The sequence below is a fragment of the Panthera tigris genome, chromosome A2 (assembly GCF_018350195.1).
Source record: "Panthera tigris isolate Pti1 chromosome A2, P.tigris_Pti1_mat1.1, whole genome shotgun sequence".
Lineage (NCBI taxonomy): Eukaryota > Metazoa > Chordata > Mammalia > Carnivora > Felidae > Panthera > Panthera tigris.
Window position 1 is genome coordinate 1,165,133 of NC_056661.1, and position 67,291 is coordinate 1,232,423.

The window sequence follows — 67,291 nt, forward strand, 5'->3', positions numbered from 1 at the left end:
GAGAGAGCGGGAGACACAGAATCCGAAGCAGGCTGCAGGCTCCAAGCTATCAGCACAGAGCCAGACACAGGGCTTGAACCAACGAACTGTGAGATCATGACCTGAGCGGAAGTCGGACGCTCAACCGACTGAGCCCCCCAGGCTGAAAGATGAAACCTTACAAGCAAACACAGTACAGGGTCCTAAGGTATCGGGAGTTTGCCATAGAGGCACCACGGAGTTTTTACCCCCCCCCCCCCCCACTTCGTCTTGTCAAAACTAAATGTACTTCTTGACCCACCGGTTCCACTCCTAAAAAGGTACCCCCCCAAATACTCACACGGAACCAGGCAGGTCTGCATATCGTTGCATCGTTTGCAATGGGAAAAAAGAAGGCACGAGCCCAAACGTGGGTTCCTAAGTTCTGGAGACCGTGGCTGTGGGAGGACAGGCTGCAGAGCGACACCACAGCCCTTCCCTAAGGCCCTCTCCTCCTCTCACCCCGGGGCTGGGCGGTGGCCACGGAGGGTACCCGGGCTCAGCATCCCTGAGCGACAGCGGCCAGGCCCTGACCACCCAGGCCCGACGGGCACGCGCTATGGACACACACGTGGCTCTGGTGTGTGTTCTGCCTGGTGCCACGCACTGGGGTGTGACAGCACAGAGCCCGCTGTCCGGCAGGGGCACGTGTGTGTCCAGAGACTGAGCACCACGGGAGCCCAGGGCCTAAGCCCAGCTGGGATCCCCGAGACTTCTCCTCCTGGGCACGGTGGGGACAGCCACCCCGGCGGCCCAGAGTTGGCTTGAGACAGGAGTGCTGAGTGTAAGGGAAGGGGATCCTGACGCTGGGTTGGCACCCCCAGCTACGGGGCCCCCCAGCTCCCAGGTGGGTCCCGCACCCCGACGGGTAACCCGCCCCGCAGGAGCGCCCAGGCCTCGGACCGGGGCGCTCAGTAGGGGCACCACCAGAGGCCCCGTCTCCGGTCCGGGCCCTGCTGGGCAAGTGCTCTTCCGGCAGCGGGCCACTGTCTGGAGGGAACGGGGGGGGGGGGGGGGGCTCTGCCGGAATCCTGCCCCCCCCGCCCCCCCACCCCCCGCAGTTCACGCAGAGATGGGCGGAGACAGAAAGCAGCCGGGGTTCCACCATCTCCCTTGCGATGACGCGGGGAAGCAGGGTCGCCAGGGGCAAGGAGAGGTTGGACGGACCGGCCCTCGGGTGCTGGGGACCCCGCACGAAGTCCGGTCTGGGCTCCACGGCCGGGGCGAGCGGCACCCACACCGCCCCAGACCCGCCCCTCGAAAGGGGCCCGCGCCCGGCGACGCAGCTGTGTCTGTCACCCCCCACGCAGGCTGTGGGCCCCGGGGTCTCCGGGCCCCGGGGCGAGCCCAGGCCATGCGACCCAGGGGCCCGCGTCTGAGGTGTCTCGGGGGGGGGGACCAAAGGTGCCGGGGTGCGCGCTAAGGGACCTGCCGGGCAGCAGGGGAAGGCTGCCGCCGGGTGTGCACACATGTGTTCTGGAAAATCCACAAAATGGAGAACCGAAAGTTGGCCCTTCTCCCAGGCAGCCTGGCCCATGGGCCATACCAAGCAGAAAGGAAGGGGGGGGCGCATCCTGGAATGTACCACAGGCTTCCCCCCATCACCGCTCCGGCATGGCCCAACCCCTCCCCAACTCCCCCACCCCCCCACCCCCAGTCTAGAGGCTGAGGGTGAGCCTTCCCAGGGCTCCACATGGAAAGAGGAGACAGCGGAGCCCGGGGGCCACAGAGGCCTGCCTTAGTTTATCCCTTCCGAGCAATGGGCAGGACCCGGGGAGAAAAGCAGGGTGAGCACTCCCCAAGGGCCGGTGCTATTCAAGTCAGACTGAGAACAGCCACCTGCCTCAACCCAGGTCACCACTGTGCCCTGTGCATGGCCCGGGGGCGGGGGGGGGGGGGGGGGGGGGGGGCAAACACTGAAGCTTTCAGAGTCCTTTCTAGGAGAGTCCCTCCCTGGACTTGAATGAGGGGAGGCGGGGTCTTGGGACCCTCGGTAAAGAAGGCAGTGGAGTTCGGAGAACTGCGACAATACAGAGTCCGGGGACAGACCACTCACACTCGTACGATAAAGGCAACACTTCCCCCACTCGTGCCCTGTCTCTCTCTCTCTGTGTCAAAAATAAATGAACATTAAAAAAAAAAAAAAAACTTTAAAAAAAGGCAACACTTCAGTAGGGGCGGGAGTGGCCTCTGCCAGAAATGGACTTGGGGTGAACGATTTTGGGGGTGGGGGGGAACACGTTGCTGGTTCCCACCGCACTCCTTCCCAGAAGCACTTTCCAAAATTACACCAAAAATTTAAAATGTTTTTTTTTTTTCAACGTTTTTTATTTATTCTTGGGACAGAGAGAGACAGAGCATGAACGGGGGAGGGGCAGAGAGAGAGGGAGACACAGAATCGGAAACAGGCTCCAGGCTCCGAGCCGTCAGCCCAGAGCCCGACGCGGGGCTCGAACTCACGGACCGCGAGATCGTGACCTGGCTGAAGTCGGACGCTTAACCGACTGCGCCACCCAGGCGCCCCTACACCAAAAATTTAAATCTATATTTAAAAAAGAAACCATTACATTTCGAGAAAAATACATCCAATGTTTTATCATCTTGGAGTAGAGAAGATATTTCTGAGCATGACACAAAATGAAGGAGCCATAAATGAAAAAAAACTAGTAATGACTAATAATGGTTTCAAATGCTTGGCCAAATGACTATTAATTTTTTAGAAATCAAAGGAAAAAACACAGTCCGAGTCAAAAACAAATTACAGATTGAGGGGGGAAAAAAAACTTTAAACAGGAAATAGGCTAATTTCCTTCATATGTAAAGTGCTCTTAGAAAACAATACCACCACCGACCCAATGGAAAAATGGTTGAAGAATATAAAATACACATGGCTTTTAAACATATACATGTTGGGGCGCCTCGGTGGCTCAGTCGGTTTAAGCATCTGGCTCCGGCTCAGGTCATGATCTCATGGTTTGGGGGTTTGAGCCCCACGTCAGGCTTTGTGCTCACAGCTCAGACCCTGGACCCTGCTTCAGATTCTGTGTCTCCCTCTCTCTCTGCCTCTCCCCTGCTCGTTCTCTCTCAAAAATAAACATTAAAAAAATTAAAAATAAATAAATACATACATGTTTATAGGTACAGACTTTCCAGTTTTGAAAAGACTATATTAGAGGTAGAAATAACATAAAAATAAATCTGACAAAACCATTGAGATGTTTGATTATACTTCTAGGAAACCCAAACAAAGCTACGATGAAATACTACTTTGGGGCGCCTGGGTGGGTGTCAGTTAAGTGTCCGACTTCAGCTCAGGTCATAGCTCACAGTCCGTGGGTTCCAGCCCCAGGTCGGGCTCTGTGCTGACAGCTCAGGGCCTGAAACCTGCTTCGGATCCTGTGTCTCCCTCTCTCCTCTGCCCCTCCCCCGCTCACATTCTGTCTTGCTCTATCAAAAAAAATAAATAAATGTAAAAAAATAAAAATAAAAAAATGCTATTTTACGCCTACCAGATCTGCAAACTCAAGCATCGGCGGTGCAGGACCCTAGGCCCCTCCTTTGGTAGTGGGAGGCAATTTGGTATGACCTGTTGAGAGATCACACAGGCATTTAGAGACGTCCGAAAAGCCCTTTGACCTAGCACTCCTGCACTAGAGAATTTAGCCTACAAAAGCATTCCTACTTGGGTACAAAGACTTTTGTACAAGGATACTCAATCTAGCATTGCTTATTACAAAAAGACTAGAAAGAACCTAAATTTCTACCCAATTATAGGACTAACACAATATGGTGCTTCAATGCAAACAAACGACCTAGATCTCTACGTCAGAACACAAACAATGCTCTCCAAGCTATGCTGAGTAACAGGATCCCATGTACAGTGAGCAGAGTTTTGTATAAATACACTGGATGTACAAACACAGGTTTTCTGTGTTAACATATAAGAAACTGCCCCAGGAAAGGGGAGTCAGGTCTTGGAGGTCAGGGGTCGGAAGGATGCCAAGTTTTCACCCAACACCGTTACGAACTCCAAATTTTTTACTCTGTGTATCTGAAAACATTCTTGTTCCAATTCTAAGCAAATGGCTTTCAACTTGATGCGTTTGGGGATCCCGGACTCTCAGGGAGTTTGCATTCTGATGGGATCAAAAGACAACATGCTCTGTGACAAGTGCAGCACCTGGGGTGGGGGTGGGGAGCACGAGGGGACGGATGCACTTTGGGGAAGAAATACTGTAGCAAGAAACATTAGCCATGCTGGGGCCATCCGCACGAAGCCGGGACGTAGTGAGGGCATTATCAGTCACAAAGACCAACCCGAGCAAAGGCCCTGTGGTGGGAAGGGCGGAGGAGAGCTGGGCCCCTAGACTACTCCACCGAGTACACATCTCACGTCCAGTTTTGCTTGTAGGCGTCCCTTCTTATCACAAATGACACTAGACTCCCAGCAAGAGGGCCGGGCCTGGGCTCCACCGGCAGGGTGGGCCCCGAGAGTAGCCTGAAGGGGGTGGGGGGACCCCTCGCGCCGTCGGCGGCCGGTCACCCCGCCACGGTGGCAGCAGCCTGCGCGCTCTGAGCACCCCGAGCCCCGAGTCCCACAGGCGCGCGGCCCCGCTCGGCGTCCATTCCGCTGGCCCCGGACACGCCCGCTCCGCGCGTGGGGAAGACGAGGCGCGCAGGAGGACGCGGGAGCCGGGCGGGCTGCCGGGGTCCGAGCCGCCGCCACTTACCACCGACGCCGCCACCTCCTCCGGGATCCGGCCGCCGCCGCCGCCGCCGCCGCCGCCGAGCGCGCGAAAGCCGCCTCTTCCGTTTCCGCCCTGGCCACACCCCTCTCGGCGTCGCCCCGCCCCTGGACCGAAGCACCTCCCCCCCGCCCTTAAAGGAGCCGCGAAACCCACGAAGCCCCGGACTAGGGCAATGTGGAAGCAGCTCTGGGTCCTGGCCTCGCCACCGCCTGGTGCCGCAACACACGCTGAGCTGCCAGGAATGACAGGCCACTCGTCTCCGAGGGCCTTTCCGCTCTAGGGTGGCGCAGAGGGCACTCCAGGAGCTGGTGGTGAGTGGGCCTCTAGCTGAGGTCCAGGGAGACCCTGGCTTAGCCCTGCATTCAATGACACCCCAGGAAGACATAGCTCGGATGGCCCCAGCCCTAGCCCCGTTTCCTGGAGAGCCCCTACTGGGGCTCTCTGTGGGGGTCCGGGAACGGGGAACGAGGGGGGGGGGTTATAGGGGACACCTAGAATGGGCGGGACAATTAGGGCAGCCCTGAGGTTGCACTGTATCTCCCAGATCTCAACATCCTCTTCTACTACATGGGAACGGGTGACCTTACCGGGGCCCCAGAACAGGCTGACCTCAGACCCACTGTTGCCACCCCTGGTATGCTGGGAGCCCACCACCCTCCCAGGAGGCGCACAGGAGAAGGCAGGCACGGGTCCCGGGTTCAAATGCTGCCTTACCCCTCCATCACCACCCAAGCAACCAGGAGCCTCAAGGGGTGCCTCGGCTGGGCCTCAAAGCCCAACGCCTCTTCCACAGTGGCAGTGGCTTGACCTCTGCATTTGTGCCGAAATGTCCTGGAAGTTTAGGGGCGAAGCCCAGCTCCCTCTTCCAACTCGCTGGGCCCTGGGAGAGCGCGCACGAACCACGAAAGGGAGAGGAATCCTAAAATTTTAAATCTTTAATTCGTGTTCACGTTTTTCCTTCTTTTTGCTTCCAAAAGGAAAGGAGAGCGTAGCTCTGCGCCTGTACATCGTCCACGGCCCCTGGGCTGGGGCAGGTCCCGGCCCCCTAACCCTCCAGCTGCCTCGGAGGACCGGGGTGCCCGAGGGTTCACATGCAGCCCCCGGGCCGGGGCGGGGGCAAGGTCCAGGCGCCGCCTTATTGCTGAAGTCCCGGTGCGGCTCCCGGCTAGGCTAGGCGGCTCCCGGCTAGGCTAGGCGCGCTGGCTGGGCAGCTCCTGGGAGATGAAGCGGCGCAGGCGCTCCAAGTACTGGCTGTAGAGCTCGATGTCGTTGTGCCCGGCGCCCTCCACCCACAGCGGCTCCACGGCCTTGGGGCAGCGCTCATAGAGCGCCAGCCCGTGGGAGAAGTCGATTACTTCGTCCTCCGTGCCGTGGATGATGAGCACCGGTGACGTGATCTTGGACACCTTCTCGATGCTGTAGGGCAGGGCGCGTCAAGTCTGGGAGCAGCGCCCGCCCCGCCGAAGCCCCACCCCCGGCCGCCCGCCCCGCCCCCCCACCCTCCCCTCTCTCACTTGGGGAACGCATCGAAGCAGTAGGTCTTCTTGGTGTCAGGGAAGGCAACGCGCATGCCTGAGGTGAGCGGCGAGTGCAGCACCACCGCAGCGCACTCGTAGCGAGAGGCCAGGTCCACGGTGGGCACCGTGCCGATGCTCTGCCCATACAGGACGATGCTGTCCGGGCTGATGCCGTACCTGGCAGTGGGGCAGGGTCAGCCGCGGCCAGCAGCAGCCTGGGCGAGTGAGCTGCATGCGCGCGCGCGCACCGCCCCCCCCGCCCACCGCGTGCCCTCCTGGGGCAGTCCCCCCTCCAACCTTCCAGCACAGCCTCCAAGCAGTAGGGTTGGGCCCAGTGACAAGCCCCCTACCCCTCACCCCTGTCCCCATTAATGAACAAGTCTGCTCAGTAGGAAAGTAGGGCCTGGGTAGGTGTGCAGACAGGTGGCCCTAACCCTGCCTCACCAACAGTACCAATTTGGATCACACATGCCGAGTGCGCTTGGTGAGGGCCCCAAGGCCACGCCTGGGCTCCTGGGGGCAGGGCAGGCCCTGAGGCCTCTCCTGCTCTCCACCCCCCAACACCTACCCCCCCACAAACACACTTGCCCAGGGACACACCCAGTTCCCAGTAGCACATAGGGAACAGGTCCCTCCGGGCATTCCTCGCCCATCCCTTAGCCACGGGAACTCATGGCAGTCATGCCCCCTGACTTATCGGCCCGTTTGCAGCCCCTTGGTGTCGGCACGTCCACCTCGTCACAACACGGGCAGAGCAAGAAGGGTGTCTCCTGCAGGCTGCTGGGCACCGCCTCCTTCCCGGGGCACCTTCCCTACAGCGTGGCCGGGTCCCGAGCCTCCTCAGCACCAGCTCCCGCGTCCAGGCCCCAGCCTCTTCCCCCACCCTGCCGCCACCCCCGAGAGTCTCACCCTCCACCCCCAGCACAGCTGATCCAGCCCCAAGCCAACTCCACAGCCTCCGAACGCCCGTTCCCACCTGCCTGGGGACCCACTAGCCACCCTCCCCAGGTACGAGGCCTCCACAGACCTGGACCCCGACACACCAAGGGAACACCCCTCTGCTACATCTCACCTGTGCAGCCCACCCAGGCAGCAAGAGTCCACCTCCCTGTCCACCCAGGGGCCATCCACACCTGTCTCCGTCCCGGCGGCCTTCCAGGTTAACAATCGCCTGGCCCTGAGCTTCGGGAATGCCACGTGGCCTTCTGCCTGCCACCCCCGCCGCTCCTCCTCAGCCTGCTCCCCGGACACGGAAGCTACCACTGCACCGAGCACCAGCCGCCAGCCGGTCCAGCCCTAACACTCGGACACACGAGAGGCACACGGAGAAGCAAATCTTCCCCAGGCCTCCCCAGCCCCTGGTCACCAGTGGGGCCCAAGCCCCCTGCCCTCCTCCTGATTCTCTCTCTGCGGGATCGGGTCTCTGGAGGACAGTGCTGGCCGCAGGACAGATGGGTTGGATGGACAGAGCTCAGATCCCTCACACCACAGTGCAGTGTGGTTCTGCCAGCCACCAGCAGCCAGCAGGAGCAGCACAAGGGACTGAGGACCAGCACCGCCAGCAGGAGCAGCACAAGGGACTGAGGACCAGCACCGCCAGCAGGAGCAGCACAAGGGACTGAGGAAGCCGAGGACAGCACGTACCTGCACCACGCTGCCCACGCTTGGTCCCCAGTGCCAGGGCTGTGCCAGGGGACCCCACTCCTGGGGCCTGCAGCAGGAACTGCCTGGTGCATCACTTGGGCAACCAGGGTCCCCACCTCCCCAGGCCAAGCTGACTTTGGTCCCTGCAGGAATGGGGGGGGAGGGAGGGAGGGGAGTGGCAGGTCGGGCAGGCAGGGCTGAGATGGGGCAGCCCCAAGAAGGCAATGGATAGGGCCAGGGTGGCCTCCTTCCAGAGGAATCTCTGGGCTCAGAGACCAAGCAAATGAGCTTCAGTGAGAGAGGAAGGGGGCTGTCTGGGATCTAAATAAACAGGATTGGGGGGGGGGGGGTCCAGGGAAGGGGGCTTGGCCAAGGCCCTGGTGGCCCTGAGTCAAGCACAGAGGTATGTGCCTCTGCTTGCTAGCCTCCCACCGGCCCCCGGATGCTGTGCTGGACACCAAACTGCCTGACAGAACCTTCTGGAACTCTTCAGAACCCTCTAGGCCCAGAGGAGCCCTGCCCCGAGGAGGAGGCCACCGTCAATGGCCATGCATGCCTCATGGGTCAGCCCTGAGAACCATGACAGAGCAGCCCTACTCCTCCCTGCACTCCAAATGCTCCCTGGCCCCAGGACTCTTGAGTATTTTCTCAGAGCCCACACAGCCCACCTCCTGGGCCCAGGTCCTCTATCCACCCCTGCAGGCAGAGCCCCCACTCCCCTAGGTACAGCCCATCTATACCCCTGCCGGACAAGGGGTTCCCGGGAGGGGAGGGCAGATCTGAAGACTGCCCGCCCCACCTCCCCGCACACCAGCGTGCCTGTCGCCACACCAAGGGGACACACGTCAGACCTCACCCTGCCGCCCAGTGTGGCCGCCGATGGCCCTCTCCTGAGGACCACCCACCAGGGCCTCCCCAGGGAGGCCGGCCTGAGGCCCTGGGTGCTCACCCGCTACTCCCAACACACAGCTCACCTGGTGCGCAGCGCCTGCCAGGCGGCGTCGATGTCGGCATACAGGTTCTTCTCGGAGGGCTTGCCCGAGCTCACGCCGTAGCCAGAGTAGTCGTAGGAAAAGATGTTGCAGTTGATGCGTGAGCCCAGGCCGATGTAGAAGCTGCTCATCTGGCCCAGGTCCACCGCGTTGCCGTGCGAGAAGAGAACCGTGTACCTGGGGGGTCGGGGCGGGGGGGGGGGGCAGGTCAGAGGGCAAGGGAGGCTCCCAGCCGCCCCGTGGACTAGAGCACTAATGCGGGAGAGAGGCCGCCTCTGCCACAAAGTGGCCTGGCTCCTCTGGCCATGAGGGCTTCCCCTCCGTGAAAGGGGACTGCTGGCCATGGCCTCAGCACAGGGTGGACCCACAGCTCGGCAAGTCAGTGACCGCCGCACCTCTATTGCCTGGGGACGGCAGCTCTCTCCTCTGGAATCACTCCTTTTAGAGGGACTCTGACAGCCCAAGGATGGCATGCACGTGTGCCCGCTGCTTGGAACCTTCCAGAGAATGAGACAGCGGCTGCTCCTCTCGACAGCTGGCCCCCACCCTTGCCCCCACAAACGAACCAGATCAATCCCTGTTCACACCATCTCTTCCCCTCCTACAGAACATGACCCCAAAACTCATTTCCACCCTACAATGCTGCTGGCCATCAGGACCTGCCCCAGGTCACCCCGACAGGCTGGATCCTGGCCAACGCACTCCTACAGTCTTCTTCCTCCAGCACCCCTGGGCCCCAGCCTAGATAAAACGTAAAAGCTTGCCCTTTGAACTCAGATCTGGACTCAGACCCCGCCCAGTCTAAAGGCAGAGACACCTGAAGGGCCCCACCTCTTTCCCGCTGTCGTACTCAAGGAAGAGCTGTGCCTCCAGGCTTCAAGGACACTCTAAATGAGGAGGCAGACTTGGCCTGAGCCACCTGCCAGGCCTCAAGTGCCCTGGCCCTGAAGCAGATGTCAAGTCCTCACTGAGCACCAAGCACCCAGGAGCCCTTTCCTGGGCAGGTGAGCACGGAGACCCTGACGCAGGCGGCTCCTTGTCAGGCAGGTGCGACAAGGCCACCCAGGACCCCCCCCCCCCCCACCCCAGCCCCAGGGTACTCCTCCATGACGGGCTGGGGCTGCACGTGGCAGGGCACTCGGCAGTAAGGGCCCAGGCAGTCCCACGTGGCCTGCTCTTGGTGGATCCCATTTGCCACCCCTTTGGCAACAAGAATCCCCAGGGCACCCGCGCCGCCTGACGGGCTTTCGCCCCGGCTCCGGCCCCGCGGGGAACGGCCTCCGGCAGGACGCCAGGGGCCCGAGGACGGGACACATTCTGCTTCTGCACCGGGAACCTCTCGGGCCTCCCTCCGGGCACTGTCCGGACCCCGTGCCGTCCTTCCGTGACGCTCACCTGGCGCCGGGCGCGCAGCGCACGTACATGCAGGAGACGCGGTTGCCCCGGCTGCTCTTGGTCAGGAAGACCTCGATGGTGTCCAGCTCGCGCTGGCTGTATTGGAAATCAGCACGCTCCATCAGGTGGAGCTTCCAGCGCCCCGGGCTGCCGGCGGAGGCCCGCAGGGTCCCCGAGGGGGCGGCCCCAGCTCCACCGGGCCCCGGCTCGGGCTCGGGCACCAGCGAGTAGGTAGGCTCCGGTGGCAGGAAGGCGAGCTTGGCAGCAATGCGGCCGGGGCAGGGCGGGCAGCAGAAAAGGCAGCAGAGCTCGCTCACTGACAGGCCGTTCATGGCGGGCACCGGGCCCCAGGGCGGGCCTCACTTGGCAGGGAGGGGTGGGGGTGCTCTGAGACGCGGGCAGGGCTCAGGGCAGCCCCCAGCCACTGCCCCAGACGAGAGCCCCCTTAGGAGGCTGCAGCCCAGCCCCATCGTGGTCCAAGCCGAGCCCTCGGGAGCCTCGCAGCCTTGCGTCTCCACGTCCTGCAGAGGGAAACCCTGGGGAGGGGGGGAAGCGAGAAACGGGGTTCCCTCAGGGTTCCGCTAGGACACAGTGACCCGATCTTGTCCGTACCGAGCCTCTCGGCCTTCCCCGCAGCCCAGTCCACCCTCTCCCACTCAAACTGGTCTACTCTCCGCCCCATGGGCCTGGGGGCCCAGCTCGTCATCCACAGGGACCACGTACCCCCCATATGCCCCTTGTGGGACCCAAAGCTAACCGGACCACCACCTGCTGCACCCTTTCTCAGCACGCAGTCACCAACTCTTGCCAGGTAAGCCCCCCCAGTCAGCCCGGCCTCGGCCAGCAGGCTGTACTGGGCAATCAGACCCCTGGCTCACGCCAGCTCTCCCCCACACAGCCCCTGCTCTGGGCGCAGAGAGACCCCGGTGCTCTCCCTACGCCCCTGTTCACACAGCCGGCCCAGACTCCCCCACCCCCCCAGCCCATCTCCAGGCCATCCTTCAAGGATTCATCTGCCACCAACCCCAGGTGACACACCGCAGCCAAGGCAAGGACAGACTGCCAACTGAAGGGACTCGGACCTAAGAGCATGCTCACAGGGGCCGGGCCTCGAGGGGCAGGACTGCAACGTCCAGAGACAGTGGAGCCCAGGCAGAGGAAATACAAGAAACAAAGGCTCTGGTAACAAAAGCAGGATACATCTAGAGGCTGGAAGGCCTACTGAGCTCGGACAATGGCTGGGCCCTGTGCTGGGGCCAGGCTGCGGGGGAGGGGGGCACTGGAGCCCGAATGGCTTCCTTCTCCAGCTCAACGGAGGGCTCTGTGACCTTGGGCAAGGCTCCTTCCTTCCCTGGGCCTCAGTTTCCTCACCTACTGGGAAGACAACACTGCCTCCCACGGGGACTTAGCGAGAAGTAGGTGGTGGACGGGGGGGTGTGGCTCAGAGGCGGCACAGTAAGTCACAGACTACAGCTAAATCACTAACAGTCCCACAGGGAGTTGCCAACAGAGACTGTAAGAAATACAAAGCCTTGAGAAAATAACCACTTACTAGGCTTTTCCTTACAGACTGGAACACTCACAACTCACTTTCAGCAGCACAGCACCTTGGCACACGCGGTTTTGGGGCCGTGGCATTTGAAAACCCCCCGGGCCGGGGACACACAGATTCAGAGCGGACCAGAGCAGGCTGAGGCCCAGAGACACACGTGCTCCCTCTGGGCCTGTGATCTGGTGCCAAGGTCAGGAGAGAGCCACAGCCTGAGTCTGCCCAGAGTCTGGGCACACAGGAGGGAGTGGGAGGGCCCAGGAGGGGACACCAGGCAGCTTCCAGGGTCCCTGAACTCGCAGGCGGGACGCACACTTTACGTGCAAGCATCCTTTGGAGGAAAGAGTCCATCGTATCTGTTCCCAGGTAGGAGTTTGTCCCCAGGACACCTGCCAACTCCTGGGGACACTTTGGGTTGTGGCAAGCGGGGAAGGGTGTTCCCATTCCTGAGTGGGTGGGGGCCAGAGATGCTGATGGATGCTCTCCAGAGCACAGGATGTCCTCCCCCATTACCCCAAGGGAGTTATCCGTCCCCAAGTGTCAACCAGTCAACCCAGCCCAGGCGGCTTCAATGTCTTCTCAGATCCAGGCCCGAACAGCAACACTGCCCTGGTGCTGGGGAAGCTTGGAGGGTCTGGAGTCGGGGCAGCACAGCAAAGACTGCTTTTGAGAGAAGGCCTGGCTGAGAGTCCGTGGGCAGGCGGGAGCCCCCCGCAACCCAGGAAATGAAGGGGCACACCAAGGTGGAGAAGCCCCACTGCCCGAGCCAGAGACACAGCATGCCATCCTTCGCTCCCCCGTCTGCCGGGGCCTGATGGGTCTCCATCCAACCAACGCCCGGTCCACGCAGCCACCACCTTGCACCTGGACGGCTGTGCCGTCCCGTTCATCGCCCGCCCGCACTCTCCCCCAGCAGCCACAGAATCCCTCTCCCGGCACAAACCTAAGATAAGAAAGCACACCCTTTTTCTGGACACGCTCTGGCCTCCTGCCACATCCAGGTAGAAACTGAAGCCTTGCCACAGCCTGCCAGGGCCCACCTCTGCGGCCTCACTCCCCCTCGATCTCCCCAGACAAGCCAGAGCCCAGGCAGTTGCCCAGCCAGGGACCCCCTCCCCCAATCTCCACTGGCCAGCCCTTGCCCCCTGTCCTGCCCACCCTTCAGATCAACCTTCCAGCGCCCCTGGAGAGGCCTTCCAAACCACGGGAAGATGCCACAAGCTCTCCTGGTTCCAGTCCGTCCCCACAGCACCTGCCACAGCTTGTATTTACCTGTCTGACCACCCCCGACAGCAATCAAAGAGAAACCCCATGAGGGCAGGACAGCTATCTGTTCTTATCCAGTGAACCCTGGCTGAACAAGAGAGCAAGTGACAAGAGGTAAAGAGAAAAGAGGGAAGCTACAGTGTGCCGGCTTTGACAGGGAAGGAGGACAGTCTTTTCTTAGGCCATGAACGCCTGGGGCCTCCCGTGCGACATTTATGAGTGTCCCTAGGCATGCCCTGCGAGCGGGGCAATTCGGTCCACGAGCGCGTACTGGGCACTCTGCCGCCAGGCCCCGTAAGGGCTGCCGGTGTTCTGAGCACCAACGAGGAAACAAACAACCGTGATACTCGAGAATGACCTAAATACGCTCGGCCTGGCGGCACCTCACCCAGCCAGTCGGGGTGGGAAAGCTGCCTGGAGTAAGGTGCAGTCTGAGAGGTGCACAGAAAGTGACCGAGTGGCAAGGAACAGGGCACTGCAAAACCCCAGAAGTGACGGCGAGTTTCAGGAACTGCAGATCTCCCTGTCGAGCGGACGCTGGGAGGAAGAGGTGAGCAGAGGGGTCCCAGAGGGAGCCAGGGCTGGGTCAGGCTGGGTCAGGCCGCGCCCGTGAGCCCTGCTGCAGAGTTTGGACTTCATCCTGGAGGAAACGGGGAGCCCTGGAGTCCTGGGCGGAGCATGGACGGGCACCACGGGTTAGGGGCTGCGGTACGTCCCCTGGCTGCAACCTGGAGATCAAACTGGAGTGAAGACCGGGAAGTCTACCCCGGTGTCCCAGGCGGCCAGAGGACGCCCGCGAAGGGGTACAGGCGTCCGGGAGACGTTTAGGAAGGAGGACTCCGCTAAGGGATGCTGCGGCGGGCCCGGGTGTCGGGCTGGGGCGGGAAACTAGGTAGAGTCCGCGACTCGGACGGCCCCGGCCCGGAGGCGGGGGCCGCGTCACCAGAGGGGTGGGCGCTCACCCCACATCCGAGACCTCAAACGACCGGGGGCCAGGGCTCTGCCGGGGTCGCCACGTTGGCCCGCGGTCCCGGTCCCTGGTCGGCGGGTCCTACAGCCGGGACCGCGGCCTCCCCAGCAGTGAGGGGTCTCGGGGGCGTCCCACCCGGCTGTCCCGGCCTCGCGGGCAGGCCCAGCTCCCCAAACGGCCGCGGGCAGCACCGAGGTCTCCCCGCGCCGCCGCGCTCGCCCCTGCTCGGCACTCACCGCCGCGGCCCGCGCCCCCCGGCCCCGGGGCCGCGCTCCATGGCTCCCGGCCGCCGCCCGTGCGTCCGTCGGTCCCTCGGCACCCCGGCCCGGCCTCCTGCGCCGCCGCCGCCGCCGCCGCACCCCCACAGGCGGAAATGAGCCTCGATCCCGCCACCGCCCCGGAAGTGACGCAAGGTACGCGCGGGGGCCGAGGGGCTGCGGACAGGCGCTGGCGCTGCGGGCGTCCGGGGGCCGGGGGGCGGGCTTGGAGGCGGGGGCGAGCGTGGAGTAGGCGGGGCCTAGTTGTGGTTGGTGGATGTGGGCTTGGGGGCGGGCCTGGCTCGCTGGTGGGGCGGGGCATGGTGGGGTGGGCGGGTTCGGCTGCCGTGGGCGGGCGTGGCAGGGTGCGCGGGGCGGAGTTAAGGGTTGCAGCCCAGGTTTTCCGCAGAGACACGGCCATTCATTCGTTCTTTCACTCATTCCGGGGCCAGGAGTAGCGTGAGGCGAGTGAGGCACTCGCTTCGGAACGAAATTTACAGAGGCGCCAGGAAACTCTGTAATCAAGATAAAAATAGTAACGGACTATCAAAAAATAAAATTTTACTAGAGCCAGGGCCCTGACAGGGTGAGGACGGCGAGGCAAGGTCATGCTAGTGCAGGGTCTGGTCCTACCTTTTTAAAAATCTTAATATTTTGTCCATTGTGGATTATTTTGCATTTGTTTCAGCTTTTTATTTTTTTATTTTTATACTGTTTTAAGTGTATTTATTTATTTTGAAAGAGAGAGAGAGTGAGCACAAGCAGGGGAGGGACACACAGAGAGAGAATCCCAAGCAGGCTCTGCACTGTCAGCACGGAGCCCGACTAGGGGCCTGAACCCACGAACCGTGAGATCATGACCTGAGCCCAAGTCGTTCGCTCAACCGACTGAGCCACCCAGGTGCCCCTAGTTTCAGCTTTTAAAATATTGGATTAAAATACTATGTGGGTGGCTCAGTCAGTTAAACATCTGACTTCAGTTCAGGTCATGATCTCACGGTTTGTGGGTTCTTCGAGCCCCGCATCAGGCTCAGTGCTGACAGCTCAGAGCCTGGAGCCTGCTTCGGATTCTGTGTCTCCCTCTCTCCCTGCCCTTCCTCCGCTCACACTCTCTCCCTTTCTGTCCAAAAATAAATAAATGTTTAAAATTTTTAAAAAAATACTATGAACCTTGGGGCGCCTGGCTGCCTCAGTGAGCGGGGCATTTGACTCTCAATCTCAGGGTCTTGAGTTCAAGCCCCACATTGCACATCAAGCCTACTCTAAAGAAAGAAATGCACAAGCTTTGAGTCTTCGTAGCTGAGCTTTTTCTTTGTGTCCCTTAAACTTTATGCCTTCAGGGAGTGCTTCCTGCCCCGGCCCTAGTCCAGTCTCAGCTCCCGCTGCAGGGAGGGAGCAGAACATTAAACAAGGAAGGAACAGAAGCTGAATAAGGATGAGAGTTGGGAGCCAAATGGGGAACGTGGCGAAAGTTTACTGATGAGCCTCTGTTGAGAGGGTGATCAGGCCCAGCCTTCAGAAGAGGTGACAGGGACAGAGGCAGAGTCTGCAGAAGCCAACAGAGCCCAGCCTGGAGGCAGGATTGTGAATTAGTTGGAGAGCCCTGCCCTTCCAGGCCTCCACTCTGCCCCCTCTGCCTGCATGCAGGGTTTTCCAGCTCAAAAATGCTCCCACCGCAAGCCCCAGCTCCCTCTTCTCCCCAGGGACTCTAATCTTCAGTTTTGTTTACAGAGATAAGCCTGAAGCTCTGGGCTTCCCAGCCAGCCCTCCCCCAGCGCCCCAGATCTCCAGACAGGGGCCAGAAGAGGACCTGGGCTCCTGGGCTTGGGGGTCCAGGCTCCCCAGGGTGGCTTCCTGTGATTTCCTCTGGCCACCTTCCCCAGCTGTGGGTCAGGGGGCTGTCCAGAGGGGCCCCACAGTGCCCCTGCCCAGCTGCCTCCGTCAAGCTCAAGTTCCTCTGAACTCCAAAGGTCACAACCATGCCAGGTTCCTTGATGTCCTCGTGACTTCTCTGAGCAGGAAGAGGCTTGTCCACAGCCTCCTTCTCCAGCCCTCCTTCCTCTCCTGCCCCTCTCCCTGTGGGCTGCACCAATATGCCTCAAGGGGAATGCTGGCGGTTACCAGTGAAAAGTGGGGAGGGCCCAGGAGGTGGGGATGAGGCTCCATTCCCACCCAAATGAGATCTGCTGAGCTCGGTGAGCTTCCCCCACTGACCAGAGCAAACTCTGCAAAGACACAAGCACTGCTGTAAACCTCCCAATGTTTCAGGACGGTCACCTCCATTTTCCTCCCTTCCCAAGGGTCCTGGGTGGTCCAGACGCCAGCCCATTTTTTCCTACCCCTTCAGCCCCAGCCATGCTGGCCTTCCCAAGTTTGTTCCTGCCTCAGGGCCTTTGCACCAGCAGCACCTACTGTTTGCAGTGCCCTGTCCCCAGATAGCCCCGTGGCCAACATCTTCTCATTTCAGGCCTCAGGCCTCGCTCACACATCACCTCCTCAGAGAGCCCACCCTGACCACCCCCAGCCAGAGTCCTTACCACAGGCACCGCCATCCCATGGCCTCATTTATTTCCATCATAGAACTTACCATTTGTGATCTTTTATTTACGTTTATTTATTTTGAGAGAGAAAGAGAGAGTCAGAGAGAGAGAATCCCAAGCAGGCTTTGTACTGTCAGCACAGAGCCCAATGTGAGGCTCAATCCCACGAACAGTGGGCTCATGACCTGAGCCGGACCCACAACTGACTGAGCCACCCAGGCACCCCGATCTCTGGTCATTCTGGGGGTTTGTTTCCTTGATTATCCCGTCTTCCCCACATTCCATGAGCTCCTTAGGGCAGCGACCCAGGCTCTCGTTCACCATGTCCCCAACTGTCCCCCATGATGTCTGACAAATGTGTGGATGCATGACACTTGGGATGAGGATAATCCGACGACTTTTGTGAGCATCTGAGCGGCACCCAGCATAGATCTCAAGCGGTCTTGACCCTGGACTTCTTCTCCTCTACTGACCTGAGACACAGCCTGGGTCACAGGAGTCAATGGTCTTAAAAATGCTCCCACCCTGGAGCCCTGAATTCCAACCACGTGCCATCCAATAAGGAACCTATTAGCCCCATGTGGCTATTTAAATTTAAATGAATTGATTAAAAGTAGGGGCCCCTGGGTGGCTCAGTCGGTTGAGCCTCCGACTTCAGCTCAGGTCATGATCTCACAGTTCGTGAGTTCAAGCCCTGCGTCAGGCTCTGTGCTGACAGCCTGGAGCCTGCTTCTGATTCTGTGTCTCCCTCTCTCTGCCCCTTCCCCGCTCATACTCTGTCTCTCTCTGTCTCTCAAAGATGAATAAATGTTAAAAAAATTTTTTTTTAATGAATCGATTAGAAGTAAATAAAATTTGGGCTGCCTGGGTGGCTCAGTTGGTTAAGCCTCTGACTCTTGATTTTTGGCTCAGGTCATGATCTTGTGGTTCCTGGGATCGAGCCCCGCATTGGGCTCTGGCAGTCTGCTTGGGATTCTCTGTCTCCCTCTCTCTCTGCCCCTCCCCTGCTCACGTGCCTGAGTGCACACACTCTCTCTCTGTGTCTCAAAAATAAAAAATAAACACTGAAAAAGTAAATAAAATTTAAAACTCAGTTCTTCAGTTGCAAGGACCCATTTCAAGTGTTCAAGGGCCACAGGGCAGCTGGTAGCTCCCAGATGATACAGATGGAGAATGTGTCCATCGCCCAGAAAGTTCAAGAAGCATCGACCTAGCCAGTGAGCTCCAAGAGGAAAGGTATCTGTGTCTGTTTTGTTCCTGGTTGTATTTCCAGTGCCTGAGTCAGGTTTTAACATTCAGTAAGTGCTCAATAAATGTTGATGGAAGGAGAGAAGGGAGGGTGGGAGGGGAGGAAAAGAATTCTCCTTCTCAGGATCTAAGCAAATAATACAGAAAGAGGGCGGCTAATTCTGCCCATAGCTGTCCATCCATTTGTTTTTTTATTTGTTTGCTTGTTTACTTATAAAACATTTTTTAATGTTTATTTTTGAGAGACAGACAGAGCGCAAGCAGGGGAGGGGCAGAGAGAGAGACACACAGAATCCGAAGCAGGCTCCAGGCTCCGAGCCATCAGCACAGAGCCCGACGCGGGGCTCAAACCCACAAACCGCAAGATCCTGACCTGAGCTGAAGTCGGACGCTTAACCGACCGAGCCACCCAGGCGCCCCTGTTTGCTTGTTTTTAATATTTTATGTTTACTTGCATTTATATAGGAAATATACTGGCATGGTTCAAAATAAAGGGTCCGGGAGACAACGCATAAAGTGTCCTGCTTTCGGTCCTGTCTCCCAGGACAAGGATGATCCCATCCCAAGGCAGCCAATGTTCAGTTGCTTCTGTTTCTGTGCTGGGAAATCTGTGCATCTGTGTGCACCTGTGGGCAGGTGCAAAGAGATCCTCCCTCATTTTAAAAACTCTTAAACACACATAGTAGCCTTCAGCCAACACTGCATGGGTGGTGACTTCTGCCTTGGCCCAGCTGCAACCCCCAGGCTGGTCCAACGCTTGGGGACTCCCATCCCCTCCTGATGAACATGCGTGTTGTTTCTGGCTGTGGCCAGAACAGAAACGGCATGTGGGGCATTTCACACTGGTGGGCAGGGACCAGCGGGGAAGATTCCTGGAGGCACAGGATTCCAGGGAGAAGGTCGAAGGTCTGGGAAATGAAGAACCCACAGGTCCCCCCCTGAGAAAAACACGCCGCCATGAGAACGGCCAGCAGTGCAGGGAGATGAGGTTTCTGGTGGCTGTTTTCTGTTCTTTGCACTTTGGTGTGTCTTTTGAGTTTGTTTGGGTCTTGCTTGGCAGAGGATAGGTTTCACTGTTATGATCAGGCAGAGGCTGAAATAAAATGAAATGGCTTAAAGAAGACTGGCCGTTAAAAAAATTAATGTTGGGGGGCGCCTGGGTGGCTCAGTCGGTTGAGCACCCGACTGCGGCTCAGGTCATGATCTCACAGCTTGCGAGTTCGAGCCCCGCCTCGGGCTCTGTGCTGACAGCTCGGAGCCTGGGGCCTGCTTCCGATTCTGTGTCTCCCTCTCCCTCTGCCCCTAACCCACTCACATTCTGTCTCTGTCTCTCTCAAAAATAAATAAACATTAAAAAAAATTAATGTTGGGGCCCCCGGGTGGCTCAGTCGGTTAAGCGTCCGACTTCAGCTCGGGTCACGATCTCGGGGTTCGTGAGTTCAAGTCCCGCGTCAGGCTCTGAGCTGACAGCTTGCTCGGGGCCTGGAGGCTGCCCTTGGAGGCTGCTTCTCTCTGCCGCTCCCCCGCTCACACTCTCTCTGTCTCTCTCAAAAATAAATAAACATTAAAAAAATATTTTTTTTAAATTAATGTTTAGACTTCTTGGCATCTGCCCAAGAGTGAGAGCAGGGACTTGAACTGGGGAACACACCTGCCACAAAAGTTAGGATGTCCTGCCACCTGCCACCGCGTGGAGGGACACGGAGGACACCGTGCAGTGACAGCAGCCGGACAGAGAAGGACACGTCCCGTGTGACCCCACGCACAGGGGTCCCCAGAGGAGTCCCGTCCACAGAGACAGAAAGCGGATGGTGGGAGCCAGGGGCGGGGCAGGGGGCGGTGTCCGTGCTTCCTGGGGACAGAGTCTCCGTGGTCTGGGGAGATGGAAAGTTCTGGAGACGGATGGTGGGGGGCGGCTGCACCACAGTGTGAGTGTGCCTGATGCCGCTGAGCTGTGCGCTTGGAAAGGGTTCAGATGGTGAATTTGATGTTATGTGTATTTAGCCACAATAAAGTAGATAAATACAAGTTTATGGAGCCACGAGGTGTGGGGAGAGCCCCAGATGTTCAGGGCGGCACCAGCTTCGGGGGGCTGGGACCTGTGCAGTCGCCCAGAGCCTCAGGCTCCGAAGGATCCCACTCGTGGTTTATTGCTCTGTGGCTGCTGTCTTGAAATTCCTACTGATTTTTGAACAACGGGCCCTGTATTCTCATTTTGAACTGCGATCTGCAAATTACGTGGCCGCTCCTCGTTTGTGCAATGGACAGGGAAGCCCAAATTCCGGGTCTGGGGCCCTAGAAACACCCCAACTTGCAAGTCTGTCTTTACCCCACCCTGAGAGGACAGAGCGAGCGAGACCCAGTCAGGAAGTGGGCTCCTGACAGGGGTGAGGAAGGAAGTGGGGGGTGACTTAAAATAGCACCACTCACCCAGCTGCCTAGGGTTGGGGTGGGGAGGGGGGGCTACACAGGAGGGGGCACCGGGAGGCCAGGGACTTCCCAGGAAGCCTCTCCCGGGAATCTAGCCGTCTCCTTCTCCCAAGTTGGCCAGACTCCTCACCCCTGCCCCACCCATGCCTCCTGTCCCTCTTGGGCCTCCTGTCCCTTCTGTTCCACTGCCCTTCCTGTCCCTCCTGTCCCCCTCTCCTCGTGTCCCTCCTGTCCCACTGCCCCTCCTGCCCCTCCTGCCCCTCCTGTCCTCTGTCCCTCCTGTCTGTCCCACTGCATGAGTAGGGCTTGGAAGCAGAGAAGGAGGTGCTGGGAGGAGCCCCTGGGAGCTTGTATTAGTCGGGGTTCTCCAAAGAAACAGAACCATAAGACATATAAGAATATGAGAATGCAGCGGGCGCCTGGGTGGCTCAGTTGGTTAAATGTCCAACTTCAGCTCAGGTCATGGTCTCATGGCTTGTGGGTTCGAGCCCCGCGTCAGGCTCTGCGCTGACAGCTCAGAGTCTGGAGCCTGTTTCAGATTCTGTGTCTCCCTCTCTCTCTGCCCCTCCCCCACTCGTGCTCTGTCTCCTTCTGTCTCTCAAAAATAAATGCCAAAAAGGTTTAAAAAAACAAAAAAGAATATGAGAATGGGATGCCTGGGCGGCTCAGTCAGTTAAGTGTCCAAAAGTGTCTTTTTTTTTTTGTAAAGTTTATTTATTTATTTTGAGGGAGAGGTGGGGGTGCAGAGAGAGGGAATACAGAATCCCAGGCAGCCTCCGTGCCCAGAGTCCAATGCAGGACTGGAACTCACAAAGGTGAGATCACGACCTGAGCCGAAATCAAGAGTCTGGCACTTAACCATCTGAGCCACCCAGGCGCCCCTTAAATGTCCAAATCTTGATCTTGGCTCAGGTCACGATCTCACTGTTTGTGAGATCGAGCCCCGAGTCAGGCTCTGTGCTCACAGCTCAGAGCCTGGAGCCTGCTTCGGATTCTGGGTCTCCCTCTCTCTCTGCCCCTCCCCCATTCTTGCTCACATTCTCTCTCTCAAAAAAAAAAAAAAAAAAAGAACATGAGAACGGCTATACGGACAGGGACTTACTATGAGGAATTGGACCATGCAGTTATGGAGGCTGGAAGTCCCACGATCTGTCATCCGCAGGCTGGGGACCCGGGAGGGGCTGGTGGTGTGGGTCCCAGGCCGGGGCTCAGCCTCAGTGCCCAGGCAGAAGACACAAATTCTCCCTCCCTTCACATTCTTTCGAGTTCAGGTCCATGACCGACTGGAGGATGCCCACTCAGCAGGGGGTGGTGCCTCTGCTCTGCTGAGGCCACCAACACGCGTCATAATCTCATCCAGAAACATCCTCGCAGACATACCTGGAAATAACATTTATACAATGAAGATATGCCTTAGAAAGTAGCGTGCATGTACCTTGCCCGCATAGCTTAGTCAAAGCACACACGCACGGGCCGAGCTAGGCAGGCAGCACGAAGGGGTGGGGTTACCGGGGCCTGGGGAGGGTGGGCACGGGTGGGGCACAGGGCAATTTTAGGGAGTGAAACAACTCTACGGTGCAGACGCGTCTATAACACGGATGGGGGAGCTGGTCACACCCCCTGTCTCCTAGAGCTGGGGGGTCTGAGATCAGGGTGTCTGCCGTTTTCTCCTGAGGTCGCTCTCCTCGGTCTATAGACGCTGTCTTCTCCCAGTGTCCCCACAGGGTCGTCCCTCTGTGTCCCCGTCTCCTCTTGTTATGAGAACACCGGTCACACTGGATCAGGGCCACCCTTGTGACCTCGTTTTAATGTAATCACCTCTTTAAAGATTCCGTGTTTAAACAGTCACATTCTGAGCTCTTGGCAGGTTCAAGGTATAAATGGGGGGCGGGGCGCAGTTAGGTCCATAACAGGTGCTTATCTATTCAGGAGTTGATTTGTGTGGTCAGAGAATATGCATGAATATAGCTTTAATGGAAACTGCCAAAGGGTTTTGCAAAGTGCCAGCACTCTCTGGCTCTCTTGGCTTCTCCGTGAACCTCTGAGTTCACCAAACTCCAACCTGCAGGATCTTGTCCCTGCTTTGACTATGCTGAGCCAGGCTCCGCCTCAGGACCTTTGCACTGGCTGTTCCCCATGCAAGGAATGCTCTCCCACAGAAGACATTGCATTGTTTGGGGCTGTGGGAAAGTGTCACCTCCATAGAGATGTCTTCCCTGACCACTTCGTGTACCTTAGCCTTTCAGTCCCTGTGAAGGCCACACCTGCCTCCAGCTCTCCGCGGAATACTCACCCCAATGGCATGACCTCTCCCTTCTTTTGTCCTCCTTGACTGTCATCTGTCCCCTTCCCTTGCTCAGGAGCTCTGCTGGGCAAGGATCAAGTCTGTTTTCCAGGGCCCTGTGTCTAGAGCCCAGGAAAGGAGCTGGTGCATAGTAGGTGTTCAATAATCATTGTCACCTCCACATCTTGAGTCATCAGGGAAATGCAAACCCAAAGCATACTGAGATGATTCTTCACACCTGCTAGGACAGCTACCTTCAAAAAGACAGGCCATCGGGGGCGCCTGGGTGGCTCAGTCGGTTGGGCGTCCGACTTCGGCTCAGGTCATGATCTCACGATCCGTGAGTTCGAGCCCCGCGTTGGGCTCTGTGCTGATGGCTCAGAGCCTGGAGCCTGCTTCGGATTCTGTGTCTCCCTCTCTCTCTGCCCCTCCCCAGCTCACGCTCTGTCTCAAAAATAAATAAACGTTAAAAAACAAAAAAAAAAGACAGGCCATAACAAGTGCTGGTGAGGGTACAGACACGTCAGAACCCTCGCACACAGGCAGGTGGAGGCACGAAACGGTGTAGCCGCTGCAGAAAACAGGCCGGCCGCTCCTCCGAGGGTTAAACGCGGAGTTGCCATCCGATCCAGCAAACGAAAGCATATGTCCGCACACAAACTTGTGCACACGTGTTCCCGGAAGCACTACTTAGGATGGCCACGGAGTGGACGCAGCCCAAATGTTCACCCTTTGATGAACGGAATGTGGTCCAGCACGCTGGAATAGTATGCAGCTGTAAAAAGGAGCGGCATGCTGGCACACGGGGGGGGTGAGCCCTGAGAACATCGCCCTCAGTGAAAGGAGGCACGAAGGGACAGATGCTGTGTGTCCCACTCACACGAAATGTCCAGAAGGAGCAAATCCGTAGAGTCAGGGGAATTGGTGGGTGCCGGGGTCTGGTGTGGAGGGTGACTGCTGATGCAGTCTTTTCAGAGAGATGAAAATGTTCTGAAATATATTATGGTCACGGATGCACAGCTCTGCGAATGTACTAAAAACCACTGAACTGTACATTTTAAATTTTTTTTAACGTTTATTTATTTTTGAGACAGAGAGAGACAGAGCATGAACGGGGGAGGGGCAGAGAGAGAGGGAGACACAGAATCAGAAGCAGGCTCCAGGCTCCGAGCTGTCAGCACGGAGCCCGACGCGGGGCTCGAACTCACGGACCGCGAGATCGTGACCTGAGCCGAAGTCGGACGCTCAACCGACTGAGCCACCCAGTCGCCCCTGAACTGTACACTTTAAATGGGTGAATTTTTTGGTAAGTTTTTATTTAAGTAATCTCTACACCCAGCGTGGGGCAGGAACTCACCACCAAGATCAAGAGCCGCACGCTCCACTGACCGAGAAGCCCGGGGCCCCTAAATGGGTGAATTGTATGGTAGGTGAATTCTATCTTTATACAGATGTTGCAGAAATTGATAATTGTGTCTAATTGCTTAATTTTTTAAGTTTATTTATACATTCTGGGAGAGAGAGAGAGAGCGAGCAAGCGAGCAGGGAAGAGGCAGAGAGAGGACAAGAGAGAGAATCCAAAGCAGGACAAGCCCACCAACCCTGAGACCATGACCTGATCCAATATGAAGAGTCACGTGCTTAACCGACTGGGTCACCCAGGTGCCTCTAATTACTCAATTTTTTTTTTAATTTTTTTTTTAACGTTTATTTATCTTTGAGACAGAGAGAGACAGAGCATGAACAGGGAGGGGTAGAGAGAGAGGGAGACACAGAATCGGAAACAGGCTCCAGGCTCTGAGCTGTCAGCACAGAGCCCGACGCGGGGCTCGAACCCACGGACCGTGAGATCGTGACCTGAGCCGAAGTCGGACGCTTAACCGACCGAGCCACCCAGGCGCCCCCTCAATTTTTGAATATAAGGCCAAAGGAGCCAGGTCCCCTCCCTCTCCATCCCCTGAAGGTCAGTAATGACCCTGACCCCAGCATCAGTGTTCCCCAAATGTGGATCCACTGAACTCACTTGCCTATGACCCTTTCTGTTGAGCTGGGACCTGGGTCAAAAGGGCAAGAAGCTCAAGTTGGGCCCAAAATTTACAAGACGCAAGAACAAAAACAAAACGGTCATGGAGGTAAATACTATTTTATTGGAATATATTTAAAAATCAAAGGTAATGCAGAAACAACACCCCACAGTGTTGAAGATAACATTAAAAAAATATTTTTTTACATTTATCATTCATTTTTGAGAGACAGACAGAGACAGGGCACAAGCGGGGGAAGGGCAGAGAGAGAGGGAGACACAGAATCCGAAGCGGGCTCCACGCTCTGAGCTACAAGCACAGAGCCTGATGTGGGGCTTGAACCCAAGAACCTGAGCCAAAGTCGGACGCTCAACCGACTGAGCCCCCCAGGCGCCCCTAAAAACACTTCTTTTGATGTTTACTTATTTTTGAGAGTGAGAGAGAGAAACAGCAGGAGCAGGAGAGGGGCAGGAGAAAGACACACACACATAGTAGGAAGCAGGCTCCAGGCTCTGAGGGGTCAGCACAGAGTCCGACGCGGGGCTCGAACCCCAAAAGGACAAGATCACGACCTGAGCGGAAATCGGAGGCAGAGATAACATGTTAAATAAAAGCGGGTAGCCGGGACTGAGTTGCTTCGTCTGAGAAAGGAAAAGTGGTGGCGGCTGAGGACCTGCAGACTCACCTCCAGGCAGGCCCGTCCGGCGGTGGGCGGGGCGCTCTGCAAGCCCCGCCCCCACCATAGCCGCAGCCCCGCCCCTGTCCCCACCCAGCCGGCGCCGAGCCAGGGCTTGCCTGCAGGCGCAGATCCCGGGCAAGGCCCTGGAGGCCCCGCCCCAGCCCGTCCATCACTCGCCGCTACACGCCTCTCGGCCAATAGGACCTGGCTACCGCTGCCTGATGGCCAATAGAAATTGCTCTTCCAGAGCGGGGGCGGGATGTGGCGCAAGTCCCTCCCCGTAGCTCCGGGGCCACGCGGGCTCCACGTTGGGACGTAGAGGACCGAGCTGTGGGGGGTACAGGGGCAAGGGGGTTCTTCCAACCCCTGACGCAGGGCACTGCCTTCTCCTGAGGAAGGGCCCCTATTGCCCCAAGTAGATATCGCCAAGTTGGAGAAGAGCCTCCGTTTTACGGGGCGGGGTCTGCCGCCGAATAGACCCTCCCGCCCCCCACCCCAGACCCGGGGTTTGGGTCTCTCCTTGGCCTGGCTTGTCCCTGTCTTTGCAACAGCCGAAGGCGAATGGGTGCTGTCATCATTCCAATTTACAGGTGGGGAAACTGAGGCTCGGAGCCCCAGGACCCTAGTCCAGGGTCCCTCACCGTGGTTAGTACATCGTGGGCTCTAGGGCAGGATTTCTTAACTTTGGCACTATTGACACTTGGGGTGGAGGATTCTTGCTTATATGGGATTCAGCAGCATCCCTGGCTCCCACCCACTCTATGCCAGGAACACCCCTAGTCGTGAGGACCACGGACATCTGCAGACATTGCAAACGTGGGGGAGCAAAGTTACTGATTCTCAGGGCCTGGTTCTCAAAGTCAAGAGCACTGGAACCCCCGGGGGGGGGGCAGCCCAGAATTCTGATTCAGAGGGTCTGGGTCAGGGCCCAAGAGGCTGCATTTCTAAAGGAGTTCAGGTTGTACCTGGTGTCGCTGAGAGGCCCGCTACCAACAAGCCACCCCTGCTTCGCTGAGTGACCTGGAGGAGGCAAGGCCCCTCAGATGGGGGGTGGGGGGGGCGAGGCTGTGGGTGTGGATGCTTTAGGGAGCCCTCAAATAACTGCACAGCTTATCAGGACTGAGGCCAGGGATGCGGACATGCTGCCTTTAGTAGGTGAGTGAGACGGTGCCCTCGTGATTCTTATAGGTTGGGGAGGCTCCACGGGGCTCTTAAGGGGATGTGTGAGCGATCCCGTCTGTCTTGTTTTGTTTCTTTTCAAAAATATTTATTTATTTTTGGGAGAACACAAGCGTAAGAGGAGCAGAGAGAGGGGGACAGAGGATCTGAAGCGGGCTCTGAGCTGACAGCACAGATCCCCCCAATGTGGGGCTTGAACTCACAAACCGCGAGATCATGACCTGCGCTGAAATCAGACACTTAACCAACTGAGCCACCCAGGTGCCCCCCCCCAATTGTTTAAATAAATTGTTTTTTAAATGTTCTTATGTATTTTTGAGACAGAGAGAGACAGAGCATGAGCAGGAGAGGAGACACAGAATCCGAAGCAGGCTCCAGGCTCTGAGCTGTCAGCACAGAGCCTGACGCGGGGCTTGAACTCACGGACTGTGAGATCATGACCTGAGCTGAAGTCGGTCGCTTAACTGACAGCCACCCAGGCGCCCCGTAAATTGTTTTAAATAATAAAAAAAATCGGCAGAAAAATACATTGAGGAGTTTCATTTTTTGCATGCAGAAAATCTAGTCTTTGCTTTTAATATGCCTATCAAACACCATGAAAATTTAAAAAAAAATCAGCAAAGGGGGCTCTACATTAGTCTGAGGGACACCTCCAGGGGTGGAGAGATCTGTGTAACAAACAAAAAACATGGAGCACCTGTGTGGCTCAGTCAGTTAAGCTTGTGACTTCAACTCAGGTCATGAGCTCACCATTCATAGATTCTAGAGCCCCGGGTCAGGGTCTGTGCTGACAGTCAGAGCCTGGAGCGTGCTTCTGATTCTGTGTCTCCCTCTCTCTCTGCTCACACTCTTGTCTGTCTCTCTCTCTCTCAAAAATGAATAAAAAAAAAAAAAAAAAAGCCCGAACACTAAAGGACATATTAATCTGAGTTTTTATTTGTAAGAGAAAAAGGAAAGTGACCAGCTGTGAGCAGCATTGTTTCCTGGGATGTTGTTTTACCAGGAATAAACGCGGACATCAGGATGCTTTGCAAACTAAGAGAAACACCTGCGGATTGATTCTCAGGGCCCCGCAGGGTTGAGGGACATGGTGGCAGCTAGGGTTCTCCCCTGCAGCCACCCCCTCCGTGGATAGACATCTGACAGATCTGGGGGGGGGGGTTCCTTGGTTCTTGCAGGAAGTAAGCATCCAGAAAATGGAATTCCAGTACCCCCCTCCCCCCCCCCCCCCCCCCCCCCCCCCCCCCCCCCCGCCCAGGGTGCTTTTAGAGCTGTATTTTTCTCTTTACTCAGCAACGGGGTTAAACCAGGGTCGTCCAACCTCTGCTTTGTGGATATTTGGGGTTGCTTGTGTTGCGGGCGTCCTGTGCACCGCAGGGTGTGGAGGGACATCCCTGGCCTCCCGGTGTTGATGCCATTTGATGCTAAGCGCACCCCCAGTTGTAACAACCACAAATGTCCCCAGACATTGGCCAATGTCGCATTGCCCCTGGTTGAGAACCGCTGGGTTAAATCTGTTTAACTAGAATGAATAACTGGAGTTGCTCATAAAGTTAGCACGTTTTGCCTAAAAGAGTCAAGAGGTCCCCTTCATCCACTGTACAGATGGGAAAACTGAGGCCAAGCATCGCCCACTCCTAGACCCTTATGGGAACCTGACCCATCCATCTGGGTCTCTGGGGACAGCCCTTTTAGGAGCCACGTGGCAGCAGCAACCTGGGCTGGGGGAGCGTCACAGCGGGGGTCGTGTGCCCCTCTGCCTCAGTCCCCCTACTCTGACTCCCTAAACGGCAGCCAAGGTTTTCTTTTTCCTTCCGGCCGCCCGCAGGAGGTCTTGAACCCTCAACTCCGCGCTCACCCGCACTCGAGAGAAGGGCGGCGCTCGGCGGCCAGGCGCGCAGCCTTGTGGGGATTGTAGTCCGGACCCCGCCCCAGTCCCGCGCCGACCCCGCCCCTGGAACTACGCTCCCGTCGTGCCGCGCGGCGCAGGCGGAGGCGGGGCAGCGGTCGGTTGCTAAGACTTGTGAGGCGCAGTCCTCGCGTGCGGCTCTTCAGGTAAGCGCGCGGACCCGGGGCTTCGGTTCTCGCGGCCCCGGCTCCCACGGGCGGCGAGCCGGGGCAGTCAAGGAGAGCCTCGGCTGGCGTGGGGGCGCCGGCCGCGCGGGGCGCGAGGAGGCAGCAGAGGGCATCCGCTCGTGTGCGCGTGCGCGCGGGGCGCCCGGGCCGCGGGCCGCCGCTCCCCGCGCCCGTGGACCTTTTGCGCGTGCGTGCGCCCCTGCGGCCGGGGGTTGAGGCCCCGTACAGCCGGCTGCCCCTCTCCTCCCATCGCCTTCCCCTTCCCCTTCCCCTTCCCCTTCCCCTTCCCCTTCCCCTTCCCCTTCCCCTTCCCTTTCCCTTTCCCTTTCCCCTTCCCCTGTGCGCGTGCTTGGGGTCATCGCGGCCAGCCCCCTGCCTCCGGTCCTCCCTTTCACTAGCTTCCCGCCAGCTCCTGGCGTCTTAAACGTTGGTAAACGTGGCAAACATTAAACTTTCCTGATACTGAAAGAGTGGGTTTTCGAGGCCTTCTCTTACCCTGGCTCCGCGGATAAGGGGTCTCCTACCACACCCCACATGCCCAGTGTTCGCGAACTGTCACACACAGAGAGGCCGTTTGTAGGGTGGCCAGGTTGGGCAGGTGAAGCGCAGGACGCGCCGGGAGGTTAGAATTCCGTGTACACGACAAGCGATGTCCGTGTTCGCGTCAAGCCTCAGAGCTTGCAAGGGACCCCACCGCGCTGGCAAATTCTGCGCATGTCCAGAATTCGAATTTAGCGGCCCCACTCCAATGGGGAGTTTGTTAGGGACGCAGGTGGCAGCCAAACCCTGGAAACTATTGGAATCCAGCAGCTACCGCCCCGTGGGCGTGTGTGAGGCTCTAGCCGTCTGTTCCTTCTGCTCAGGACTCCCCACCCTGCTTCCCCTGCCTTCCGGGTCCAGCTGGGGTCACCGCCTCCGAGGAGCCCTCCTGGACTGCCCACCACAGGGCACTAGCCCTCGGAGATTCTGCCAAGGACTCCCCACCCTGCCTCACCTGCCTTCTGGGTCCAGCTGGGGTCACCGCCTCCCAGGAGCCTTCCTAGACTGCCCACCACAGGGCACCGCGCCCCCTGGGAGCTGTACCCTGGGACAGCGTGGAGCTCATGTGGCTTTTCTCAGCCTTGGGAGGTGGTGATGGGTTCCCATTTCTCAGAGGGGGCACTGAGGGTGGGGTCTAGGGCAGGTGCCCAAGGTCTCACAGGCAGGGAACAGCTGGGCTGGGTGTGGACTTCTAGGACAGGGCAGGACACACACCCAGGTCCAGGTTCTGGCCTGCCTTCGTCACCCAGGGACAAGATGAGGCCTCGAGCCTACGCTTTCCTGGGTGTATAAATGCCATTTTCTGTCTCCCTCCCAGAGCCAGCTGCCCCGTATCTTCGGGGGGTCCCGGAGCACCCGTGCTTCCAGTGGGGAGGTGCCTAAGCTGCCAAGGGGACTTGAGGTTAGGGTCCCATCTCCCTGGTCCAGCACACCCTCTGGGGGCCGCCGATGCTGTTAGTGCTCCCGGGTCCTGGACTTCTGCACCAGAGGCAGAGGCGCTGCAACCAGAAACGTACACAGGCAGTTCTGAGCCCGCCGCGGCTGTCCTTGCAGATGCCAGGGTGGGGACTGAGCTGGGCGAGACCAGCAGAGTGGCGGGGGGGGGGGGGGGGGGGAGGTAGAGGCAGCCAGGTGCCTGGAGCTGGGGACTCATCTGGGGCTTTGGGGACAGAGGAAGAGCCCAGGTCCAGCAGCTGACCCCATCCTGCTCCACATCCCTGGGCGTGTTTAAAAAAAAATTTTTTTTTTCAACGTTTTTTATTTATTTTTGGGACAGAGAGAGACAGAGCATGAACGGGGGAGGGGCAGAGAGAGAGGGAGACACAGAATCGGAAACAGGCTCCAGGGTCCGAGCCGTCAGCCCAGAGCCTGACGCGGGGCTCGAACTCACGGACCGCAAGATCGTGACCTGGCTGAAGTCGGATGCTTAACCGACTGCGCCACCCAGGCACCCCCCTGGGCGTGTTTATACGGAACACGCGTGCGTGGACACTGCTTGCCCCCGTGCTGGCACTCCCCTCCCGACGTTGGGGTTGGGGGTTCAGGCGGGTCACTGTTTCCTGAAACCGCTTCTTTCTTTTTCTTTTATTTATTTTTTTTATTTCTTAAAGTTTATTTAGTTTGAGAGAGCGGGATGGGGGCAGAGAGAGAATCCCGAGCAGGCTCCACACTGTCAGTGCAGAGCCCAACATGGGACTCGAACTCACGAACCGTGAGATCTTGACCTGAGCTGAAGTCCACGCTTAACCGTCTGAGCCACCAGGTGCCCTGAAGCTGCTTCTTTCTTATCTGTGGGAGAGGCTCAGGACCCCTGCCCTACGCAGGGGCTCCGAAGGCAGAGGCGGTGAGCTGGCCCGCCTGGCCAGAGCCTGGTCACATCGTGACTCTGCCTGCCTGTGGCCCCAGGCAAGGCCTTGCACCCCACAGAGCCTTGTCTTTGTCCTGTGGAACGGGGACAGTTCCAGGAGCTCCCTCCTGTGTCACTGGGAGGACACGTGGTGGGGACCGCACCAGTGGTTGGGCCTCGCGTGGAGTCTGCTGACCTCGCGCCTGCCCCGTGTCCTTCCCCCTCCCCCCTTTCTCTAGCAGCCTTACCGCTTTGCGGCTCACCCGTTTAAAGCGTCCGGCTCTGGGGTTTTCAGTACGTCCACAGGGGTGCCGGACTCTCCTCGCTGTCTTCTTACAGAGATCTCCATGCCCCCCACAGAGGAAGCCTCGTCCCCATCACCAGTCACTCCTCCATCCCCTCCCTGGCTCCCGCGAGCCCCCTCCCCGTCCGTGGATGAGCCCGTTCCGGACGTTTCACGCAGGCGCACTCGCACCCCGTGTGGCCTCTCGTGGCCCGTTCCCTCCCTGACCGTCGTGTGTTCCGGGTCCGTCCGCGGGGTGGCGGGGGCGGGCGCCTCGCCCCTGCTCGCGGCCGAGGGACGTGAACCTTTCGTGGTGGGCGCGTGTATCCGTCCGTTCATCCACTGAAGGGCGCTTGTGCTGTATCCGCCGTCTGGCTGCTGTGGACACACGTGTGCGGGGTTCTTTGTGGACGTGTGTTCTCGGCTCTCCTGGGCACCCGCCTGGGCGTGGAGGGGAGCGGCCACTGGCTCACACGGTGACTGTGCTGCGGGTTTTCCCCCCTCTGCCTCAGAGCTGGCACCCCCGCCGGCGGCGTCCCCCTGACAGCCCCCTGTTGCCTGTGTCACTCAGCGGCTGTGCTCCTGGAGGACAGGTGAGACGGTGTGTTTTGCCGTGGAGACAGTGGGAGCCTCGTGACCGGTGCGGGCCGTGGGGTCCTGAGCGTGGTGTGTGCTGGGAGCAGATTCAGGGTCGGTGCCGCGGGCCCTGCCGGGCACAGTACTGGGAGCGCACGCGGGGCCCCTCTCCGCTCTCTGCCTCTTGTGGCTGCCGTGGGCCCCCCCCCCCCCCCGATTCTGTGCGTTTGTCAAATTTGTATCATGAGCTTAGGACGGACCGCGGTGGGTGAGGGTGCCCTGTGCCCTCCAGCGGGCCCGACCGATGAGTAAGTGAGGTTCTGGGCGGCTCAGGCGCATCAGAGAGGATGAAAGCCCACGGCTGTAAGACGATCCCAGCACTTTCCTGTCCACGGGGAAGGGGCAGGGGGCTGGTCCACCCCAGGACTCCAGAGGACGGTGTGTTCCGGGCACACGGTGGCACCTTTGATGCCTCTGAATCTCGTCGAGAGGACCAGTGGTTCAGCTCCGATGTAACCCGAGGCGGTGCTGACCGACGGGGTTATGACGCGGGGTACGCACGAAACGTTAAGCGTTTTAGAAGCCGCGTTTCCAAAAAAATGCGCAAAGAAGCAGGTGAAATTCACTGTAAAGATGCGTTCGCTTAACCTGAAACACGGAACGTGAGCACCTGAGCACGTAGTCAGCGTGAAGACGCTTCACGAGACCGCTCACGTTCACCCGTGGCACCTCGCACAGGGAGAAAAGGATGCCAGTGATGGCCTAAGCTCTGCAGACCAAGAGTTAGTAGGATCTGAGGGCGAGCGCGGCCGGCGGTGCGCGTCGCGTGGGCAGAGCTCCCGGACTTCGGATGCCGCACGCTGGGACCTGGGACCTGGGACGGACTCCTGCGGCTGAGGGATGATGCTCTGCCCCGATCTCTGTCTCCCACAGTCGGAGCCCTGCCGAGGATGGACCCCGCCCCGGGACTCGCGGAGCAGCGTGGGGACGAGGAGGCCGCGAGCCCCCAGCCAGCGCCTGCGCCGTGGCAAGCCCTCCCGGTCCTGTCCGAGCAGCAGTCCCAGGACGTGGAGCTGGTGCTGGCCTACGCCGCGCCCGTCCTCGACAAGCGTCAGACCTCGCGCCTCCTCAAGGAGGTGTCGGCCGTGCACCCGCTGCCCGCCCAGCCTCACCTCAAGAGGGTGCGGCCCAGCCGCGATGCCAGCCGCCCGCACGCACTGGAGATGCTGCTGTGCCTGGCGGGGCCGGCCCCGGGTGATAGATCGCTGGCCGAGCTCCTCCCGCGGCCGGCCGTGGACCCTCGCGGCCTGGGGCAGCCCTTCCTGGTGCCCGTGCCCGCCCGGCCGCCCCTGACCAGAGGCCAGTTCGAGGAGGCGCGCGCCCACTGGCCCACGTCCTTCCACGAGGACAGGCAGGTGGCCCGTGCCCTGGCTGGACGGCTCTTCTCGGTGCAGGAGCAGGCGGCGATGCAGGGCCACATGGAGCGGGCCGTGTGGGCGGCGCAGCAGGCGGCCGCCAGGGGCCTGAGGGCCGTGGGGGCGGTGGTGGTGGACCCGTCCTCGGGCCGCGTGCTGGCCACGGGCCATGACTGCAGCAGCGCGGCCAGCCCCCTGCTGCATGCCACCATGGTGTGCATCGACCTGGTGGCGCGGGGCCAGGGGCGCGGCGCCTATGACCTCCGCCCCTACCCCGCCTGCTCCTTCGCCCCGGCCGCCGTCGTCCCCCAGGGCGTCCGCGCGGGCTCTGTGCGCAAGCTGGAGGAGGACGGGGACGCGCACGGGGACGGCCTGCCCTACGTGTGCACCGGCTACGATCTCTACGTCACCCGCGAGCCCTGTGCCATGTGCGCCATGGCCCTGGTACACTCCCGCGTGCAGCGCGTCTTCTACGGGGCGCCGTCGCCCGACGGTGCCCTGGGCACCCGCTTCCGCATCCACGCCCGGCCGGACCTCAACCACCGCTTCCAGGTGTTCCGTGGTGTTCTGGAGGCCCAGTGCCGCCGGCTGCACCCCTTCGTGTAGGCGGCCGTGCCCGCTGGACCCCGGACCCCGGGCCGGGCTCTCCCCTGGCATCTCAGCCTCCCGGCAGACTCCACCGGCGGGTCCCTGCGTCGGTCCTCGTCCCGGCTGTGATCCTGCCGGTCAGTTGGAGGGACGTTCACGTCTCCCAGCCCGGAGCCAGACCCTGTGCTGTCTGCACCGGTGTGTGGGGACGCATCTGCGCCCAACTGAGCTCTTCCCTGGGCTTGAGCTTAGGGGGGGTCCGGCCCGGGCCGGGGAGCCGGGCACTCGGACTTCCTTCCTCCAGCTGCCCTTTGCCCCCAGCCCGAGGGTCCACTGGGACGGTGTCCCCCGTGTGTCAGGTGTCACGGAGCGGCTCTACATGTGAGAATAAACACCCCCAAACCAGGTCGGTGTCTGTTGACGGAGGCATGGGGCCGTGGTGGCCGAGGGTACCTGGGTCGGAGTGACCGCTTCCTCCCGGGTGTGGGGTCTGTACAGCGGAAGGGGAGCTTCTGAGCCAAGTGGGGCAAGAGCGTGGCGCTGGGAGCGGGGCCTCTGCCTGCGTGCTACGTCTGGAAGGGCGTGGCCGGCCAGCGTGTGTTTACGCTAGGGTGTAGCCTGCCGGCCTGGACTCACCCCACCGAAAGGCTCCTTCCGGTCAGCCCGGCTCCTGACCTTCACAGTTGGCCAGAGGGGCTGAGCCGGGGGTCTGCCGCAGAGCAGGTAGTGCCAGGAGCGACGTGTGTCCCTTCAGCAGCCGTGCGTGATTGGATCACCGGGCCAGCTGGGGGCCCCGGGTGGTCTTCGCTCTGAGCCCGCCGTTGAGCCCTCCCAGCCCGTCCTAGCCCCTGGGGCCGGGGCAGGGGGGTCTGCCCTCGAGCTAGTGCAGTGGATGGGCGGTGCGGGCGGGAGGGTCTCGGGGGCGTGGACCCTGGAAACTCCGCGTCACGTCACTGGAACCTTCTCGCCTGGGCTGTGCGTGAGAAAGACGTCTGTGGGTTCCCGTCCCCCTGCCCGCCTTCAGGTACGGTTCCCTTGCCCACGCCGGGCTCACCTGTGCCGTGAGGCCCCGGTGGGTGCCGGGCAAGGCCGCGTTGTGGCTCATTTCCTGGAGATGGCGGTGCCCACCCGCAGAGCCCTCCGGGACCGGCGCGTTCTCTTCGGGTGTGTGTGTTAGTGGCAGCCTGGTACGTGGGGCCGCCGTGTGACACCAGCTCACGTGGCTGCACGTAGAAGGGCCGCTGGGGTGCCATGTGCTTGGCTCGGGTCGTGACGCGATCCTCAGCTCTGCGAGGCTTGCAGGGGCGACAACCGCAGGCCAGAGAGGTCGTGTGACTGATTGCGTGTCACGTAGCAGTGAGCGCGAACCCAGTTCTCAGTGTCTCACAAGTTGGGCTTTGTGGCCCCGAGGAGGTGCTCAGAGCCAGTCGTGGATAAAGAGAAAGCCTGGGGGGTGGGGAGGGCATGGGGTAGGTTGGGGGGGGGGGGGGTCCCAGGAACATTTTGGCTCTGGCCGGTGTGTGACCTGGCAACAGCCTGACCCTTCTCCTGCCAGCTGCCGACGGGGCTCTGGAGGGAGGTGGTGCAGGGGACTGGCCTCTGGGACCAGACCATCCCTGGGGTGGCCTGGAGGTGAGGACTCCACCCGTGGGTGCTGCTGGGCACACAGCTGGTGTGAGGGTCCCCCAGTGGCCTTGGGGACCCCCTGACTGTGGCTGTCTCCCCTCCAGGTGGCTGTAGGCTTCGGCCCCGCCAGTTGTCACAGCGGAAATGTCTGGTAAGTCTCGCCCGGAGGCCCTGCAGCAGGGAATCCAGCTTGTCTGTTCCTCTGGGAAGCGTCCCCTGGTGGCCGGACGGACCGTAATGCCCCCCACCGCGGGGAGGGGCGCACACCTCGCTCCCCTCCTCCCACGATGGGTGTCGGGGCTGCCTCCTAGCTTGGAGCCAGATTAGAGGGAGAGGCCGGTCTCCATAGGAGTAGCTGGCCCGGCCAGGCCTTCTGCCTTGGGGCCCGTTGGGCGGTTGACATCAGTGTAGGCGTGAGGTTGGTACATCTGGGTTCATCCCTACGTGCGTAAGATGACACCCTCACTCCCTCGTGGGTTTGCCTGCCCCCCTCCCGCTCAGGAGGAGGGGTGGGGCACGTGAGGTGGGGCCCTGAAGCCACGGCCAGGCGCCACAGGGACACGCCTTCCAGACAGGGTCACCCTGCCCCCGAGCTCAGGTGTAGGGCGGCTGGGGCCCTAGGTGCCTGGGGTCAGCTGGTGGTGCTGCTGCTGGGATTGGAACTCGGGCCCCCCGAGTCCCAAATCTGCGCACAACGTTCCCCTGGGGCTTTTCATCTGCCAAGAAGACAGGGTTTCAAGGGGCGTGTGATTTGCCTGGTGGTTTTCTGTCTCCCCCCTCGGCACAGGGTGTGCTGGCCGCCTGGCCGCTGGAGGCGTCACCCCATCCTTGCTGTGGGCAGTGGGGGGAGGGGTCACACGTCAGGGGAGGGGAGAGCAGCGGGGCAGGGGCCAGGTGAGGTCCTTGCTGGGGCCTTGGGCAGGAACCGCGAAGGGCTGTGACCTGTGACCGTGGCACGGAGGCTGTGCTGGGGAGGCCCTTCCCCGTGTCTCATCACACAGGCGCAGAGCCAGCAAGCTCGGGGTGGGGTCGAACCCCGCCGGGCTCAGGCTTGGCATGCTCCACGGCTTCCTGTGTCCCTTGATAGATGCCTGGGGCTTCTCTGTGACCAGTATGGTATGGTCTGCCTCTCCCTGTCCTCCCCTCCGGCCCCTGGTCTCCCCGCTGCCTCTAGAGCACCTGGCACTCACCCCGGGGCCTTTGCAGGGGCCAGAACCACCGGCCTCTCTTCGCTTTCTGGAGTCTTGGTTCCAATTCTGCCTTTTCGAGTGAGGCCTACCCTGACCCGCTTCTTAAATCACAGCTAACCAGCACCCAGCACACATCCCTGGTGGCCTGCACGTGACATCTCCTATATGCCACAGTGTCGTCCATCCATTGCGATTACTGCCGGGCTCCCCCTGCCTAGGAGGGCAGCACCTCGAGGGCAGGGGTCCTCTCTGTTTTGTTCGTGGTCTGGCACCCCGAGGTAGTTGGGAGTCGTGTCCTGCCACACAGTGGTATGATGTCATTGACACCTTGACCTCAGACTTCTGGGCTCCGGGACTAGAAGAGAGTAAATCTCTATAGTCGATACCTCCCGGTTTGTGGTCATTTCTTAGAGCTTCCCCAGGAAGCTCATACGTTCAGGATGCCAGAACCTTCCTTCGAGGCAGCTGTCACCAGCATTTGTGTTCTGCCACTGAGTCTGCATGTCTTCTGTGGCTGCTCTGAGGAATCACCACAACGTAGTGATTTAAACCACGATTATGGGCTCCGAAGTCCTAACACCCGGGCGTGGGCAGGGCCGGTTCTCCTGGGGCCCCAGGGAGACCTGTGTCCCCCTTTTCCGGCTGCCAGAGGCGCCGCATCCTGGGCCCGCGGCCCCTCCTCATCCTCACGGCCAGCAGCGCGGGGTCCGCCCGGCTCTCCGGCCTCCCTCTCGTGAGGACGCCGGGCCCCCAGGGCACCCAGGGTCACCCCCGCCTCAGGGGCCTTGACACGGTCCCCTCTGCCACGTGAGGTGACATGTCCACGGGTTCTGAGGACCAGGACAGGGACGTGTGTGGGCCTGTCACTGGGTCCCTTAGCCTGGTTTTGTTTTGCGGTGGTTTCTGTCTCTGCAGAAAAGGAGAATAATTTCCCGCCGCTGCCCAAGTTCATCCCTCTGAAGCCCTGCTTCTACCAGAACTTCTCCGACGAGATACCCATCGAGCACCAGCTCCTGGTGAAGAAGATCTACCAGCTCTGGCTGTGTGAGCGGCCGGGGTGGGGCGGGGGCGGGCATGGGGCACCTCCGGGCCACAGTTCACCCCCTCCCGGGCGGTGAGAGCCCAAGGGTTCTGGGATAAATCCGTTTTTCCAACCAAATGATGTCCCTTGAGCTGTTCTCTGGCCCCCCTGGTGCCCACGCTGAGCAGAGCCGCAGCCCTGCTCGCCCAGTGGGTGGGAGAGGCCCGAGAGGCCCGGCCCGGAGCCCTCCGCCCAGGCTCACCCTCCTCGCCTCTCCCCCCTCGCCTCTCCCCCCTCTCCCCGCCCAGTCTACTGTGCCACCTTGGGGGTCAACCTCATCGCCTGCCTGGCCTGGTGGATCGGTGGCGGCTCGGGAGCCAACTTCGGCCTGGCCCTGGTCTGGCTACTGCTCTTCTCCCCCTGCGGCTACGTGTGCTGGTTCCGGCCTGCGTACAAGGCCTTTCGGTGAGTGGGGGTGCGGGGCGGCCTTGGAGCGTCTGGTGCTCGGAGCTGGGGGGGGGGGGAGCCAGGACGCCTGACCGCGTGCGCTCAGGTCCATGCGGCTCCCGCTCTCACTCTCGGGACCTGCACCTGCTCTGTGCCTGGTGCCTGGGTCCCTTCTCCTGTCCGGTTGGCGGGGGACAGGTTATGTCCACGGTCTGCGGGCTACAGCCAACCACGACCCGTTGTCTTTCAATAACTTCGTCAGGAGACGCTTCGTGTATCAGAGTTTCCAGTATCTTTACGGGGCTGTGGATCCATCACCTCTTTCCAGTTCCAGAACGTTCCATCCCTGTTCCACCCCCTCTCCTCCCCCAGCCCCCACGAGCCCCCCTCCTGTCCATGGATGAGCCTGTTCTGGACGTTCCACACACGTGGACTCACACCCCGTGTGGCCTCTCATGTCTGGGTCCGGCAGCGGGGCAGCGGGCGTGGGCACCTCCTCCTGCTCGCGGCCCGAGGGACGTGCGCGTGCGAAGTGGACACGTGTGCCTGCGTCTGGCTGCTCATACGTTTGCGAACACTTGGGTCACTGGCACCTCTTGGCTCCTGTGGATGTTCGCCCCCAGTGGGCCCCACGACTCAGGAGCGTGCCGCGTTTGCCCCTAGGTGGTCACCGAGACCCGGGCTGACCCGGGGAGGCAGCCAGTCCCCTCACTGGCCGTGCATGCGCGCAGTGACGGCCGTCCTCTCCCTCCTCTCCCTCCGCAGGGCCGACAGCTCCTTCAACTTCATGGCGTTCTTCTTCATCTTCGGAGCCCAGTTCGTCCTGACCATCATCCAGGCGATCGGCCTCTCAGGATGGGGCGCGTGGTGAGCCGGGCCCCCGGGCTGTGGCACAGCGGTGTGACGTGTGGGTGCTCAGCGGTGCCCCGGCCATCGTGAGCACCCGCACGGGGCGCTGGGGGGGTGGGGGGGGGCTGGGGGTTGTTGCCCTCCGGGTTCTGCCCAGGACGCGCTCGCGGGCCACCGGGGCCACCGGGAAGTGCGGTCCGGTGGCATGTCCTGGGAGGAGCGGCTCGGGGCACAGCCGGAGAGAGGGCCGGCCTTCAGTTTGCCTGGACGGGTTCGTACCTGGTCTCATGGCTGCCGGAACAAATCACGGCAAACGTGGGGACTCGGAGGGAAGCAGGTTTATCTCACAGCTCTGGGCTCCGGGATCTGACACGGGCCTCACGGCCAGGTGTGCGCAGGGCTGGAATCCCCCCCGCCCGGGGCCCCAGCGAGCCCCGTCTCCTCCCTTTCCCGGCTCCCGGAGGCGCCGCATCCTTGGCCCACGGGCTCTCCTCATCCTCACGGCCAGCAGCTCGGGTCGCCTGGCTCTGCCTTACTCTCGTGGGACATCGTGAGGATGCTGGGCACCCAGGGTCACCCCCGCCTCGGGGGCCTTGACAAGGTCCCCTCTGCTGCATGAGGGGACAAGTCCCAGGATGAGGATGTGGGCACCCCCAGGTCACGTCTGCGGCACCGAGCGTCCTGTGGGCGACAGCCACGGCTGCGTGTGTGTGGCTCTGCTTGGTCGGTGCCGTGACATCACGCGCCTCTGTGCTCACGTGTGTCTTGCTCGGCCTGTCGGTCGAAATCTCGGTATCGGGAGCTCGTCCCCTGAGGGCGGGTGTCACACGCCGTGGCCCTCGCCGTGTCTCCAGCTCTCAGCTGGGGACACCCTGCTGCCATCCTCCTGGGTTTCACTCCTGTCACTCTTTCCTCTTTGCCCTGGAAGAGCCACGAGGCTCTGTCCTGGTCACCGCCCGTCGAACGTGTGCTGTCTTGTTGCTCGAGGCCCCGGGTGCGTGCTGGTGGCCTCCTGGACCTGCTCCTCAGCTCCCTCCCGTGTCTTCTGCCCCCTTTATAGAGGCTCGAAGTCCCCTCTCGCCTGGGACCGTTTCCAAGATACATCCTCCCTCTGGGTCTTTGCACCTGTCAGGCAGATGAGCTCTCTCTGATGCCCTCTCAGATCTCGGTCTACAGGGCCAGTGAGGGGCTGGCTTCGGACCCCAGGGGTGGGGCTGTGCCGGGAGGACACCCAGGGCTCAGCAGCCTGTCGTCCCCAAGGCCCCGGTTTATACAGAGAAAGGATAGGAAGTAATTTGAACTCAGGGCAAAGGGATGGAGGGCAGGGGCGGGGACACTGGGCCAAGCTTCTAGAATCCTCTCCCAGGGTGTCCCCCAGGAGGCACTTAATTCCCCCAAAACAACATGTGGCCGTGTGGGAGGTGTGGTTTCCAGGGGGCATAGAGACCCAGCGCCCAGGTTCTCACTGGGGTCGGTCAGCAGGTCCCTCTGCCAGGCTCAGGTGGAGACCCCAGACCCCAGGAAGGGAGCAGGTCCTCGGCGCAAACCTCGTGTCTGCACGGACAGCTCCGGGACACGAGCCCCCGGGCGGCAAGGGTGGCGGGAGCCCCGGAGTCCGGGTCCAGATGCTGCTGAGGGCCAGCCTCGTGAGCCGGCCTCGGGGGCGGGAGGTGTCAGGCCCGTGTGGGCTCTTTTCTGCCCGGTGCCACCGCCACGCCGTTTTCCACACTGGGCTGGCATGGTGGGCACCTTCCTTGGGGGTTGGCTTGCAGAAAGGGGACTTCAGGAACGTCCCAGCCCTCTTTGAGTGCAGGCCAAACAGAGCAGGGGACGGTGACCAACCAGCTGGTGAGCCTGGGCAGAGAGCTGCTCTGGAAAATTAGGGGGAGGCGGGGGGAGGGGGACGCTGCAGGCCCATCCGCTCTCCCGAAGCTCGTCACCGCTCCCGTTCTGTCGCAAGGCTAGGCCTGGGGCCAGCACAAGCGGGGCAGGGCCTCCGGGCCCTTTCATTTCCCCAAGTGTATGGCGCGCCCCACCCCCCTGCCCTGCTGTGGCTTCTTTGACTGTCACACAGGTGGACTGCCTGGTGCTGGCACACCCCCGGCCTCCCCGCCGGCCCCTTGGCCTCCTCAGGGCGCGGAGCAGGGGGTTGGGACCGAAGGTGTGCTTCACCAAACCGCACTCCCCCTGAAAGCCCGGCCAGGGTCTCCCCGTCCTCCTGGTCCCCGGTGGCCGGGTGGACCGCGGCTGGGGCCCCGGCCAGTCCCTGCTCGCGACCTTCCGCGCGGGACGCGGAGCAGCCGCTGGGCGCTTCCCGGAGACGGTCCAGCGCGTCCTCAGAGGGTGCTCTCGGGGTGCCGGCCGCGCTGCGCAGCCAGCTCTGTATCCTGCGGGTCTGTTGCCCCCCTCACGCTCCACACGTGGGTCATCTCCTCCGCAGATGCTTCCCCGCGAACTCATAAAGGAGAAGAACTTTCAGGACGTACAAGTATCCTACGCAGTGTCCCTACATGCGAGACCGTGATGCTGCCTCACGCCTCACAGACCAACCTAAAGTCCTTCGTGCCGTCCTCTCGCTGAGATCCCGTCTTTTTTAAACAGGCTGGCTCAGTCCGTGGAGCGTGCAATCCTTGATCTCGGGGTTGTGAGTTCAAAACCCACATTGGGTGGCGCCTGGGTGGCTTGGTTCATGAGTTCAACTTTATTTAGTAATTTTTTCAATTAAAAAAACTTTTCTTAATGTTTATTTTTGAGAGGGAGAGAGCGTGAGCAGGGGAGGGGGAGAGAGGGAGACACCCAATCCAAAGCAGCTCCGGGCTCCGAGCTGTCGGCACAGAGCCCGACGTGGGGCTTGAACCCACGAACCACGAGGAGATCATGACCTAGGCGGAAGTCGGATGCTTAACTGACTGAACCACCCAAGTGTCCCAATTTTATTTGTAAAGTAATCTTTACGGCCACCGTGGGTCCTGAACTCACAAACCTGAGATCAAGACTCACCCGCTTCACCGACTGAGCCTCCCAGGCGCCCCTTGAACAGGGTATTTTACGTCAGGCTACTTGGAGGTTTACAGAGAGGCGCGGAGAGGGGACAGCGCGTGGCCGTGCGCCAGCAGGGGTGTCTGATACGCCTTTGGTACGACCCCAGGTGTGCGCGGCTGCAGTGCCGGTGCTCAGATGTGGGCCGCGTTTGGATTTCCGCTGCGTCCCTACGGCTGCCCCCCTGCTCAGGATTCCACGTGGCGTTGAATTCCGTTCTGCTTTAGCCGTCCTTCCGGGTCAGACCCAGATGAGGCACGCACGTCTCCATGAGTCGTTTTCTGTCTTCGCTCTTCCCAGTCTTTTTCTGATCGATTCATCGAAGAAACAGGCTTGCTTGTCCTGTAGTTTCCCAGAGTTCAGTTTTTAGAATAATGGCTTTGGTGAGGTACGTTACGTGTCACAGACCAGAAATTCGCTCTTTTAAGGTGAACAATTCAGTGGTTTAGAGTACGTTCACAGGTGGTGCAGCCATCACCTCTGTTTAGTGCCAGAATGTTCTATTGCCCCAAAAACAACTCGCCCCCATTGGCCGTCACCCCCACGTCTCTCCCACCTGCTGCCCCGGCCCCCACAAGCCCCCTCCCTGCCCCCGGATGAGCTTTTCTGGACCTTTCACACAAGTGGACTCACACCCCACGTGGCCTCTCGTGTCTCATTCCCTCCCTGAGTGTCGTGTGTTCAGAGTCGGCCCGTGGGGCGACGCGGGTGGGGGCCTCGCGGCCGAGGGATGTGCGCATGCGCGGTAGACACGGTCATCTGTGCGCGTGCGCGGTGGACGCTGTGGTTCCGTCCACAGCTCACGAGCTCTGGGTGTCTATGGGCGTTGCCGTTAGTAGTGCCGCTGTGACACAGGTCTCAGTGTCTCGGGTGTGCGCCCGGCTGCCAGGTTGCTTGGTGACGCGGCAGCTGAGTTGACCTCCTGGGGAGCTGCCAGACTCCCCAGGTCTTGTGTCCGCACCGTTCTTTTACGTGCATGTTGTCCTCTCCCTGGTTCCAGCCCCGCGAGCTCCTGAGACTCTCTGGGGGAGCACCCAGCAGCACCCCCTCATCTCCTCCCTGAGCCCTGCCCTCTCCATCTTCCCTGCTCCCCAGCCCTGATGCCGTGGTGTCTCCCCGACGAGGGTGGCATGCGGCAGGCTCCGTCGCTCATCCAGTTGGTCCTGACGGAGGCCAGTTTGTCACCTGCTGTCCTTAGAACCTGAGTGCTGTCATCCTGGGTAATAAAGGAGGTTATTCTCACTGCTGGGCTTGCCGGGAGCCTGGGGCAGACTCCCAGTCCTACGTTCAGCCCGTGGGTGCCTTCGCCCTCCCCGGAGACCACGATCCTCAGGCTGGGGCCCCCGCCCACCGGCCCCTCTTTCCAGAGCCCCAGATCTGGTGGAAGGACGTTCGTCCCCAAGGTGACACCCCCAGCAGAGCCAGCGTTTCTCCCCTCCCAGGAGTGCCTGGTGCCCGCCTGGCCCTGCAGCTGCCTAGCTGTGCTCACACCCACTATGGGCTCCCACCTACCTCTCCCTCGGCCTAAACACCCAGCTGAGTCTCCCCTCCCAGTAGCTTTTATTTTTTTAGTTTTTTTTTTTTTAAGTTTTTTATTTCAAAATTTTTCTAATTTTATTTTGGGGAGGTGCAGAGGGAGAGAGAGGATTTCAAGCAGGTTCCACGCCCGGCACAGAGCTCCACGTGGGGCTTTGATCTCATGACCCTGGGATCACGACCCGAGCCGAAATCGAGAGGCGGAGGCTTGGCCGACCGAGCCCTCCGGGCGCCCCCAGTAGTTTTTCCACCTCCCCCAGGCTGAGTGGGAACAGGCAGCAGGCCTGTCCCCACCGCCAGGGTCATTCTCGGCCCCGGCACCCAGCACAGAATGGGCCTGTGGGCCAGGGGTCCTCTGCCCCCACTTCACACACTTGGGTGAGGAGGACACGCAGCTTCCCTTTCGGTGGGAGCGTGGCATCGTCCCTAAACATGCTTGCGGGAAAGCCCACGTGCTGCTGAGCGCTGCGGTTCTCGTGCTGTTCCGGAAGGCACGAGCAAATACGGGCAGCCCCTGGAGACGTGGGGCTCCACCACGTGCGTGCTGGGCGGCCACCTCTCCGGTTGTGACGCTCCCACGGTGCGGGGGTGGCCGCAGGAGCCTGTGCGGGGGGGACCTGGCTGGACTCTCAGTGGATGTGGCCACACGACAGGCTCTGGAACAGGGATGCCAGGGGAACAGCAACAAAACCTGAATAAAGCACATGGTTCCAGTAATAGTAATGAACTGGTGATAATTTCCTAGCCTTTAGGTTCCTTGAACCTTGAACCGTGTGTCTTTATTACCTGTTTAGAAAAATGAAATCTCAAGGGGCACCTGGATGGCTCAGTGGGTTAAGCGTCTGACTCCTGATCTCACCTCAGGTTTTGATCTCAGGGTCGTGAGTTCAGGCCCTGCGTTGGGCGTGGAGCCTACTTTAAAAAAAAAATCAGTAAAATGATAAAATCTCGACAATAGTTATCTTCTGTCTCTCCCCCCAGAGGCGGGCGTGGGTGTTCTTTCCACTTTGCACATGTGCCATGGACAGAATGGGTCTCGTAGAGTCTTGCTGTCCTGACTCATCTTCAGCTTTCTTTTCTGCTCTGGTTTTGTTAACGTCTCCTCAGCATTCTGTCGTGTGGCTGTGTTTCCGGCTGGTGAACATTTGGGTTACTCCTGGCTTTTCATTATAAGTCATTGCCGTGGCGTGAATTCTCAGAGGAGGAGAGCCGGGGTGCAGGAAATGAGCTGTTAGGGCTTTTTGTAGGCCACTCCCACTGCTCCCGCAAAGGGACACGCTCCCACTGGTGCAGTGCTCCTCTCGGCCCCTCACACACACCACACGTTCCCGCGTTCTAGCTTGCATTCCCCACTGCTGGGTTTGAGCATCGTTTCATGTGTGCATTGGCCCCTGTGAGCCCTTGCACAAATTGCCCATTTCTCTGCCGTTCGTTTTTGTTGTTGTTGATTTGTTGGAGCTGTTTACATATGAAGGATGCTGGGCCCTTGTTTGGTGGACGTGCTGGCACCCATGCTGTTCTCTCTTGCCCCTTGCAGTGGTTGGCTGGCGGCAGTCGGGTTCTTCCAGACCAACGTCGGGGCCGCCGTGGTCATGCTGCTTCCGGCCATCATGTTCTCCATGTCAGCTGCCATGATGGCCATCGCCATCATAAAGGTGAGTCCTCTGGGCCCGGGACTTCCAGCATCTTCCGGTCGCCGGATCGCCCGGGCCCTGGGGGCTCGTATCCTCCTTGTTCCAGGACGTGACCTAATGTCCATGACGAGCCGATCTCTGCTAAGGCAGGCTTAGGGAAACTGCAGAGTGTGGGCTGATGATGACCGCGCCTGCCTTTGGGGGCCCACCCACTAGTGTCCCCGCACTTGCGTGTCCCAGGGTGTACTCCACGCTGCCCGATTTGGCCGACACCGGACATTTGTTGCCATTTACGGTTAAAGTCACATGAGGTAAAGTTAAGTAAAACTAAACACGGAGCGGGGGGATCCGCTGCACCCCCCACCGCATCTCAGATACTTGCCGGCCGTGTGGGGCTGGGGCGCCGTCTCTGTGCCGGAAAGTTCCCGCGGGCGGTGCCGCCCTGGGTGTGCGGAGGCCGCAGCGGGAACGCGCACCGAGCGGTGCTGGGGAAGCCGGCCGCACCTGGCCGGCGGCCTCGAGCCCCCCCGGAGGTGGTGGTCACAGGCCCGGGCGCGGGGACGTGCGCGGAGTCCCCGTGGGAAAGAGGAGCGGTGCGGGCTCTAGCACTGCGCCCCCAGCACGCGCGGAGTGTCGTGAGCGTTTGGCCCCGCGCCTCTAGCTGTCTGAGTGGGGCTCCTGGCCTACGTAGGCTTTTTCCCGGGTGCACCTGGCTGGGCGGACAGAAGGATCCTGCCACTCCCCCCCCTCCCCCCCCCCCCCCGTTTGCACCCCAGATGCCTTCAGCCGTGTGGACAGTCTGAGGGCAGGGAGGGGCCGGCAGAAAACACGCGCGAGTGAGCCTCCAGGCGGTTCCACCACGAGGTCCCTGCAGGAGCCGACTTTCCAACCAGGGACTTCCGAGCAGCAAACCTCACAGAGTAGAAAGCAAATGCAAATTGAAAAGGGCTCTTGGGCCAGAAAGAAAGGCTGCCTGGACAGAAGGAGAGCCTGTGCTTCCAAAACAAAGAGATGCCCCAGGGGCGGGGCATGTCAGGAGGACCCCCAGGGCTCAGCAGTCTCCCCAAGGCCTAGGTTGATACAGAGAAAGGATGAGAAGCAAAATGACCTAAGGGCAGAGGCTTGTGGAGTGGGGGTGGGGACACCAGGCTAAGCTTCCAGAATCCTCTCCCAGGTGTCCCCCCAAAACGGCATGTGGCCACGTGTGAGGTGTGATCTCCAGGGGGTACGAAGGGACCCAGCGCCCAGGTTCTCACCGGGTGTCGGTCAGCAGGCCCCTCTGCCGGGCTCGGGCGGAGACCCCAGACCCCAGGAGGGGAGCAGGTCCTCAGTGCAAACCTCGTGTCTGCACAGACAGCTCCGGGACACGAGCCCCCTGCCGGCGAGGGTGGTGGGAGCCCCAGAGTCCGGGTCCTGACGCCCCTGAGGGCCAGCCTCGTGAGCCGGCCTTGGGGGACGGAGGTGTCAGGCCGGTGCGGGCTCTGTCTCGCACACCCCCCACTGCCTCCAAGAAAAGAAACATATTTAGTAATAGTTGTGTGGAAGAAGAAAGGCAAATCCCAGTGAGAAACGAGGAAAGTGTTCAGCGTCACTAAGCATCAAGAGCGTTGAGTTAAAATGCCAGTTTTCACTTACTGACTTTTCCAGGACTTCTAGAGTTTCTCGTACTGCCCCGCATTCCCAGAGGTGCGGTGGGGGGCCTGTCAGCACAGGCCTGCTGGGCCGTGGGGAGTTAGTCCTTTCTGGGGGTCTCTGCCTGGAAGCCACCGGTCAAGCCCAGGGATGGCTGTTAGCATCACAAGGGGCCCGAGGGTGGGTGTACGGGGTGGCGGTCCACAGAGAGAAGCTGGGAGGGACGGCCTCAGCCTCCATGCGTTTCCTGAAGTCTCCACAAGGATCGTTCTGGTATTTTATAGTCTGCTTAGGAAAAGCGCAGGCTTAAGCACGAGGTCTCTCTTGGTCACGTGCACTTCTCTGCCCCCCACCCCCACCTTCTGTCCCTGCAGGTGCACAGGATCTACCGGGGGGCCGGTGGAAGTTTCCAGAAGGCACAGACAGAGTGGAATGCGGGCACCTGGCGGAACCCGCCGTCTCGGGAGGCTCAGTACAACAACTTCTCGGGGAATAGTCTGCCCGAGTACCCCACCGTGCCCAGCTACCCGGCCGCTGGCAGCCAGTGGCCTTAGAGGGGCCGACCAGCCCTGCTGCCCGCCCCCGCCGCCCACCTCCCCCGCCCCCGGCCAGAGCGTGGGGCCCACTCGTGTTCATCTCACCTTCAGGCGTGGAGGTCCAGCCTCTGCTGCCCAGCAGGAGGACGCCTCCCTGGCTGCGAGTCCTGTCTGGTTACCGAAACGCCCACGCCCCCTCCTGTCGAGGTCTCAGAGGGCCGACCACAGGCCTCCCCACGGACAAGGCAGCAGCAGGCCGCCCACCCGCCCTTCCTGCAGAGCTGACGGCCCCGTGTCCGCCCGCTCGCCCTCTGCCTTCTCACCTCATTCCTGACGGGCTTGGCGTGTGGCCGAGTCGCCCATGTCCTCGTCCTTCTAAGTCTCTGTTCACCTGCAGCCAGAGGGCTCTTGTGGACCAGCCTCCGGGGTCGTCCAGAGGCTCGTTAGCTGGGCTTCCCCGTCCGCCTGCCCCACGCGCTCCGTGCTGGGGCCATTGGCCAGCCTGGCTCCAGCCTTCCTGCCCGCGGTGGCTCCCCTCCTGGGGACTTGCAGTAGACCTCTGTCGAGATCCGAAACCGGGGGCAGAATCCTGGGGGAGGATGGGGGGCCGCTGGCCTCTCCCCTCCGTGTACAAGCCGAGGAAAGCAGCGGCACCTGGCAGAGGGCGGGTGGCCCGCACGCTCACCGCCTGCCCCCGGCTGCTCGGAGCCTGTGGCCTCACAGCCCTGTGCTCGAGCTGCAGGAAGCGGGGGATGGAGTTTCTCAGGAGAACGGCTTTTCGGAAGGAAAGAAGACAGGACAAACCTGTGCCTTAGTGAGGAACCGGAACAAGACTCCACTTTTCTCCCCTCCGATTGTTCTAGCTCCTTCTGAGACGGAGCAGCCGAACGTCCCATGGGGATCTCTGCAGCACCCTTGTGAACAGATGGTCCGAAGGAGTAGTGGGCTCTTCGCCCTTGCTGGCCAGGCTTCCCGGGCACCCCGAGTGCTGCCCCTCTCCTCCCAGCTGGCTGCCTCGGGGTAGGACGGGGACCCTCTCCGTCCCACACTGCCGCACCGGGTCGCCGGCCTCTCCAGAAGCCCCAGGACGGCCAGCCTTGTTCTCCACACACGCTTGCTTGCTTTGGCTACTCGTGCTGAACACCACGTGGTGTCCAAAGGTGGCCGCGGTCCCTGAGAAAGCGCCCGGGTCTGGGTGCCCGAAGGTCAAGGCCTCCTGCGTGGGAAACCCAAGCCTTGGGTCTCCCGGGGGTCCCTTTAACTAAGTCCCCAATTCAGCCTCCGTGAGAGGCACGCATTGCACTAACCGTGGGGCCGAGTCCCTCCCGATGGCCGGCTCGCCAGGCGGTAGCCCGTCCTGGAGGACCGTGCGTGCGCACGTGCGGATTCGCCCCTGCACAGCCCGTGCCCCTGCGGCGCTGGGCACCTTTGTTACGTCACGGTGGGTTTTGTTACGGGGGAGGATCCTGGAAATAAACATTGTAGTCCTGCCTGCATCGCAGAGCCTCTGCGGGGCCGTTTGTGGCTGGCGCGGTGTTGCCCTACCCGGCGCACGGCCCCGATGGCCTGTCGCCCCTGCGCCCTGCCCGTGGACCCTGCCCCGCACAGGCACCCCCTCAGCCCTGCCCATCCACCTCCACGGTGTGCTTCCCTCCTGTCCTCCTTTTCAATCAACTTGGTTTTATACGCTTAGCTGTTTTTTTGGTTTTGTTTTTAATTATTACTTTCTAATTTTGAGAGAGAGTGTGGCAGTGGGGGGGAATCCCAAGCAGCCTCCACACTCAGCACCCCGCCCGATTCCACGACCCTGGGATCATGACCTGAGCCGAAATCGCCAAGAGTCAGATACGCGTAACCGACTGAGCCCCCCAGCTGCTCGACTTTTAATTTGAAAAAGGGAGTTTGCAGAAAATGAAAAACCAGCGTCACTTGGCATGAAGGCAAAGTAATGGTGGAAGTGTCTGGAATAAAAACAGGAAGGTCTCACAGAAACCCACCTGGAGGGGCCTCCCCAGGGCTCAGCGTGGCGGCCTGTCGGCAGAGTGGACATCCCGCGTGGACACAGGAGGGAGGGCGGAGTCCTGTTCCACAGGACGCTTTGCCACCACGGGAAGGAAACGAGACCTGCGGACAGAAACCAGACAAAGCAAAGCCCCAGGCAAGCAGCGTGGGTTGTGCTGTGTCCTCCCCCCAGGTCCGTACGTTGAAGTCCTGACCCTCAGACCTCAGAAGGGGACCTTATTTGGGAACAGGGTTGTTGCAGGTATAGTTAGTTGGGGTGAGGTCACGCTGGAGTAGGGTGGGCCCTAAAGCAACGACTGGCGTCCTTCTAAAAAGGGGACGTTGGGACTCACTAGCAGGGGGAAGCCCCGCGAAGAGGGGGCCGAGATGGGGTGATGCTTCTACAGGCCAAGGGACGCCAAGATTGCAGTGATCCCCGCAGCCCTGTGACGCTTCCTGGGCTATGTCCTGAGTTGTGAAGATAAATGTTTCGGCTGCAGCAGGAAGGCGCCCCGCAGATATTAGGGAAATGAAACCATGAAGAGATGGGGTGCGCTGTGCTGGGGGGACGCGCCTATGGACGTGGGACACGGGTTGCGTGGTTGTGCCTTGACTGCAGGTGTCCCTGGGCTGGGTGGGAGATGGTGTTGGTGACAGGAGGAGGGGACGGCCTAGGAGATGGACGCCCAGGCCCGGAGGAAGGGAGTGCACGTGTCCTCGGCCCCCAGGTGACCTGTAAGGACAGAGGACGGGGGTGGAGTTGAGAGTGGGACAGTTTGCCTGGGTGGCTGCTCCAGGAGATCATGAACTGGGGGCTTAAGCCACAGGCGTCTATCCTCCCACCTTCTGGAGGGCAGAGCCTGCAATCCAGGCGAGGCAGGCGGAAAGGCCCTGGTGGGGATGATGGGGCGGTGTGGGGGCTCAGCGTTCTCAAATCCTGGGGGCCGGACCATCCCAGATCAAGGTCTCCGTGGGGCTGTGTTCCCTCTGCAAGTTCCAGGAACAGGTCCTTCCTGCCTCTCCCAGTTAAGTACTAGGACTAACCAGAATTTAAGACAAAGTTTAACATTTGTTAATGTTATTTAAAAATATGCTCATTACATTCTAAGATTAAAAAAATAACATTTTTTAGAAAAAGGGATGAGTCGTATTCTTTTCATTTTTGCAGAGAGGGCAGCTCTATTCTCCCGTCGCCGCTGCATTCACTGTGTTGTGACCTGTCTGGGCTCAACATAAAGACTGGGGGTGAAAGCTTTATGTGGGAGACAAGAGGGCAGGAGCCAGTAGGGAGGTCAGAGGTACAGGCAGTCGGGGCTCCGTCCCTCTGGGACGCTTTGGAAGGCACTGAGCCTGTCTCAGGTTGTCTGTGTTTTGGGGGTTGGAGGGCCTTGACTGTGCCCTCACTCAAGTGGAGCGTGGTGGGTGCTGGTCCTTGTGCCCGTGTGTGTACCCCCCGTGGTGGGTCCGTGCCGTGTGCCCGAGTGCTTGCTCTGCTACGAGTTCAGTTGAGTACCTCTCCATCTATACGTTGGAAGTCCTAGCCCCTGGGATCCCAGAAGGTGACCTTCTTTGGAAAGAGGGTCATTGAAGGAGTAATTTTTCAAGTTAAGGTGAGGCCACACTGGAGGAGGGTGGCCCTAATCCAATACGACAGGTGTCTGCAAAAAGGGGACATTGGGACACACAAGCAGGGAGAAGCCCCGTGAAGATGGGGCCAATATGGGGTGATGCTTCTACAGGCCAAGGGACGCCAAGATTGCAGTGATCCCCCCAGTGATGCTGGGAGAGCCTGAGGCAGATTCCCTCAGCAGGAATAGCCCTGTGACACCTTGATCTTGGACAGGTATGGGAGTTGGAATTTCAACATACCTTTTTGGGGACCACAGCTCAACCCAAAACAGTGGCCAACTCTGGGTCCACGTCTGTGGGAGTTTCCTGAGGCTGCCGTTTCAAAGTACCGCAAACTGGGTGGCTTGAAACAACGATTTATCCTCCTAAATGCTGGAGCCCCGAAGCCTGTGTCAGGGCTGCTCTCCCTCTGGGGGCTGCAGGGGAGGGACCGTCCTGCCTCTCCCAGCTCCGGGGGCTCCAGGCGCGCCTTGGCTTGTGGCTGCATGCCTCGGGTGTCCACTCTGTCCCTGTGTGTCTTCTAAGGACACCAGCCATTGAGTCATGGCCCACCCTGATCCAGCACGACCTCATCTGAATTTAATTTCCATTGCAAAGACGAAAGACTGTATTTTCAAATAAGGTCCCATTCTGAGGTTTCAGGTGGACTTGAATTTTGGAGTTGACGCTATTCAACCCTCTACCTCATCCAGGCCTTGGCCCCCTGGGAGTGGGGTGGAGGAGCTCCTCATCTGGGATCTGTGGTGACAAATAGCACATTGCGTGTCCCATGCTCGGGTGACGAGGCCATCTTGGTTTGCTGGGACTTTCAGGGTTTTAGCACGAGAAGTTTCAGGTCCCAGGAGGCCGGGGCACACTGGGGCGCTTGTTCACCTATGGTGCATCTCAACACCACCAGAGTCAGATGCCGGAGAAGCCACACGAGGTCAGAAGACCACTATCTGGGGCACATTTAACATAAGCAGACAGAGATACGTCCCGCCCCGCAATCCCAGAGGAGGAGCTGATTGGCTCGCTCTGGGCCAATCAGAGGTGGCTGGTTGGTCACATGGTACAGCCTTGCTGGGGTCCGTTCTCAGAGGATGGGAGACCTTGGGGGTGGGTAGTTACACGCGCAGGAGCTTCTGCACTCTCTCCCAGAAACTCCTGGGTTTCCTCATTGGCTACCCCTCACTGGCTGCCTCTCACGTGCCTTCTGGCCTCGGTTTCCCCTCCAGAGCTCACAGAGAGACAGAACTGTGAGCGTGTGGCACCAGGCCTCACCTTGGGTTGAGCGTTCTCTTCCACCACAAACACTGGGACTGGGAGTGGGGGGTGCTGCCTCCCCCCAAGCGGGGGGATGGGGGACTGGAGGGACAACAGTGGGGGCAGGTGCTACCCACCGGCGGAGGGTACCAGCGTTGCAAGTTTGAAGCCAGGGGACAGTGGGCAAGCCACTTCTTTGTAAACCTCAGTTTCCACATCTCGAAAACGGGAATGTGCGCGTCTGCATCCCTGCCCCACAGGGGGAAAGGCCTGGCTGCAGGGAGCGAAAATCCAATTCAGTTTGACAAAAGTGACCCCCGGCACCTGCTTGTGCCTGTACGCTGTCACTGGACCCCAGGATGCAGGCCTGTTCCTGTGCTGGGGTCTCTCCAAGGACAGGCAGAGAGATGGGCCTGCCTCTTGTAAGGGTAAAGGAACAGAAGGGGTCGCTTCCTGCCCGTGCCCTCCCTGAAATCCACAGCTGTTTGGGATTTATCGGGAGGCTGGGATTTTGTTTGGCTTTTCCGGATGGGGGGATGGGCAATGGAGAGAGCAGCTCACCCTTTTTACAACGTTCTTATTGTGCTGAGAGCTCCCACGGGGCTGCTTCCCACCCCAGCTTTCCAAATGGTGTCCCCATGATCAAAGCTAAAAGGAGGCAGGAACATGTGGACCACATTTGAAGTGGGTCCAAAATGAGGAAGCACAGAGGCCGTTTGCTTTTTCAGAGACTCCGCGATTAGAGAGATGTTCATTTGAGGCAGAGGGTCCTGTGCTGGCAAATTCTTTCTCCATGAATTCCCATAATATACCTGAGGAGGCTATGGATAGTCCTAACTTACAGATGAGGATGCGGAGAAGCAGAGAGGGTGGGTGATCGGTGCATTGTCACACAGCCTTTTACTGGCACAACCCCAGACTTGGCCTCACTTTCCATGATCTTTCAGCTGCATAGACACGCAGCTTTTTACAGGGGCGAGGCTGGAGCTCAGGGTTAAGGCTAGGCTGAAATTCCTCTGGAGAAGCGGCCACCATGCTTCCTGACCCCCTGGGAACTGAGCACAGAGAGCAGATTTTCCTAAAGAATGAGAGGAGAGGAGAGATGGGGCCAGGAAGTCTGAGGAAACAAACCCCTGAGTGCTCCAGAATCTGGAAGGACTGTGAACTCTGTTCATTCATTCCGTCATTCCTTTGCCACACGCAGTGATCACACACAGACTGACTGCCTGCTGCTGGGTGCACAGACATAGTGAGCAGAGCACATGTGGTCCCTGGCCTGGCTGGTGGACAAGGTAGATTTCTTTCTGCCTTTTTCTCTTTTCTTTCTTTCTTTTTCTTTCTTTCTTCCTTTCTTTCCTAGTAATCCATTGAGCACTGTATTTAGGAGGAGGCTGATTTTAAAATCTACTTTATGGAAAAGGGTCAGGATGTGGTGAGAAAGGACAACTCGGGAATGTGGCATGGGCTCCCTGGAGGTGGTGACAGTGCAAGGGGGCTGGAGAAAGTTGTGGCAGGAAAAGCCCTAACGTGGCGGGGGTCCAGGGGTGCAAAAGCACCTGGCTCCGGGAATCCCAAACAGACCAGGTCCAGCCTTTCGCTGCCAACAAAATCCAAAGGCAGAGAACCCGAGTGGTGGTAAAACGAGAAATTTCTTTCAGTGAGGCCAACGCCGGAAAGAAAGCAGACTAGCGTCTCAAGACCCCCTCCCAAATGACGAAAATACTTCCAGGTTTATATAAGGAAACTGTGGGACAAAGTCAGTGGGTATGAGCGTGTGGCCAGTGATGTCAAGCACATCGCTGTCCCGGGGTCCATCACAAGTGGGGTCTTGCTGGCTCAGGGCAGTCCCTCTTGCTTGTTGGGGTAAATTTTGGTTCCCATCAGGGGATGGTTCCCCTGCAGGCTCTTTTGCCTGAGTTAAGAGATAAGCTGGAAAGAAGTTCATCAATTAGAAAGTACCGACTGAGGTGGAATGGAGGTGGCTGAAGTCCTGGGTTACCAAGCCAGCCTCTGCGAGCGCTTGGCTTGCCCCCCACCCCCGCCCCGCCCCGCCCGCTCATGGCACCCGGCCGCTGGCCCTTCCGGCTGGACTCTTCCCAGCCGGTTTCCTCTGCATCCCATCTGGCCGCCACCAGCAGGACGGCACTCTTCCACCTGATCACATCTTTTTTCCAGAGTAGTAGGCCCTGCCCCACGCTGCCCACAAGACCTCGTGAAGGGCCCTGCCCATTATTCACTGCCCGGACCCCCCGGGAAAGCCGCGCCCGGGGTCCTGGCCGGCAGCCACCTTGGGAGCCCAGGGCAAGCCCTGCAGGCCGCGCCAGATCAGGTGGACCTGCCCCCGCCCCTCGAGTTTCCGCTGCCGCGGCGCGCGCCCGGCGGCGGCCCGGGGAGCGCTCCCCCGCCCCGCCTTGACCGGCCCTCAGCTGCGCATCCCGGGCGCCGCCCCACCGAGTCCCGGTCACTCCCGGCCCGTCCCCGCGCCGGCCACGCCCCGCGCCACCGCCCGGCCGTGACGTCAGGTGGCGAGACCGTGACGTCACAGAAGCGCGGCGGGGCGGCCGGCCACGCGTCGCCATGGCGACGGCAGGCGGGCCCGGGCGAGCGGCGGGAGCCCCGCCCCCGGGAGGGTGGACGCTGCCCGGCTCCTTCCCCGCGCGCCCGCGCGCTCTCCCCTGCCCCCACCCAAGCCGCGGGGCGCGCGCCTCCGGGAAACCCCCCGCGGGCAGCGGTCTGGCAGCCCCGGAGCGGCCGCAAAGCGCGGCGGCCGTCGTGCGGCGGCGCCCGCGGCCTCGAAGCCCCGCCCCGCGCTGAGCCGTCGCGCGCCCCGGGCCGGACGGCGGCTGCGCAGTGGGTGCGGACCCTCCCCCGACGCCGGGGCGTAAGCGCGGGCCGCGGGCGACGCTGCGAGACCGGGGCGAGCCGGGCGCCCGCGCGGCGGGGACGGCCCGCGCCAACATGCGGAGGCCGGCGGCGGCGGCGGCGGAAGCGGCGGCGGCGGCGGCGCGGGAGCGGGGGCCCGAGCGGGCGCTGGAGCCGGAGCCGCGGCACGAGCGGGGCCCGGAGCGGGGGCCCGCGCCGCGCTGCTGAGGGAGCCCGGGCCGCCTGCTGCCCGGCCGGCCACGGCCACCGCCACGGCGGAGGCCCCGAGGTAAGGACGCGCGCGCCCTCGCCGCTGCCACGGCCACGCGCCCGGGCCGCCGCGCCCCACCGCGCGGACCCCTCACTCCAGACCCTGTTCACCCCCGCCCCCGGGGCCCGTACTCCAGCCCCACGTCCCCCGCAGCCCGGGGACTCCCGCGTTCTGCCCGCCGCCTCCTCGCTCCAGACCTTGCCCCTTTCCCTGGGCTCAGGCCTTACTCATTCCGGCTGGCGCCTACCTTGCAGATCTCACGGTCCTCCCCGACCCCCTGACTCCAGACCCGCTGTTCTCCACGGACCCCTCACTCCAGACTCTGCTGTCCTCCATGGACCCCTCACTCCAGACCCTCCTGCCCACTCCCGGTGTGCCCTGACTCCAGACCCTGCTCTCCTCCACTGTCTCCTGACTCCGGACCCCACTGCCCACTGCCCACTCCCCAGGTCCCCCACCCTCCATCTTTCACCCTGGACCTCTGCCCCAGCGCACCCACCCGTTCCTGGCTTTGTGGTGTTGAAGGCCCTGAGGGAAGAGCAGGGGCTGGGGGGTGGGGAGCGCTGGGGTGGGGAAGGGGCGTGCAGCCCGAGACCCGCAGCAGGAGGGGTCTCGTCCAGGGTGACCTGTTGCAGGGCACTGCTTGGGAACTGCGGCCTCGGTGTGGCTGTGCCCTCCCCCTTCCGCCCTTGCCACCGGTTTTGTTTTCCGGAAACACTTCGGATCAGGGAGGGGGTGAGGTGTCTATGCGCCCGGGGCGGTGGCCATGCTGATCTCCCTGCCCCCTTCTGCCCCAACTTTCTGGGGAAGCTTTCATGTTAGGGGCTGTCGTCCTGGGCAGGCTTGGGGGTTCTTGGCCTCTGGACGGCATTGTTTGTGGGCAGTGGCCCTGGAGGGCTCCAGCACTTTGTTCCCAGTCTCCCCACAGAGGACCCTGGCCTGCGGGGGCGTCCACACATCATCCATCTGCTGGGGCTCCATCTGTGTGGGTCCTCTGTCCCTACCCTGAAGGACATGGCCAGGCTCAGGCCCCTGTAGCTCGTGGGTGTGAGAGATGAGTGGGAGCACAAAGGCTCCAGTGTAGGGGGGTGATGTCCGCAGGGACCTGATCTGGTCCCCGAAGGAAGTGGTGTCTGTGACGAGAACAGATTGGGAGCCAGACCCGCAGGTTTGAAAGGGGGAAGTTTGCGGTTTCCCTGGTAGTTTGTTTTTGTTTTTCGCTCGCGTCTCCAAATTGTGCCCCCGGAAAGGGACCCCCAGGCTCTGCAGGTAGATGGGCAGGGTGATGGCTGGGGACTGACTGCAGCACCTCTGGGAGTGCATAGGGGGTGCACACACCTGAGATGATCTGCCCCCCCCTTCCCAGAATGGTGTCAGTAGCCCTGATAATTGGAAGGGGCTGGGGGGCCACCGCTGTGTGTGCTGCATTTGGCTGATGGAAGTGTGACCTGCGTGGGGCCGTGGGGAGGGAGGTGTGAGAGGAGCTGGCTGGACACACCCGCCCCGCCCCAGCGGTGGGCAGAACCCCAGGGGCGCCGGGCTCGCAGTAGTCATGGGGCACAGGGCTTGCTTTTTCTGCCTCAGGTTGGCAGTCGGACCTTCTTGGGTAAAGGGGCTTGTGGTCGGATTTTGACTACTTCTCATTTCTCTCGAGCGGATTGGGGATGAGTGTCTCGTTGCCTGGTCCTGGGCGTGTCCCTGCTCGGGGAGGACAGAGCCCCTGTGAAGACAGACTTCTTTGAACTCCTGGTTCCGGTTCCAGCTGGCTTTCCTCCTTTTCTTCTTAATTACATAGTAATTATCTGTGGGTCGGGAGAGGAAGTAGGTGAGGTGTGTTTTTTTTTTTTTTTTTTTAAGTTGAAAGCCTTCCCATCTACTCATCCCCGATCTGAGGAAGCCGGCATGCTAGTCAGTGGACATTCCAGACACCTACGGTGTCACCTGTGTCCATGGGGATTTCCTGGTGGGTCTGAGTAAATGCTTGGGACAGGTCTGGGGGCCCCCGCTGACCCCGTTCCCTCAGGGCTGTACTTGTGGAGGGTGGCGTTTCTCCTGGGATGCCCAGTAACCTCTTGTCCCGTGATTGCCTTTGGTGCCCATCCCCTGGCCCCCATGGAGCTGTCCCAGGCCACCTCACGAGCAGCAGGGTCCCTTGTCCTGGTTGTGGTGGATTCTTGGTAGATTCATTCCAGGTGGGCCCTGAAAACCCAGGGCTGAGCAGCTGGGGCTCCGTCTCCTCCTGTGAGGAGTTAGAAGTCCATCAAGGCCATGGGTCAGGTGATGGGCAGAGGGCTGGGGAAGGAGCAGGAGAGACGGGGTGCTGGGGGCCGCCAGCCTTCAGGCCTTTGGTGGCATTGGGCAGGCCAGTGTGAGCGTGCTGGTTGGGGTTGGGGTCCGCATCAGTGTCCGGTGGCCCGTCGCACCCGATGGATGCCTCGGGGTCTTGGGCTTCGCAGCGGGACATGCCAGGGAGCGCTGTGATGACTGGTCGGCAATGTTGACGTGTGGCACACTCCGTGAACCTTTGGGGAAGGGGACACCTGAACCAAGTCTTGGTTGGCGTGGGAGGACCCCACCTAGGGCGGTTTCGAGTCTGCTCCCTTCGCCTTTGGGGGCTTGGGGAGCCCGTGCCCGGCCGAGCCCTGAGTGACCCGCTGAGTGTGGAAGACAGCGCGCACGCCTATGCTCCCCGGTGCCCGAGGGACTGGCCCACGCAGGAGTGGGTGTGGCGGGAGTCTGCTTGTAAGCACTCCCCCGCCCTCGCTCTCCCCGTGGCTGGTGGCCTGCCTTTACGTCTCTCTCCTACCCGGCTTCTACAGAAGCTTCTGGTGCAGGCCGTGCTCGCGCAGGACCCTACTGGCGTGGGGGTCGACACGCAGGGCCGGAGGTGCTGTCACAGGGTGGGGATGACAGCACATCTTTTCCTTGCTCAGAAACCCCGTGTCTTCCTGCTCCCAAGAACAGACCGTGGCTCTGGGCCCGGCTGTCACGCCGCTCCTGTCCAGGCCTTGTCTGGGGTCCCCTCCTCTAGAAGGCCTCCCACGTGCTCTGTTCAACCTCGGGGGGCAGCCGGAGGTCCCCTCTGGGAGCCTTCCCCCTTGGGACAGGTCCTTCCCCTTCTGGGAGCTCGGCCACAGCCATCGTCGAATGCTGGGTTATTCCTGTGAGTTCCTGGTGGCGCGAGAAGGAAGTCAAGTCAACTAGCAGGCCGGAGCTGGGGTGCGAGGTCGGCTCTCAAGTTACACCTCCCGAGGTTCTCGAGAGCCGCAGTGACGCGGAGTGAGTCCCTCAGCGGAGAGGGTGGCCGTGGGGACCAGCGTGGACGGGGTGCGTGCAGGGGAGGGTGGGGACACCCGGGGGCCATCGCTCCCCCCCACCCCCGCCGAGGAGGGGCTGCTTGCACTTGGGCCGCTCCCCCCAGAAGCGCCAGTCCAGGAGCGTTCTTGGCGGGCGGGCCGGGTGCCAGCCGTCTCCGCGCTGCTCAGAGCCTCCTGCCAGACCCCGAGTGGTTCCGGGGGGGGGGTCCCGGGGCCGGCAGTTGTTGTCTCAGAGGTGGAAAGGGACGTGACGTGTTGTTACCTGCCTTCCCGTTGGGCTGTGATACCTTAGAGTCCGAAGACAGCCGGGGACCCTCCTGGAGCTGACAGCTCATCTGGTCTTGGGTCTCTTCCCTCTGCGGACATGGCCTCCACGGGCAGGCGTTCCCAGTGCTGCCCCAGAGGCTGTGCCTGTCATCGGGGGTCTCTGCTTGCTGTGGTCCCAGGACCGGGCTGCTGGGCACTGAGTAGGCGGGGTGGCTGACCCAGCGGGGAGTGGGCCCAGTGGAGCTCTGCTGCCAGCCTGTGGTCGTAGGGGCTCTAGACAGCACCCCTCGGTCGAGCGAAGCCTCTAGCGGCTTCCCAGCAGAGGGATGAGGACGTTTTAGTCTCTCCAGGGTCACCTGGGTGCCCCAGGGATTAGAAATCCCAGACAGAGATTTCCAGAAAGGCTGGGGGCTGCGGGGGCGGGGGAGACTGGGATGTGGTTTGTCTGGACGCAGGCACCTGAGGGCTCTCTCACTGGTTCTAGAAGTGCTTAGGGGCTGTGCTGGGGGGCAGATGTCTTTACAGTATGTTTACTGTGCCACCTGTGCGTCTGTGCTGGCTCTCAGGACTCACCCCCAGCCGACTCAGGAAGAGCCAACGTACCGGGGGCGGGGGGCGCAGGGTTGTGCCTCTGCCGTTACACCAGCAGGGAGGGTGGTCGGGGGGCTCGTGGCTCTGCTCGCTCACGGCCCCTCCTCTTAGTCCGCTGGCCCCCGCTCTGGGCCGCCTTCTCTTTCCTTCAGCTGCACTGATGGGTCTGTTGGAAATTTCTGCCGAGGACACTTTCTACACTCGGCTCTTTGCCTTTCGGCACTGCTGACATTGGGCTTGGATCGCTCTCCGAGGACGTCCTGGGCGCTGTGGGGGCTGAGCGGCGTCCCGGGCCCCACCCACGCGATGCCAGGAGCCCTCCAGTCGTGACGGCCACAGATGTCCCAGGTGTCGCCCACTGTTCCTGGGGGCAGGATTGTCCCGGGTGAGAGCCCCGCCCTAGAGATTTCCTGCCAACCTGCAGCTGTTGCCGTGAGCTGGAGCCCCGAGGGAGCCCGTCTCGGGGCCTCGGGCCCTCCCAGGGTCTCGGGGCCTCCCAGGGCCTCCGGGCCTCCCAGGGCCTCGGGGCTTCCCTGGGTCTCGGGGCCTCCCTGGGGGTGTGGCCGGGCCTCCTTGGCTCTCGGTCCCAGTCCTGGACCTATAAAGTACGGCCCTCCCTCGCCCCCCGGAGCAGGAAGGCTGAGGAAGCAGGTGGGGAGAAGGCGATGGGGGCAGGTCATTCCAGCAGCCATTGGGGAGGTGGCCTGTGCTGCCTTGTGGCTCCCTGGTGGCCAGGGTCGCCCCACGCCCGCCCCGCAGGGGGCAGCTGTGCGTCCCTGCCACTCTGCCCTGTCCTGCTCCTTCCTGGTTTCCTCGATGGCCGCCTGGCTGCAGGGGGAGGACTTGTACCTGCTGCCCGGGGAGGGGAGGGGAGGGGGGGGGTGTCTGCCTTCTGTTCCAGGTGGAGGGCCCCGCGGCCAGGTGGGCTGGGGAGCTGGTCAGGAGATGTCCTTGGTTGGTGGAGAGCAGAGAGCCACAGCGGATGCTGCACTGTCTCCTTCCAAACCTGAGGGCCCTGCTCGGCTGGTCCCCACCCACCTCGTGGCTCTTGCCCTGGCCCCCTGCTCCCCGGTGCCTCTCACCCCTGGGCCTCGGCTTCCCCGGCTGAGGTCGCTCGGTGGTGCTTGGTTCCTGGGTGGTGACCCCGGTGGAGTCCCCCGGTGGGAATGGGACTCGGGCCACACGGCTAGTTGACAGGACACCGGTGGCCTTGGCGAAACACACTAAGTGAAACTCACTTTATCTTGTTTTGCTCAACGTATTTAGGGTCACGTAGGCGTGTCCTTGCTGTTAGAGGTTGTTGGGACGGTTTGCTGTTTTCTTCCCGTTTGGGTGTGTATTTTATAGTCTTGGTTCGTCACTGCTTGGAAGCTACATTTTCTTTGGAAATGCTGGGTCTTAAGAGTACACAGGACTGAGTAGAAAATTAGCGCCCTTGCGGCCAGGAGGCTCTCGGGAGGTCTGTCAGTCGGCCGTGTCTAGGGACCTCGGTTTCAGCCAGCCAGATGTTGCCGGGGATGAGCGTGTCCCCCACACCGCGAGGGGCGCAGCCATACGGAAAGGTGTCTGTTGCTCAGCTGCAGTTGGTGTTCACTGGGCGCCTTGCGTTCTTATCCGCTCTACCCGGCTGCTGACGCCAGGGCCGCTTTGGGCTGGGGCGGGTGGCTGACTGGCCTGTGAGGTGTGGAGCGGAACCTTCACGGTCTCACGGTGGCCCCCAGGCCACACTCCGGCCACCCGCATCAGCATCTCGGATGGAATCCGCGTTTTCAGCAGTCCTGCGAGTGAATTCCGGTGCGGTCTCCTGGGTGTTGGGGACTGTTCCGTCTCGGGGCCGATCTAGGGGACTGTGGTTGGGGGCTGCCACACTGGCGCCAGAGGCAAGGGCTGGGCAGCTGTGGGGTTTCTTTGGGTCTTGAACCGGCCCCCACTGCTGCACGGGGAGGGCAGCGTCCCGTGTGCCTTAGGTCGGCCAGCTCCTGGTGAGCCCCGCGCAGGTAAGTGGGGGTCCTGCCGTCGCCCCGAGCCCCTCACTGGGCCTGGTGCGCCTTCACCGCTGTGCCGAGTGAGCTCTGTGTCCTCCCCGTGGGCTGCGCCCGTGGGGGCAGGGGGCTCGCCCAGGGCCACGGAGAGGGGCCGAGGCGCGCAGCTTGGGGTCGCCGAGCCAGCCCTCCCACCTCTCCTGTCGTACACTTCCTGTGGCCCCACGGGCCCTGAGCAGGAGGCGTGGCCCCGGCTGTGGGCTTTCTGCACGGGTCTCCCCACTCGCTGTGCCTTTTTCGCCAGCTTTATTGACACATCACGCTCTCCACTTGGTTTTAGTCGAGACGAATTCACAAAACCGGACAAGTTCACTGGAATGTGCACCTTGGTAGGTTTGGTTTTTATTTTTTTTTGGTCGCTTGTGCGCGCATGGGGGAGGGGGGCAGAGGGAATCCCAAGCGGCTCTGCGCCGTCAGCATGGAGCCCGACTCGGGGGCTTGAACTCAGTGAGCCTGTGACATTGTGACCTGAGCCGAAATCAAGTCAGAAGCTTAACTGACTGAGCCACCCAGGCCCCACTTTGGTGGTTTTTAACACAGTCACAGGGTTGTGCAACCGTCATCTCTGTTCAAATCCAGAACATCCCATTACCCCAAAAGAAGCCCCCTGAGCCCCCGTCCCCACGAGCCCCCTTCCCGTCCGTGGATGAGTCTGTCTGGACGTTTCACACACGTGGGCTCACGCCCCGCGGGGCCTCTCGTGTCGGGTTCCCTCCCTGAGCGTCGTGTGTTTGGTCCGTCCGCGGGGCGGCGGGGGTGGGCGCCTCGCTCCTGCTGCGGCCGAGGGACGTGCGCGTGCTCGGGGGACACGTGTGTATCCATTCACCCGTCTGTGGACGTTTGGGCCGTGTCCGCCTTTCGGCTGCCGTGAACACGGTTTCGTGTGGACGTGTGTTTTCGGTTCTCTTGGGTGGACACTGAAGAGCAGTGTTGCTGGGTCACTTGGTGGCTCCGTGTTTAACCTTTTGAGGAACCGGTGGCCGTTTTCCACAGTGGCCACTCGTGTCTCCTTCCTGGGTCAGGGTCTGATCCCTTTCCGGGCACGTCTGCCTCCTCTGGGCACCCTGAGCGGTTTCTCTGCAGGCCCGCCTCCCCGCTGCCCGGCACTTTCTAGAAAGCCGGGCTCCCGAGCCTCATGCGGCAGGTCTCCCGGCTCCCGAGGCCGTGGGCTCCCCTCATCCACCCCCCTCTGAGCGGTGAGTCCAGTGTCTTTGAGGGACACGTGGGCCTTGTGAGGACACAGAGTCAGTGCCCTGGTTTTGGTGGTTTTAAGTGGCGGAAACGCCGTGCGCGCACGTGGGTAAGCACGTGCTGACCCTACAGGGGAACATGAAAGGACGTTGGGAGAAGCCCCTCGGAGCCTGGCAGGTGGGCACCATTGGCACTTCAGCGTGACCCTGTGGGCATCTGAAACACAGGAGCACGCTCAACCGTGGGACCTGCCAGGCAGTGCCTGCCCTGGACGGCCGGCGCGGCTCTGACTGTGGGGGGGACAGAAACCGCTGGAAGGCCCCGTGGAGGCTCAGGTGTGGGCTGAGTGGGGGGCACGGTGCCCGGGCACATGGGGCACGCGCTAGACTCCTTCCGGGGGGGGCTGCTGCCTCCGTGTCGCCTGTGTTGACGTAGCTGTCGGCCCTTCCGGCCTTGGCGAGAGTCACTGGGGTCCCTGGTCCGCTGCCGTGCCTGGTTCTCGGGGACGCGTGTGGGTCGAGGGGTGGTCCTTACCCTGAGGGAGTCCCTCCCGCAGGTAGCCCAGTGCAGCCCCAGTAGAACCAGAGAGACGGGGCAGTGCCCTCTCTGTGCGTTCTGGGTGGTTTGCAGGGGCCTTGGGGGCCCTCCAGGGCCCACACCATGACCTCCGACCTTTGCACGCCCGGAGGCTTCACGTGTGCTGTACCCCGAGCTCACCCCTGAGGGTGGCCAGGCCTGGGGCAGAAGGGAAGAGGCTAAGCTCCGCCTGGCTCCCTTTCCTTCCCCCCTCCTTTCCCCTCTTCCCCACTCCTCCCCGCTCCTCCCCGCTCCTCCCCGCTCCTCCCCTCCCCCCTCTGCCCTCCTCTTCCCCCTCCTCCCCCCTCCCCCTCCTCTTTCCCACTCCACACCCACTCCCCTCCTCCCCTGCTCCCTCCTCCTCCCCCACTGTTGTACATTGTTTTCATGGCGGAGGGTGCACTCACCTGGAGGGAGAAAGCGGATCCCTGCGTGGGAAAAGCGGACGCCAGAGTCCTGGCGTTTCTCCCCACACCCCAGCTTGTGAGGGGCCCCTGAGCCCGAGAGGCCACCTCTGGGACCTCTGCCCACACACAGGGACATGCTTTGTGGGGCTGGCACCATCGCTGCTTCCTTTCTGTGCGCGAGGCCACCGAACCTGCAGCGCGGCGGGCGGTCCCTTGTCCCCCTGCGGGCCTGTGGCAGTGCAGACGCCTCCTCCACCCCCTTGGAGGATGTCCCCTAGGAAGCACGGTTCTGCTGACGTCACGGTCGTTATTCCCGCGCTCTTGTGGCTCCTGAACGCCACTCCTGTTCTCAGTCTCCGACAGCCTGACCGGTGGCGATGGTCTCCGTCACCGATGAGCCTTGAACAACACGGGCGTTGGGGGCGCCGGCCTCCGACGGCCGAAAATCCACGTGGAACGCCTGGGTCCTCCAACGCGGTTGACCGGAAGCCTCGCCCGCGACTAAACCGTCACCGACAGGGGTCTTTGTGTGCCTTACGGCAGAGCGAGCTAGAGGGAGTGAGCGCCCCTGGGAAGGCGGAGGAGGAGGAAGTGCTCTACGGGGCCGCGCCGATGGAAAAGTCCGGAGTGCGTGGGTGCCAGCCCGCGCTTCCCGAGGCCGGTGCACGTGGCCCGCCGTCGTGGGGCCGTTTGTGTTTCTTCTGGGGCTTTGCCTGTTCTCTCTTTTGCGTCCTGTCGTTTCTGGATAGTGTGCCGTCACCGTGAAGGTAGTGACCGCCCCTCCCTGCATCTGTGTCCTCTCTTCGCGGGGACGCTGGTCTGAGGAGAGGGCCTACCCTGATTCGCAAATAGGGTCACGTTTCTGGGGGTCAGGACGTGACTTCGTGGGGACACAAGCCCGCCCACCCCGAGGACTGCTGTGCTGCTGGCGTCGCGGTCACAGTCACGCTGGGCCGGTGGGCCTGCCAGGTGAGCGGCGCCCTGGGGACCATCAGGTGCGGTGGGACGCGCCTGCCCCCTCGGCAGGCAGTAGCTCCGTGGAAAGGTGCGGGTGGGGGTTTGTGGGCACAGGCCGGTGCTTGCTGATGGTGGCTGGTTCCAGACGTGCGCCCTCCAGGACAGTGTGCGCCAGCCCCGGGCAGCTGCCGAGCCCTGGCACACGTCCGGCACGACCGAGCGTGTTTCCGGTAATGTGACGGTGACTCCTTGCTGGACGGCTCCGCGTGGACTGTGTGCGGGGCGTTGGGGGGCGGGGGGGGGTCAGTGCTGCCTGAGTAGCAGGACCCAGCCGGACGCTCGTGTCATTTAGTGGCTCAGCGTCTCACGCGAGCCATCCGGTGGAGGGCCTGTGCCCGGACCAGCCACGCGGGCATCCCTGCCGTCACCCCGGACCCCTCCCGTTTGCCTTCAGCCCTTCGTTACGGAAATGTTCGGACGCAACTGGGTGCAGAGAGAGGCCCCACCGTCACCAGCCTCCCAGATATCATTTCCTGCCGCTGGAAATAGAGCAGGAGGTGCCGGCAGGTGATCCTGGGCCTCACCATGGCCCCACCGTCTGGAGGACGGCTGCTGACAATTCTTTGCTCGGTCCTGGTGGCCACAGTCTAGGCTGTGGGGCTTGTGGTCGGGACCTTGCCTCTCTTTTGTAATCTGATTAATTCTGGGAGAATTCTAGCGTGTCCAGAGGTCACAAGGAAAGTACAATGCTCTGGACGCCCCTACTCTTCACGGCCCAGCAGCCTGTCACCTGTGCCTCTGTCCCTCGCCTGCCGTGATGGGACCAGCCTGTCTCCTGTCCCTGCGTCCCGGCCAGGACTCTGGGCAGGAACCCTGTGCCCCCTCAGTGCGCCCGCGGGCTTACGCTCACCCTGGACATCGGCCTTTCCCTCCTGGTCACTGAGAAGTGACCTCAGGCCACCCTCTTGGCACACGTAGCCCGCGTCTGTGGTTCCCACGGATGACGGTTCTCCCGCTTTCACCCCGCCGGTTAGCTGGCAGCCCCCGCCGTGGGGGTCGGGGTGGGGTGTGCACTCTCCTCCCCGGTTTATTTGGGGTCGGGGTCCTTCATTGTAGCTCCACTGTGACGACCCGTTGCTGCTTAACTTGCGTCAACACTGGCCTCGTCACGGGGGGCCGGTTGGGCTGGCGCCCGTGCCTGCCATTTTGGGGCCGCTTCCTTCCTTTTTGTCATAACATGACCTCGCGGGTGACCTTGGACTTCTCGGCTGCTGCTACAAGGTCGGCCGTGTCTCCGGGGTCCAGGTCGCTCCTGGGGAGTGGCACCCACAAGGGGAACTCGGGCCTCCTGGGGCACTGTGACCCTGAGCCCAGGTGACTCTTGGGGAGGGGGCCTCGCCTACGCGTCCGCAAGCTCGGGAGGGATGCGCGTGCCCAGGGATGCCCGCTTGGGTCCCGAGTGAGGCGCATGCTTCTGAGTCCGCACCCACCACCGGCTCCTACCTGTGCTTAGGCAGGAGGCTGCCTGCGTCTGCACGTGCCCCAGCTCTGGGCCGGGCTGGTGATGTCAGCCAGGGACTGTGACATCACTGAGTGGGGCCGGTCAGAGAAGGGGGTTCTTGGAGCCTCCACCAGGGGAGCTGACCCCTGGCCCTGACAAGATGGGGGACGCCCCCAAAACCACAGCAGGTAACTCAGCTGAGGGGGGCACTCGCAGGACGGCACTGCCCCCGGCCCGGAGCAGCCTCTGCAAAACCCGCTCGGTGTGGCCACGGCGGGCCGGCAGCTTCCAGGGGCTCTGCCTGGGCGCTGGGCAGTGGTCCCTGCGGTGGGGTTCCTACCCCGTGTCAGGAACCCGGGCCCACGTTGGTTGCGTTGGGACGGGGTTTATTTTCGTCCCGAGTGAGGGATGGGAGGCCCTCTCCCCCAGGACAATTATTTTTAGCTCTGGCGCTGGGCCTGGGCCGACAGCAGACACTTCCGCTCCCCTGAGGTCTCGGGTTACCCTGCCTCCCCCAGGTATGCCGGGCTGGGCCCCTGCCGGCTCCTGGGACCTGGAGGAGCATCGTTCTCACTAGGCTCTGGCCCCGGACCTGTTTCAGCGGCGCTGTGTCGTCCCTGTCCCTGCTTCCCACCCGCCAGCACGTGATTCGCTCTTGCCATTCCCCTGCGGGTCCCGCCTGGCTTTCAGAGTGTCCCGAGGGGACCCAGAATGCTCCCATGTGGCCCGTGCTGGGTGGGGTGGCCTGCCAGGGCATGCTGAGTTTGGCCACCGTCCGGAACATTTGCAAGTCTGTGCTGCCTTTGGGGTTGTGGGGTGGTGGCCCTTTCCTCGTGAATAGGGGCCGGTGTCCTCCGGGC

General features: G+C 61.1%; 4 protein-coding genes across 6 annotated transcripts in view; 3 read left to right on the forward strand and 1 right to left on the reverse strand.

The window, feature by feature from the left end:
- Nucleotides 1-5,686: 5,686 nt before the first annotated feature.
- ABHD17A (abhydrolase domain containing 17A, depalmitoylase) lies at nucleotides 5,687-14,472 on the reverse strand. The gene is made up of 5 exons (XM_042977612.1): nucleotides 14,336-14,472; nucleotides 10,315-10,850; nucleotides 8,902-9,096; nucleotides 6,281-6,460; nucleotides 5,687-6,182 (listed from the first exon to the last, which is right to left on the reverse strand). Exons 2-5 carry the CDS (start codon nucleotides 10,644-10,646, stop codon nucleotides 5,957-5,959), a joined length of 933 nt encoding a protein of 310 aa, XP_042833546.1. The 5' UTR covers nucleotides 10,647-10,850; nucleotides 14,336-14,472; the 3' UTR covers nucleotides 5,687-5,956.
- A 14,245-nt stretch (nucleotides 14,473-28,717) lies between these two features.
- Nucleotides 28,718-49,337, forward strand: SCAMP4 (secretory carrier membrane protein 4). The gene is made up of 7 exons (XM_042977616.1): nucleotides 28,718-28,795; nucleotides 35,795-35,841; nucleotides 37,796-37,924; nucleotides 38,210-38,366; nucleotides 39,114-39,215; nucleotides 45,310-45,427; nucleotides 47,413-49,337. Exons 2-7 carry the CDS (start codon nucleotides 35,835-35,837, stop codon nucleotides 47,590-47,592), a joined length of 693 nt encoding a protein of 230 aa, XP_042833550.1. The 5' UTR covers nucleotides 28,718-28,795; nucleotides 35,795-35,834; the 3' UTR covers nucleotides 47,593-49,337.
- On the forward strand, nucleotides 28,725-34,876 carry ADAT3 (adenosine deaminase tRNA specific 3). 2 transcript variants are annotated; one of them, XM_042977614.1, is made up of 2 exons: nucleotides 28,725-28,795; nucleotides 32,995-34,876. In XM_042977614.1, exon 2 carries the CDS (start codon nucleotides 33,012-33,014, stop codon nucleotides 34,080-34,082), a length of 1,071 nt encoding a protein of 356 aa, XP_042833548.1. In that variant the 5' UTR covers nucleotides 28,725-28,795; nucleotides 32,995-33,011; the 3' UTR covers nucleotides 34,083-34,876. The 2 variants fall into 2 exon arrangements, with proteins under 2 accessions (XP_042833548.1, XP_042833549.1); XM_042977615.1 differs by lacking the exon at nucleotides 28,725-28,795 and adding an exon at nucleotides 31,825-32,078.
- A 17,192-nt stretch (nucleotides 49,338-66,529) lies between the features above and the next one.
- CSNK1G2 (casein kinase 1 gamma 2) overlaps nucleotides 66,530-67,291 on the forward strand; it is a 13,196-nt gene continuing 12,434 nt past the window's right edge. Inside the window, exon 1 of one of the 2 annotated variants that reach the window (XM_042977617.1) lies at nucleotides 66,530-66,619. The gene's annotated coding sequence lies outside the window, so the exon portion shown is untranslated. The remainder of the gene's footprint in view (nucleotides 66,620-67,291) is intronic. The other variant, XM_042977618.1, reaches the window with a different exon arrangement.

What these genes read in the sequence shown, in the direction of transcription:
- ABHD17A (XM_042977612.1), bottom strand. Translation starts at nt 10,646, where the DNA reads ATGAACGGCCTGTCAGTGAGCGAGCTCTGCTGCCTTTTCTGCTGCCCG. An exon ending in CGCTGCGCGCCCGGCGCCAG is followed by an intron (nt 9,097 to 10,314) that starts GTGAGCGTCACG and finishes CCGACCCCCCAG; the next exon opens with GTACACGGTTCTCTTCTCGC. An exon ending in TGCTTCGATGCGTTCCCCAA is followed by an intron (nt 6,183 to 6,280) that starts GTGAGAGAGGGG and finishes CCTGCCCTACAG; the next exon opens with CATCGAGAAGGTGTCCAAGA.
- ADAT3 (XM_042977614.1), top strand. Translation starts at nt 33,012, where the DNA reads ATGGACCCCGCCCCGGGACTCGCGGAGCAGCGTGGGGACGAGGAGGCC.
- SCAMP4 (XM_042977616.1), top strand. An exon ending in CCTGCGTACAAGGCCTTTCG is followed by an intron (nt 38,367 to 39,113) that starts GTGAGTGGGGGT and finishes CTCCCTCCGCAG; the next exon opens with GGCCGACAGCTCCTTCAACT. An exon ending in CTCTCAGGATGGGGCGCGTG is followed by an intron (nt 39,216 to 45,309) that starts GTGAGCCGGGCC and finishes TGCCCCTTGCAG; the next exon opens with TGGTTGGCTGGCGGCAGTCG.